Here is a 72089-nt window from a genome sequence, read left to right as displayed (position 1 = left end):
AAAAGCATTACTTTTACAATAAATAAATAAATACTGCGGAGACAAAAATCAGGGCAGTTCGAAATGAATAAACCAATAAACACATTTCAAAGCGTTTTTCCAATCCATTCTACACGCCGACGTGCATATGTGTTCGTTTATGGAAATCATGGCTTTCATCTGCTTCCGGCATATCACGCTCGGCAATTATCCGCCCCGATCCTTGGATGCACATGGCCAAAGACTGTGTCAGGGAAGATCGCTTCCACTGTGTTTTTGCACGGGAACGGTGTCGGTCGTTATTACCTTTGAGGGCAACGATTATTTTTCTGTTATTTATAACTCTCTGGCCACACCTCAAAGACAATTTCGACAAATGTTTCAAGGACTCTGCAACTCATCCGTCTTCCGTTTTGCAATTAATATCGAAATTAGTAATTTGACAGAGTATGTTACTCATTTTATTTCAATGAGTTTTATGGTTTGAATCTGAATGAAGGAAATGTGTTAAAAATGACCTGATAGTAGTAGCAAAAAATTTGTCCATGGCTAAACGAACCTACTTTTTGTATACCAGTGCCGATTGTTATAATCTCATAGTAGAAGCAAGAAAGTTGGCTCAGTTTCTTACATACCAGCATCGATTATAATAAACTCATAGTAGAAACAAGAAGTTGGTCAAAAACCAAACGGAGCTTCTTTCTTGTATATCACCATCGATTATAGTAACATCATAGTATAAACACGAAGTTGGGCCAGCAAGAAACGGAACTACTTTCATGTATATCAACGTTCACTGTAATAACCTCATAATAGAAGCAAGAAATTAGTCCAGAACTGATTGGCCGCACTTTCTTACTAACTTCATGGTAGAAACAAGAACATAGTCCAGAACTGAACGGACCCACGTTTTTGTATAACAGCATGGATCATTAACCTCATAGTAGTTACAAGAAGTTGGTCCAGAATCACTGTAAAAACGATTCAGGAACGTTCCTGGGAAATAATGGGCAGCTGATGTGCCCAATTTCTGCCAGTAGCATATCTTGCAAAATCCAGGAACGTTTTTCGCTGAAATTCAGTAACCTTCCTGACATTATCCTGGAGCATCCTGAAAAATTCAGAAAAATTCCCGTTAAAAGCCAGTCGTGTCTCTGGAAAAATTGAGTAAACTTAAGAATATATAATACAATAGCTCGACATCATCCTGATTTATCAAGAAGTTCCAAGAGCATTATTGCAAACATGGCCAAAACTAAGCCAGAATTGCTGGTAAGTAACGAGAAATTCACTCGCCTGCAATTCTTGCAAAGCAACGTAGTCCATACTTATTCAATCCCTTTGGGAGCTTAATCAGCATGGACGGGCCGTCATTGAGTTGAAGCCGATACACTTTATAAATACGCTCAGTTAATCTTTAAACTGTTAGCTAAAAATATTTTTCACAACAGTGAAAAGTCTGCATTCGTGCGACTTGTAGCAATTCAGGAAACGTTTTGACAATCATACTTGATTTTTCCAGGAAATGTATAAAAACGATTAAAATCCCGAAACGTTACACGGAAATACCCAGTAACGTTTCGGAATACTTTTACAGTGATTAACCAGACCAACTTTTATGTATACCAACGTTTATTATTATAACTTCATAGCATAAACAGGAAATTAGTCCAGAACTAAAACGAACCTACCTTTTTTATATCAGTATCGATTTTCCAAAACCAGCTACAGCTTGCTCTCAATTGACTCACTCTCCAAATTATTTCATATAGTATAGTCTATCAGTAAATGAACAGTTAAACGTAATTTTATCTAAGCACGGTTCACATCATTAAATAATAGTAGAACTTTGTGTAGGACATTTAAAACATTTTTAATTATGTCTGCAATTATTTAAAAAAGAAAAAAGAAAAGAGGGGCGGGGGAGATAACTTTTATGGTTCTACTTCCGGTTTTTTAGGGGTTTAAATGAAAAGTAGTGTAGCAACCAGTAAACAAATACGTCTAATCAGTCGAAGATTTTAAAATTTTCTAGTCATTGCCCTTTTTTTTTTTTTTTTTTTTTTTGGCTTCTTATGGAAGGAAAATATTGTTGCCAACTCATCCAAAATAAATAAAAAAGTAATCGCAATTTTGAAAATAATCGAACTGTTCATTCACTGGTCAGATTACGATATACTTTTTTAACAGTAAAAACATTTTCTGGAAACAGACTGTCTCTTTTATGTTAAATAAAATTATTAGTTAATACAAGGGTTCCCAAAGTGTCTAAAAAGTTAGAATCCAGGCAAAATCAGAACTCGGTCCTCATTTTTCAAAGTTCGACATTAGTGTGTAATTTCTATATGGCGCACCGTTTTACCATCTTTTCGAAAATCCCAATTTGGTTTCAAAATATTTTTTTAAAAACATGATATTGAGATCAACAAAAGCAATTGGCAAGCCGTAGTTTAATTGCGATATTCCCAACAAATAGGGTAGTTACAGTAGTGAGAGAATGCATATAAAAGATTACATCACTTTTAAAACTAATATTGGAAAGCACAGGAGTAAAAATTAAAAAATCATATTTATGGTAAGTTGGGGCTACTGCTTATGAAATACATGTATGTTGGAACTTCATAACGTTTTATTCTCATATTGTTAGCACTGTATCTGAAGACATCGAAGACTTGACTTTGGGTATTTGTCGAGCCCTGAGTTAATCTAGAAACGACATCAAATTATTCTCTCAAACTGTTAGGTGTTCTGTTCCAGTAGAAATTAAATATAGATAGTTGTTTTTCCTAATCAGAATATTTTAAAGTCCTGTATATTCATTTTATTATTTAAACTTGTAAACGAAATAGAAGAAAGTTATATAATGAAATCACAACAAAATACTCCTCAATTTTAAATTTCGAATTGAAATGTATAAAAAAGCATAGAAAAAATAAAACAAGAATTAGTTTTTTCATACATTTTTCTTCCCTTCTCTCATAACCCCGATGACAAATATTATTTCATTTCAAACCAAGACTAAGTTGAAGCTATTATTATTAAGTTGTTACTATTATTAGTATTAAGTTATTATTATTATTGAGTTATTATTATTATTAAGTTAATATTATTATTATTATTATTATTAAACATTTTGGTTTTTATTATTAAACTGTTATTAAATTAAAATTATTAAATTATTATTATTATTACTATTATTTTGTTTCTAAAGATATTCCTACGAGATATCAAACCTTTCATGTTTTTCTTTAATTGAGTTTTTCGAAAGAACACGCCAAAAAAGAGTTAAATAAATTGCCAGCAATAGAATAGGCTTGGGTGATTATTCTTTTCCAACAATGCTATGAAGAAATCTGTTTTCATGGATGACTGCAAGAAGAAGCAGTTGACAACATCAGTAAAATATTCAAGTTATATTTTCAAACCTCAAGTCAAAACTACGGAAAAATGAAGATAATTTGAAAAATAATGTTTATAAAATGAACCAAAAATGAATAATACCTTAAATTGACTAATTATTCATTATCCGGCAATTTTTATTTTCGGATAAATTTAAAACGATAGATTTACCAAATCTCAACTATTTTGTCTTTTATTCAAAACAACTTTAAAAATCGCAAAAGAATTCTCTTAAAGATTATAGACAGGGATATTGATAGCTTTTTTTTTTTTTTAGGCGTGAAAAGCACGCCTTGGTGTTTTTTAAAGGAGCGAAATGGGGTCGTTTCCAAAATTTTAAAAGTATTTTCTTCTGAAAGAGCATGTTTAAAAACATAGGATCTGATCATTTTTTAAATAATTTGTTTCGTTTAATATTTTTTAAAAATTACTTAAATCGGCGAGCTTTCATTGTTTATGCTTCTGTCCGATGACATCACAAATGATGAATTGCCATTCTGCGTTGCCATTCACAGAGCAAAATATTTAATTAGCATCTTTACTCACGTGTATTGGCAACGATATGGTTGATAGTAAGCGTTGAGCGCAATTTTAATTCGCTCCTTGATTATCATAACGTGGAAACGCGGAAGAAAGATGCGCCAAAATGCATCATTTGTGACGTCATCAAGACCACGCCTTGTTTGAAAAATTGGACGTTTAAAAAAATTAATTAAAAAATAACTGTTTGAAAAATTAAAATATTTTCTGGGTCCATGTTTTTTTTTTGCTTATTCTATCAATTTTAGTGACAAAAAGTACTACGTTTGGCTGAAGGAAACAACCCCATTAGCTTTATAGCAATGAAGTATCAGAAAACAAACGGATAGTAAGACATGTACAAGTAAATTTGTAACATCATACACACATTAAAGTTTTAAAGCACGTTTTTGTTTAGTGAATATTTATGAACTTTCCTGCTTCATATATCATGGAAATATTTTTCCTTTGAGCCTCGGCCACTAGGCACTTAGAATAAGTAAAATTTGTTGGTTCACAGTGTAGCAGGTCAACTCAATGCAAATTCATCGCAACGTCAACTCATCGGGGTCCATTAATTTATCTTAGTCTCATTGCATCATCGTATAAATTCATTGTGTTTCTCAGATAGTAATGTTGTAGCTGACGGATATTTTATCTTCTTGCTGACTGTTAATTTGGCTAATTTCAACATGAATAAAATGTAAAAAATGCTTTTGGATTGTTAAGACTATTTCTATAAGCTTAGTTCGCAATAAAAAGTATGAAATTAAATAAGTATATGATTTCTTGAATGCAACACTCAAAAATTGAAGTTGATATTTATCTTTATGTTTATGTTAATTCTAAAGTAGCCAATAAAGTTAAAATCAAAAAGAAAATTTCGGAGAAGAAATAGGCGTTATACAGCTTTGTACGAATATCTCTTAATATTCCACCTGATTTTTTCTCCGCTCAATTTTTAATTTAAATTGAAGTTGATCTTAATATCTTTATGTTTATGTAAATTCTGAAGCTAATTTAATAACAATTTAGAAAAAAAAATAGTAATAATATTATTGTTATCATTATTATTATTAACTTAATAATAATAATAATAATAATAATAATAATAATAACTTAATAACATTAAAATTAAATATTTCGGAGAAGAAAAAGGTGGTATACAGCTTTGTACGAATATCTCTTACTATATAACCTAATTTCTTCTCCGCTCAGTTTTTAATTTAAATTGGAGTTGATCTTAATATCTTTATGTTTATGTTAATTCTAAAGTGGGCAATAAAATTAAAATTTAAAATTTCGGAGAAGAAATTCGCAACTCCAACGAACTATAGGGGGCACTGCAGTCACTGTCTAATGGCGGAATTAAAAACTAAAACAAACGCATGTGGTAACGAAGAAAATGCCAAAAGTGTTGTGATTTTTGTTGTTATGTATGATTTTTTCGCTTTATTTATTTGAAAAGATTTTTCAAAGTCTTTTGGTTATTCTGACCCATATAGAAAGAGATTAGAAACCAAAAAGTATTACGAAAGTAAACAATTAATGCAGAACACACAGTAAGTTGTTCTGAAGCAGCCATTTTCACGATGTTGAATTCGGAATTCATAAATTTTTGGTTCGCTTCGAACGGCATTTTCATTTTGTACCGTTTTTTCTATACATTAGTACATATTAAGTTCAGTTTCGTGACATTTCCGACATTTGTTGACATTTTTGTCACATAGTGCACATACGTGGAAGACTGTCAAGAGTAACGTTTAACACTAGATAATTTATTTCTATGACTATATGATTGGATATCTAAAGAAATCATGCATTTAATTCATTCGTCATGGAAATGATTTACCTGATATGCGAAATCTTGTCAAGATACATTATTCTTTCACACAATTTTAAAACCATAACCTTATAAACAGATTTTTGTCGAACTTTTATTTTTTATTGTTCAAATTCTTAACGTTCTTTCTGGATTTTTCAATCTGTTCTGCGATAAATATTTTCAAGAAAATGTATTTGCATACTTTCTATTTCAGTAGGATACTGTAGTAACAAAGGTTATTTAAATCATTTATGTGGAATTAGGTTAAGGAAAAGTGTCCAGTCAATGTTGTTAAGTTCGTTTTTTTTTCTTCATCGAATTGAAAAACTGATATTTATTCAAATTCACTCAGAACAAAATTAATAAAATGTGTACTCACAGTTTATATATGGTGGTAGTTTTCTTTTCAGTTGATTGACCATTATTTCTTTTTACTTATCGAATTCTGTAATCTTACTATCATTTTATTCCACTCATGATAAAAATTAAAAATGGTTTAACTAAAAACGCGAAATCTCGCCAAGGCTACTCTGCTCGCACAATTCCAAAACTATAACCCTAAACAAATTTGGCGAAACCTTTCAGCTGAGAATAAAAGGAATAAAGTAAATTCTTTCTCGGTTAAACATTTTTCATTTCGTTCTCCAATAATAAATTCAAGAAAATATTTTGCATACTGTTGCATTGTCCATTCCAACTAAATGCTGCTGTAAAATATGATTAGTTAAATTAATTTAAGATTAAAAAAAACTCATATTCTTACAAATTCATACAAAACAATAAAAAAATTTACCTGGTATAACGTTATCCAATTTTGTTAATCCAGAGTTTTCTTGTTTACGCTTCCACCATTTAATACTTTTTTGAAAGAAATAAGGAAAACTAACATTATTTTGAGAAGCTCGAGAATACTACTAAGGGACGAATTAATTTCTGTTGTTGAAGGCGTTCTTAGACATGTTGAATGCGTTACTCAGAACAAACTGACCGCGTTTACGTCAACAGATACACGTGGAGCGCAACGTGGCAATGTTTTAGTTGCATTCGCAGTTTTATAAATCACCGCAAGGTAGCGTATTCGAGCGCTGGAGTTCCGAATTGGCGGAATACAACTTTGTACGAATATTTCTTACTGTACCACCTATTTTCTTCTCCGCTCAATTTTTAATTTAAATTTTATTGGCTGCTTTAGAATTAACATAACATAAATGTAATAAGATCAACTTCAATTTTTGAGTGTTGCATTCAAAAAGTTAATAATTATTTCATTTCATACTTTTAATTGCGAACCAAGCTTATAGAAATAGTCTTAACAATTCAAAAACATTTTTCACATTTTATTTCAAAGTTTTTACGAGTTGAAAATTTTTTGGTGTGTGATTATTTGAAATGTAAAATATATTGCTTGATACCTATTTTTCTTTGAAAAAAAAAAAAAAAAAAAAAAAAAACGGCGTTGACTTTTGTTTTTGTATACATGTATTGCACATGTAATCTGTTTTCTATATTGCTATATTGCTGATTTGTACGCTGGAATTTAAAAGCACTTTTGAACGAGTATATTGAAAAGAAAAAAAAAACACTTTTAATAACGCCCAAAAATATATGCTTGATTAAGTTTAGCCTTTAAATTAGTTTGTTAAATTTATTAATAATTCATTTATTCATTGTTTTTTGGCTACAATTAAAATGCGGAAGTATGATAGCTTTATAGTTACTATTATTTTTCTTTGTTTTTGGTGACACTTAAAAACCGGAAGCAAAACGCAGAGATTATGACAGAGAAAATACTCCGAGCAATAGTCTTTAATATATTAATAACTAGCTGTATTGCCCAGCTTTGCCCGGTCTACCTTGAAAATAAAAGTTGTGTCAAGTGACATACGTTCAACAATCAAGCTTAAATAAAACAAAGAAAAAAAAAAACATCATGCGAACTTTCCCTTCCAAACAATGATGACAGATGTTAAAATACTTTTAAGGAATTAAAATGAGAAAGATGGATTTAAAAAACGTAACCATGGAAATAAAAAAAAAAAATTTAAAAAATAATAATAAGTTTAAGACATTGAAAAGAGAAAGATGGAAAGAATTAATGGATTCAAAAAGCGTAACCTTGGAAACGCGAAAATAAAATGGTTAACAACTTGAATGGAGATGAAATTTCTCGAAATTGATTTTAAAAGGCTTGTAACTTTTTGTAAACTCGGTACCTCGGAAGGATACAACACTGTGTCCATTTTTTTCCAAAATGACATTACTGAGTTAAAAAAAAATTATCATATTCTCTCGAGGCATAGAGCACTATGTCCAAAACCAGTGATTAATTAATGAATATGGCGTATTTTAAAAGGACACCAAGTCCACTTTCACTTAGAGGGATATAACAACCATGTGGTTAAAACTACTCTGCTGTAACGTTATGAAAATGGACATAGTGTTGCATCCCTTCGAGGTTCAGAACCGAAAATCGCCATTTTTGGACTTACGTTATTTTAGTAATGATTTACAGAGGTTTACAACTAAAATAAAAATGAACTACAATACTAACTTTTACTACGTAATCTATTTTACAAACTTTTCATTAACTAGAGCTCGTCCATGCCCACCACTTTCAATTTCTTTTTTATTTCGTTGTGTAATTCCAACCACGGTTACCAAGTTTGGGTAATACAGTGAAATCCTGTTACGATGAGCACCGATACAAAGAAATATCCATTTCAATGAGAGAAATTTACAGTGTCGATTTATATTGCTTAAAAGTCATTACAACCAATTTCAACGAACAAAATTTGCGGTTTCTTGCAAATTCGTTGTAAAGAATTTCACTGTATAAGTTAATCGAAATATTTTTGATCACATTGGGAAAGCAAAAATTTTAAAAGCACTAACCTACATAGCGAAACAGCTGTTTTCAGAGATTTCAATTCTTTTCATCACTTTTATTTAAGCTGTCACATTTTACTACTCTGTGTGTTATCGTTGCTAATCCTAGAAACATAAACATTGATCACTTCAGTTTTCAATAATCTGTTACAAAATCAGCATAAAGGGCTTTTTTCTCATAGGACTTAATCTCTTAATCTGCTTAGAACTCTGATGTTTTTTATCAGTGCTAACGATGTGGGGAAGAGAAATACCCATCCTTCCATCTCACTAACAAATGAAAAATGATGTCGCAGTCTTATAAATTCCCAATGTGTAGACACGACGGCAATTCTTTGCTAGTTTATGCACAATTATGTGGGTTATACTACTAGGTTATGTACCCGGATTATATGCACAGTATCAATATGCACTAAAGTATGCGCTAAAAATTCCTAAAATATGCTCGAAAAATTAAAAAAAAATACATTAAAAATGTTTCATTCAAACAAATAAAAGTTTTCACATTTGCATAAATTACATATGGCCTTACTATTTTGGCAATTTGTTTCATATTTTGGGTGATAAATTTTAATTTTTTTCTGATAATATGTACAACACACACAAGTAATATTAAAAAAAATTAAGTCAATTCCTACTTAGATCAAGGTAGGCAAAATTTATTTTAGTTACTTTTCATTAAATAATTACAATTGATGTAACTTTTTTTCAACTTAAGAAGGGGACTCACCCTGATATTTATATTGCTTTAAAATTTTGATATGCATTTTGATAAAAGCATTGTTCAACAATGACCGTGATCAACAATGAGTACTAATTGAAAGCTCATTTAAATTTCAACATGAAATTAGTTAAAAACAACTATAATTCACCCTGTAATTACCTTGAAACATTGGAAGAGATTTTACCTGATGCAGAAAAATCATGGGGTTTTATGGATATTTAATTCTAATTTGTGCGAGCAATTTTTTCATCCTCATATTAGAGGATTTATGCGAAAATATTGATTAACATTGGAACAAACTTATAAATTTAGTTAACCAATCAAGTTAGTTAACCAATGTGATCATTGAATATTGCATTGTCATCGGGTCTGAGGTCGCATACCAAATTTCAAAAGAATCCGATCAAAGGAAGTGGGTGAAAATTGAGTTGAAAGTTTTGAACAAGAAATATCAATAAATAAATATAGTGTACGTAGTATGTCTAATAAATACGCGAACTCATGCAACCTAGCGGCCATGACGCGGGCTATAGTCCCGCTAACTGTCAGCGATACTTGCCTGACACCCAGTCAGTGCTTGGCAGATGGCCAAGTTACGCGTATGTTGCTAGTAATGTTAGTTTCTGTTGTCCTTGTTTTTACTATTCGTTGAAAATGGAAATTGACATAAATCTCGAGACTACTAATAAATCAGTGTTTGAGAGATTGCCTGCATCGTGTGTGACCAAATTCGACTGAAGGCGATGGATGGATCCTTCACCATGACAATGCAACAGCACATTCATCATTGATTGTTCGCCAGTTTCTGGCAAATAAATTCAATCACCATCCTTGATCATCTTCCTTATTCGCCAGATCTCGAACCCTGCGACTTTTTCCTATTCCCAAAATGCAAAAATGTGATGAGGGGAAATCACTGGGAAGATTTAGACTCAATAAATCGAGAAACGACGAGACAACTAAGGAGTCTAACTGCTGAGGACTTCCAAAGGTGCTTTAAAGAGTGGAAAAGAAGATGAGTGCATAGCAACGATTGGAGACTACTTTGAAAGGGACAAAATCGATGTGGAACAAGTTTTGCAAAATAATTTTTTATGGCTTCAGTTCGCGTATTTATTGGTCAGACTATGCATAGGGAGAGTGTGAACTAATTGTAGGGATTGAAAAAATAGTTTGGGCTTTAATAGTATGCACCAAAAATCGGGCGACCCTAGAATACCGCGTAATAATCTGACGGACCAATCTTAAGTGTTTTTCTTTTTTCCAGAAATTCTTAGAAATGTCCTTCGCCCCCCCCCCCCCAAAAAAAAAAAAATCAAAGGTATGAAATTCCTCTTGAAATATTTGAAAGAACTTCAGAAAAGATATCTATATTTATGCTTGTATTAACTGCAAAACAGATTTACGTTTGTCATCTAACTCGGATTAACACTTGAAACATTTTGCGAGAGTCTCCTTTAAACACAACCCTTAAAAACTTAATTTCGTTGCTTATTACGTCAGAATAACAGTTAATTTATTTGTGTATCAACCTGACCCGCGTTGGGCATAGTTGATGCATTTTGAAAACAGTTTCGAAGATATTTTTTTACATGAAGTGAATTATGCAAACATAAGCATATAAATTATTATTTGGTTTAAAGACGTGTAGGAAATAGACGTGACTGTAATAGACGCGGTAGGAAATAGACGTGAACTTTGTTTTGATACATAACATTAGTAACAAAAAGCAGAAAAATCGAAATACAAAATGTGCATCACTTATTCCCGCACTTCCTTATTATCTAATTAGTTACAAACAAAAACTAATCAGATTGAGACTACCCTCTATCGGTTAAAGAAAGAAGTGCCAGAATCAGTTAACGAAACAAAAATATTCAATGTAAACAACCAAACAAGTACTTAATTTCCACCTATAGTTATCTTTACAAAAAGAAAAACAAAAAAACAAATATGGTCAAACAAGATTATGACACCTAACTAGAACCAACCTAAAAAAAACAACCAAAATCAATTTATTCCGTGAGAAGTTATGGATTGGCATCCATTCGAAGGGGGAGAGAAAGCGAAAGAAAACGAAAAGAAAGAGGAGAGAGAACAGTATAAACGATATAAATTGATGCCATCCGTCTCCAATTTTTGTTTCAGCATAGAACAAACCTCCATCAAGTTAAGCATCTTTACTAATAATAAAGCTGAAAGTCTCTGTGTCCGGATCTCTCTCTCTGTCTGTCAGGATCTCTCTAATGCGCTTAGCGCCTAGACCGTTCGGCCGATTTTCATGAAGTTTGGCACAGAATTAGTATGCAGAAAGGGGTGTGCACCTCGAAGCGATTTTTCGAAAATTCGATGTGGTTCTTTTTCTATTCCAATTTTAAGAGCAAAATGATGGACGAGTAAATTACGAAATTATCATAACGTGAGACCGTAACATGGGCACAAGCCAATTGGCGAGAAAATTCACCGTACAATATTTGTAAATATACAAGCGAACCAGAAGAACTTTTAATTTTTCTACTACGGGCAAAGCCATGCGGGTACCATTATAACAAATAAACAGCTAAAAATAACAAATCAAATAAGAACTATTCCCATTTGAGGCAATGAGAAGCAAAGGGATGTAAGTGACAAAATTAAAATTGGGGATAACTAATACAAATGGTAGGTGGACCTCTCCTCTGTCTTGGGGCAAGAGATAGTACTAGTAGCCCTGGTAGGTGCAGCTGTGCAGCATGATTTAGAAAAAAAATAATGAAAGTCTACCTAGGATCTGAATTTAAAACGCGATTTACTCGAAACTTTATATAGTCCACTTACGTCCCTTTGCTTCTCACTGCCTCCCCCCCCCCCCCATTTTTATGTTTCACGTAGCGTTTGTTTCTTTAAATATTTATTCATTTTTTAAAGAATTAATCTTCGACAGAAATGTTTACCTTACTTCATGATGCATGCTTTTGCACCGATCTCCTGTTAACACAGTGCTGCCAATGAATTGTATATGAAAAAGAAAATAACAATCATAATTATTTCCTTCCAAAGATCTAAGTATTATCCTTTATTTGCTGTTGTTATAAGATACCAGTGCTTCAATCATGCGTGAATACGGATTTTTGTTGGACCATTGCTAATCGTGTAACAATCGTATCTGGCTGACATTGTCTTTTCCGGCCGTGCAAGTTCAAATGGTTCAGGATAATTTCATTTTACGATCTAAAACTTTAATAAATGCCACCAATAGCTTAATCTATATCATTAGAAAATAATTTTTATTTCCCTTCACCCATGCATTACTACCGCATTCTGTGATTGAAAAGTAAAGGTTAGCTCAAGTACTTTGCTTTAAATGGCAGTAGATAAATCACGCTAAAAATATCAGCAGCATTTGTAAACTTTTCAACAGGAAATTTGTTCACTGCAGCCTTTAGCAAGTAGGATTTTTTTTTTTTTTTTTTTTTTTTGAGCAATCACGATTGTTTATTGCTTTCATTTGACTGTTTTTGGCATGCTATCGCTTTATTTTACCGCCAGCACCCTCTGCAGCACCCCCGTCGACCGACTCCTCACGATGCTGCTCCTATAGCGAGAACCGTCTCCCGGTTGCGTCAATATCCTACACTTACACGCATACATACACAACTACACAAACACATACACACACATACACCTACACACACACACAAACACATACACACAACTACCCAGACATTCGTGCCTGCACACAGACACAAACACATATGCCTACACACACATACACATACCCCACCCCCACGCACGCAAACACTCATACACACAACTACCCACACACTCATGCCTGCACAGAGACACAAACACACATGCCTACACACATACACATACCCCCTACACACAAACACACATACCCTCCACACACAAACACACATACCCTCCACACACAAACACACACGCCTACATACACACACACACACACACACACACTCGTGCTTGCGAAAAACATAATTTGAATTCAAAATGACAAAATTCAAATTTTTTTTTTTTTTTTTACAAATACTGTAGAACGTTAAACATCCTAATGAAATAGTACTATAGGTGGTTCGGATTTTCAAGTTTTTTCAGATTGCGAAAATAACCAGGAAAATACCATTTAGGAAGATAGTTTTCCAAATAAAGTGGTTATACAATGTGTAAGTAGGGGAATGTGGGGCAAAGCGAAATAGTTAGGATAACTTACTTTTTAAAAACGAACAAATTGTAAACTTGTTTTGAAAATTGTGATAGAGGAAGAAAGAACAATATATTTCATAATAAAACTTGTATTGAAGCATTATTTTTTATTTATGACAGTACATTTGTACCTCCAAAAAAAGTTGGAAATTTTCCACTTTTTGGTTTAATGCGGCTTAATGAAATATAACATATTCTTTTAATGAAATATTTTCTATTTGGTTATTAAAGATATTTTTGATCCAAATAATGAGTAAATAAACGAATGAATGAATAAATGTAAAGGAAATAAAACAATAAACAATTAAATAAGTTAATAAATGAGAAAAATAAATCACTCAATAAAACAATGAATGAATGATCAAATAAGGGAATTATTAAATGAAGCAATGTAAATGAAATATGTAATTAATAAATGAATACGTAAGTGACTTGATAAAAGATTGATTAAGTAAATAAAATTAATTATTTCATTTTGCCCCATCCACTTTGCGCCGCATGCACTTGACAGCTTAAGCTCATTTAAAATACAAATAAGATATATATTAAACAAATAAACACTGTACTGAATATTAGTCTGTCTCAGTTGTCTTAAAATGTTAATATATAACAATAACTTTATCATTTAAAAAAACAACAAAAATGTGGGATACCTTTAAAATTATACATTTATCTTTTTTTATATTAATGAGTGATTATATTGTAATGTATTTTAAATTTTAACCGCTTGAAATACATTGTGATGCATCGCTACATCGCGATGTAAGGTTGGTGATCCATCACAATGTAGAATTCTTACACCGCTCAGCATTACTAGAAAGCAAGTTTTCCGAATTAAAACAAATTAATTTTCTTCTCACTTTTTAGGTTGAAAAAAAGTCTTTAAAAATCTAGATATTTCGCATTCTTTTCAATGTAAATAAGCAAGAAAATATCCGTACATTGAATATCCAAAGATAACTTTTTTTCTTCCGCTGATTATATTCATCATTTACATTACTGAGACAACTAAAAGTAAATTAGCTCTCTGTGAAGAAAAGAAAGTAAAGGAAAAAAGACGCTTAGACTACAGACTACCAACCAGTAGAAATGAATACTGGTTTCGTTGACCTCTATTAAAACAATTTCCGCTGTTCCAAGCCTTCAAACTCATATTCCCCCACTTAAAAAAAATAATCACTTTCATAGGTTCAATAACTTTTGAGATTGTCTGATAATTATTTCTGAGTAAATAAATCTCAGAAGCAATTTCCTTCATTAAATGGCTAGAAGTAACAATGGACGGAATTTACAAACACTGAAAAACACTTTGATCGGAAATAATTAGAGGATGCGGCGCCTTTCAGTGTTTAGATACCTTCTAATCTACCCGATATCTCTTGAATTTAAATAATTTAGAAATATATAGGAATTGAAGGAATTAGTCTATTTACCGAAAAAAAAAATTCAGGAAGGATGAAGGGAGTTTTTTTCTGTTGAGGACAAGGAACGATTTCAATTTTGTGAGACAATGGGCAGTTTTTCGTAGAAGCAAATCACAGAAATCCATGAGGCACTATGTTTATTTTCATTCAAAATACAATAACATACATACATACTTGCATGCATGCATACATACATACATACATACATACATACATGCATACATATATGCAGACGTACAGTCACGCCCGCTTAATGGAATAGCCAATTTTCCACGGAAATTATTCTGATAAGCGGGATATTCCGTTAAACGGGATTAAAATAATAGCGATCAACGGTTTGGTACATTGAAAATGTATTACATTAAACGGGATATTCTTTTAACCGATATTCTAATAAGCGGGCTTGACTTTGCATGCATGCATACATACATACATACATGCAACATACATACATACATACATATATACATACATACATACATCCCCTACATGCATACAAATATACATATAGGGGAGGGTGACCCAAAACGGTTAATTTTTCGAAAAATGCTCGAAAATTGTAATTTTTGGATTTTTATTGCAACAATTTCGGTTTTATTTCCTAGCAGATTTCTTAAACTTCAAAATAAAAAATGATTTTTGTATTATTTCAAACCTAATATTTATTTATTATCAAACTTTACAAACATTTGAAAAACCCACTTTGCCCTACTAGGGAGCCCAAAGCGGGTAAACTTAACTAATTGTGATTTGGTATATTTGCCAAGCAAATATGAATTTATAAATGATTAAATTAGTTAATTAGCTACCTGCCATTGTAAAAAAATATAATCACAAGTTACAAAACTTCATTTTTTAATAGAAATGTATCATTTTTTAAATTTAAGCCTGGTTGCGCCATGCCGCTTCACTGCTGCTTCGCTGGGACTGATTAAAACTCCGGGGTGTTCATGTAAACACGACATACATATGCATCGCCGCTTACACACCATGGAGGGGGGCGGCATACGAGTGCGTACCTCTTTGGACCACCCTCCCCTATGCATTATTTGCATTTGCATTTACTAAAGTAAATTTCTTGCAACAAGCATTTTCGAAGAAACCCGACCAAAATCGAGACTAGAAGATTGGAAATCAGAAAGAAACAACGGGAACTAGGAGACACTGGTGGGGAATTTCTAAACCAGTTTCGGCAGTGTCTGAGAATCTCATTTTCAGTTTGTGAGTTAATTGCCGAATACTTAAAACAGGGGTGCCCACAGGGGGGAATTATAACGCAAGTTGCGCCATCAAAATTTTTGGGGGGATTTTTAAAATTTTTTAATTAATTAATTTAATTTATTTATTGATTTATTTTTGATTTAAGTTATCTATTTTATTTCATTTTATTCTGTTTTTATTTCATTTCATTTATTGATTTAGTTTGTATGTGTGTGTGTGTGTGTGCGTGTCATTGGCGTAGCACAGAACTCTTCTAATGAAATAATAACAATGATAATAACAATTAAAAATAAATAAACAAGCAAATAAATAAAAAATATTTATAAAAAAATAACTAAATAAACATGTTTTAAAAAATGAAAAAATAAAAAAGAGAGCTAGAAAATAAAAAAGGGAAATGGGGTTGAGATTTTTTTTGGGGGGGGAGGGAATTTGCCCCATTGAACTTGGGGGGGGGGCACCCCTGACTTGAAAACTCGTTGAGTACATATGATATGTTTAAAATTTAATTGTGCTGTGCCGTTCCTGTTTTGTTTACAAAGGCTACGTATTCGGATTGGAACTTTTTTCCCTCTCTGTTTCTCTCTCTAAGAAGCAACGTTATGAAATGTGCAAATAGTTATTTTCACCGTTGAGAATTTCAAGCGTCAGAGTCTCTAATAGATGATTCATGTGCTGTATTTTATTTTCATAAAGATCAAAGTTTATTTTCGATTCAGATTAATATCCTACTTCTTCAGAAGGGTATGTGTAGTGAACTTTAAATAAGAAAGAAAAACTGAAAAGATTTGATCTGAATCAGTAATTAGAAAATCCAAATTTATAATGTGGGGCAAAATGAAATAGTATTTCAAAGTGAAATGGTGAAATATTTACTTTGTTTTCAGCGCCACCTATCTAGTAACAATTTAACTATGAAGTAACGTATGTAGTCTATTTCAGTCAATAAAGAATTACCTCTGAAAATCATAGAATATGATAATGCAAGCAATTTTCAAAAATTGATACTCATGTTGTAACATTTTGTTATAAGTCAAAAATTATTTTTGGTATTATTTTATGATAAAGTTCTTGTAATTAACTTTTGAAATTTTAATTGGAACCTTCTAATATTTGCTAATATTTCTAATATAAGTTCTTATTTATTTAATATTAAGCTCTTTTGTATTTAAATATTTTTTACAATTAGACAAGTACGTGCGGGGCAAAGTGAGATAGTTAATCTTGTTCAATTATTCATTTATTTCATTAATTTCTTTCGTATTCTTTATTAATTACTTTATTAACGTACATTAATTTAGTAATTCACTTATATTTATTCATTCATTCACTTATTTTTCTTATTCATTCTCTCTTTTACTGACTCACTTATTTGAAGCAGTGAGAAGCAAACGGATGCAAGTGGACTGTTTTAACCCCTTCAGACCTGGTGTCCGGTATACCGGACATACAATTTAAACAGCTGCTAATCATTTAATAATTGATTAAATTAGTTGATATTTTTTTTTTGTAGTTGACTCTTTACATTCTACTTATTATAATCTGTGAAATAATTTTTCGTTTTGAGATTGACAACACTGACATATAAGGATTGAGAGATAGAGAGTGGCTCATTTTTCCAACCATGGATTTTCATCTGAAAAGCAAGTTTTTTTTCCTGATTTTTTTAAAAAATATATAATTTTTAATTAATCGTTTCAAACGCTTATATTATGTTTTATAATTGTTTGTAGAACATTTTATAATGAAGTTTGTTCGGTATTTTATCGTTTTTGTATATGAAATATTGATTTCAAAAATATAAGTCCGGAATATTGGACGTGCCATAACTCTTTTAATTTTTGTCCTACAAACTCAAAATTTTGTCTATAAGTTACCCTTTACCATAGTGCACTGTATATCAAATATCAATATTTTTGGTCCAATATTTCATAATTCCGACTGAAGGGTTTAAATTTCGAGAAAAACTCGTTTAAAGATCAGATCTTAGGTAGACTTTCATTGATTTTTTTTTTTTCTAAATCATGCTATACAGCAGAACCTACCAGGGCACTAGTACCATCTCTTGTCCCCCAAGACAGAGGAGAGGTTCACCTACCATTTTTACTGGTTATCTCCAAATTTTGAATTTTGCCACTTCCATCCCTTTGCTTCTCACTACCTCATTTGTCCTCATACATTAATTTATTTATTTTATTATTCGTTTTTTTTTTGTTAGCGTATCTTTTCACTTATTCATTCAACCTTTTCTTTGCAGATTCTTCTGATCAGAAATATTTTTTATAATCGATTAGAAAATATTTCATTACAAAAATATTTCATTTTTAGAAAATAAAAGCGAAAAATTTCCATTTTTTTAAAGCGAAAATTTACTGCCAAAAATAAAAAAATAATATATTTCAATGCAAGTTTTATTGTAAAATACAATGTTTTTTTTCTTTATGTACTGTCATTTTCAAAACAAATTTCCAATTTGTTCATTTTGAAAAAGCTCAGTAATCTATTTCACTTTTCTCCACACACTCCCCGACTAGCCTTTTTTTTTTTTGGATTGGAAAACTCAATTAGTTTCTTCTTTCTCTCTCTCTTTTTCCCTAAGAAGCAATGTTGTAAAATATGCATAAAGTATTCTTGAGTCTTTCAAACCCCTGAATTTCTAATATATGAGATATATGCTGCATTTCACTTTCCAAACGATCAAAGTTTATTTTCAATTCAGATTAATATTCTGCTTCTTAAGAAGAGTAAATGAGGCAAAGTTTAATTAGGAAAACAAAACTGGAAATATTGAGTTCAAATCAGCTATTAGACAATCCAAGTTTATAATATAACAGCGATTTAACTTCATTTTTTAAAAAGAAACACCTTATAAAAAGAAACTAAATAAATAAATAAATAATTTTTACTACAATGCACACACATACACAAAACCAACTCTTTTCACAAGGAACTATTGTCTAAGCAAAAACAACAAGAAGTTCTGTCCAGAACTATACGAGCCTACTTTCCTGTACACGAACCTCGGTTTTCTAGCATCTGATCAGTATTCTCTTAATTAGCAAAGACAGCAAATTATGTCAAACATACCTTCTTAAAATTTCAAGCTGCTTTCTAAAAACAAAACATGCTTCTTTCATCTGATGAAATAGATGCATAAAAAATTAATGAACGGACAAGTAAAGTAGACGCACCATTTAAACAATACAGCTAATATACGAGTATTCAGTCGAATCTCGATAACGCAGAGCTTAACACTCGAATATTCCTTTATCTCGAAGTTTTTATCGACTCCCAAACTTTTAAGACAGTTTTATAAACTTCCCATAACTCGAACTACCAGTAACCCGAACGCTTTAGCCGGTGCCTTGGGAGTTCTGAGTTGTAAAGAGTTAACTTTTTTCTTTTTTTTTTTTTTCAAAAAAAAATATATTTAACAGTTTTCAATAAAAAAAACAAAAGAAGTAAAAATAAACTAGTATGTTGTGGCCATCACGAAACTTTCTTCCATATTTTTCTTTTTTTTTTCTGATCCCTCCCCATGCTTGACGAGGAAGCAATATTCCCAACAAAAACGAAATTACACATGCAAAAACTTGACGACCATCCCAATGTCTGAATTATTGCAAAAGCAAAGCAAAGAGCGAAAATTGAAAGTTATTTTAAAAGCCTTGCTTGAATTAATTACAAATATTTTATTTGTTAACAAATATAAGATGGCAACAGTTAAAAATTTTAAATCATTGAGATAATATTTCTGATCATTTCCATACAATTGCTAGTATGTTGTGGCTATCACGAAACTTTCTTCTATATTTTTCTTTTTTTTTTCTGATCCCTCCCCATGCTTGATGAGGAAGCAATATTCCCAACAAAAACAAAATTTCACATGAAAAAACTTGACGACCATTCCAATGTCTGAATTATGGCAAAAGCAAAGCAAAGAGCGAAAAATGAAAGTTATTTTAAAAGCCTTGCTTAAATTAATTACAAATATTTTATTTGTTAACAAACATAAGATGGCAACACTTAAAAATTTTAAATCATTGAGATAATATTTCCGATCATTTCCATACAATTAAAATCACGAGAAATACGCAGACGACAATCTATTACGATTTATCTTTCTTATTGTTGCATTAAAAAAGCTATTTTTATTCGAAAAAAAAAAATCAACACCTCTTGCAGCGATTGGCGTCAAAATTGAACCAAAGCCTGTTTACATATGGATTCACACATATTCCAAATTTCAACCAGAACGTAGCATTACTTCTTGAGATGGGGCACTCACAATAGAAAAAAAGAACGGGCGATTGCGCTATCCCCTTTTTAGCTGTTGACACCAAAATAAAATCAGCTCTTATACCCACTAAGGGCTACTTGCTGATAAATTTTTCTTTCATTCCGTTCATTATTTCTTGAGATACAGCAGTCACAATTGACGACAAAAAACGTTCTATAGCTCAACCCCCGTTTGAGTTATTGACACCAAAATTGAATCAGCACCTGTTCCTGTTACTGGCAACATATGGACCAAATTTTGTTTGATTCCGCCAGTTACTTCCTGAGGAATAGCAATCACGCGTAACTTAAAAAACGTCCTATTGCTCCACCCCCCTTGGATGAATTCACGCCAAAAACCAATGGGCACAAGTTCACATAGGGGCACATATGTGTACCAAATTTCGTTCGATTTCATGCGGTAGTTTTTGCTGTAGAGCAGCCACAAAAAATTGGTCACACACACATACACACACAGACAGACAGACATTTTCCAAAAATAGTGGAAATGGACTCAGCACACCTCAAAACGTTCGGATCCGTCAAAATTCGAAATTCGAAAATTTGCACGAATCCAATACTTTCTTCTATATATTAGATATAGAAGAAAGTAAAAATAGTCGAAATGGACTCAACACACCTCAAAACGTTCGAATCCGTCAAAATTCGAAATTCGAAAATTTGCACGAATCCAATACTTTCTTCTATATATTAGATATAGAAGAAAGTAAAAAGCACATCAAAATAAATACATTTTATTTAAAAAAAAAAGGAAAAAAAAGCATCGATTGTTGCTCTTTTTTTGGGGGGTAAAAATAAAGCGTCTGTGGTTTTAATTTTTGAACAAAAAAAGCGTTTGTTCGAATTGGACTGTTCCCTGAAAAAGGGGTGGGACAAACCGACACAGGTGCTTATTTTCCCCATCTCAAAATCCAATTTTTTGATATTTATTTATTTTACTTATTTTTGACTTTTTACTTTCTTCTATATCTAATATATAGAAGAAAGTATTGGATTCGTGCAAATTTTCGAATTTCGAATTTTGACGGATTCGAACGTTTTGAGGTGTGCTGAGTCCATTTCGACCATTTTTGGAAAATGTCTGTCTGTCTGTGTGTGTGTGTGTATGTATGTATGTGTGTGTGTGTGTGTGTGTGTGTGTGTGTGTGTATGTGTGTCACGTCTGTGTGTGACCAGTTTTTTGTGGCCGCTCTACAACAAAAACTACCGCATGAAATCGAACGAAATTTAGTACACATATGTGCCCCTATGTGAACTTGTGCCCATTAGTTTTTGGCGCGAATTCCTCCAAGGGGGGGTGGAGCAATGGGACGTTTTTCGAGTTACGCGTGCTTGCTATTCCTCAGGAAGTAACTGGCGGAATCAAACAAAATTTGGTCCATATGTTGGTATTAACAGGAACAGGTGCTGATTCAATTTTGGTGTCAATAACTCAAACGGGGGTTGAGCTGTAGAACGTTTTTTGTCGTCAATTGTGACTGCTGTATCTCAAGAAATAATGAACGGAATGAAAGAAAAATTTATCGGCAAGTAGCCCTTAGTGGGTATAAGAACTGATTTTATTTTTGTGTCAACAGCTAAAAGGGGGGTAGCGCAATCACCCGTTCTTTTTTTTCCATTTTGAGTGCCCTATCTCAAGAAGTAATACTACGTTCTGGTTGAAATTTGGAATATATGTGAATCCATATGTAAACAGGCTTTGGTTCTATTTTGACGCCGATCGCTCCAAGAGGTGTTGATTTTTTTTTTTTTTTTTTTTTTTTTTTTTTTTTGCGAATAAAAATATTTTTATTAATGCAACAATAAGAAAGATAAATCGTAATAGATTGTCGTCTGCGTATTTCTCGTGATTTTAATTGTATGGAAATGATAGGAAATATTATCTCAATGATTTAAAATTTTGAACTGTTGCCATCTTATGTTTGTTAACAAATAAAATATTTGTAATTCATTCAAGCAAGGCTTTTAAAATAACTTTCAATTTTCGCTCTTTGCTTTGCTTTTGCAATAATTCAGACATTGGGATAGTCGTCAAGTTTTTGCATGTGTCATTTTGTTTTTGTTGGGAATATTGCTTCCTCGTCAAGCATGGGGAGGGATCAGAAAAAAAAAAAAAAAAAAAAGAAATATATAGAAGAAAGTTTCGTGATGGCCACAACATACTAGTTTGTTTTTAGCGATATTTTTGAGATGCGTTAAGCCCTCTCTCATGCTTTTTTTTTCTTTGACTTTCATGGGAAAGTAGGATAAAAAAAAAAAATAATTTACTGGTAATGATTGCTAGTTCTATTTAAAATACGCTTTTCTTTCAAAAAGCCTTGTGTTTATTTTTATCTTCAAACGTCCATTTGAATTATATTAATCTGACTTTAAAACATATTTAAACTGTCTCACAACCACTTTTTGATCAATCACATTGCTTATTGTTCTCATTTGATTGTTTTGATGTTCCTATGATTTGATTCCCAACCCCCCCCCCCCCCGCCTCCCTCTGCAGCACCACCGTCGACCGGCCCCTTCCGATGCGTCTATATCCTACACACACATTCACACACACACACACACACCTGAACACACGCATACGGACACCTACACATACACACACCTACACACACACATTCTCACACATTCATGCCTGCACACAGACACAAACACACACGCCTACATACACACACACTCGTGATTGCGAAAAGTATAATATAAATTCCAGATGCCAAAATTCAATTTTTTTTTTTTTTTTTTGACTTTATTCAAACGAAATTCTAACCTGTAGTTTCCTAAATAGCCATGATCAAACTTACTCATAAATTCACAACTGTTGTGATTTGCTTTGAATAAACAAAAAAGAATACACGGACAATGTCTGCTAGTTTTATTTAAAATACATTTTTTTCTTCACATAACTTGTACTCCCTTACCCATCTAAAAGAGTCCGTTTGAATACTCTTGAAAAGTAATTGTAATCATTCGCTTCAAGTTAAGTACATTGAAAACGAAAGGATAAGAAACAAAATTGCTCTAGAAATACCACTAAACATACATGTCATATATTTAGAACAATTTTTTGTTGAAGAAGCTAGCGGGTGTGGATATTACGCTCTGTCCGTCAATTGTCTCTTCAAACCACGAAAAGTACTCTTTTGTTTGACTGACTCACAGCTTTGAAGTGTCGGGTTTTTAGACTGTTGTGAAGTAATAAAATCGCCCTGAGGCTTAAGGCTTCGCACACATATCACTCTGCTTCGGATTCACTGCTTTCTTTTAATAAATCACCTCAACTTAGAGGTCAATACTTTTTGCTGCCAGTCGCTGTCTCGGAGCGAAAGGAGAAAAAGAAGCTTGGAAAGGTCCCGACCCCCATAAGTGAGGAGAATCAAGCGACCTACATTTCTGCTTATGAGACCTGTTTTCTGCGATTGTTGTCTTGGGCCAATTTTTGAAGTCGCCAATGACTTTCTAAACAACCTGTTTTCGTTTGATATGAACACTCTTATCGGGTTCATCAAACGGTTTTGGCCGTTTTTAAAACCTTTGTGAAGTTGCTTTACTGTTCATATTCACCACTAAAACAGTAGCGCACGAAAAATCTGCATCACTTGCAAAAATTTACAATTTAAGGAATTTCCCGTGAAATAAGAAAACAATTGTTCTGTTACTTTGTCGTATTAAAGGTATATTGCAGTAGAAATTTTTCAATGAATATTAAATCCCCAAGCATATGTATTTATGGGACCAGCAACAAATTAAAGAAACCAAAATAGCTTTCTTATATATCAACCTTCATTGCAAATATATGGAAATAAGTTGTAAATTTCAGAAAATGGTTTACATGAGATGCACAAAAATTTTCTAGATTTTCGTGAAAATATTACAACTTTCACGAAGATGTAAGCATTTCATTTAGAAAGAAAATGATAACTTGCTTTTCAAGCAGATTTTTGCTAACTGCTCTCAGAAGAAAAGGGTTTAGAGAAGAACAATAGTTTTTTTCAGATTATTTGAATCCCTACTGCAATCGACTCGCTTTTTTTTTCTTTTTTTCAAAATATATCTACAAAAAATAATAGCAGCCGATTCAACCCCAGGTCCCATTAATTCCCCTCTTTTCCTCTGTTTGGCTTCTTTTTTGTTTATTTCTTTATTTATTTAGTATCGTTTGTACAAATCTCTCATGTGTAGCAATTTCACACATTTAGATTTCATAAAATTTATTTCTTGTCTGGATAATCTACATTGATTTTATTTTTCAAAGTACATCTATGAAAACTAGTAGTTGCCCATTCAACCCCATGTCCTACTCATTGCCCCTTTTCCTCTTTTTGGCATTAAGATTTTATAGAATTAACTCCTTGCTTGGAGAATCCCTGTTAAATTTTCCATCCTCCAGCGTACACTCTTGCATTTCTGTAAAGAATAAATAGATAAATGAATAAACATTTTGGCCTACAACGCCAGTATTGATTACTCTGCAACATCTCACAGGACAAGAAAATTCCCCTCAAAACTAGTAGCATAAGGCTCCTTCAATAGAGTCTATTCTTCTCTATGACCTCCCATTTCCAATTCGCTTAAAAAAGATCAATTTCAAGAATTCATTCACTGAAAGTTTTGCGACCTTCATCAAATCACTAGAAAGGACTTAAGTAAAGCAACATTGTGCGATTGGTCCCAAATTTACGACTATTTACTTCTCATGACCAGACCTTGGAATCTTCTTTTGTTGCAGATCTCGGAGGAAACAAAGGCTTCCAACAAATGAGCATGTGTTTGTTACCTGCCTATAGAATGGTCATCGATTCCATTCGAGTACAAAATAAATAATTCGCATATTTTGAAAGCATAACCATTATTAGGTGCATTCCTTTGTTTAATTTATATTATGTTCCTAACCTAAATAAATATGAAGATTTAACCCTTTAAACTCCCCCCCCTCCCCCTAAAAAATTCTTTGGGTATCACGCCTTAAATCTGCACCTCAAAACCAGACTAACGTAAGTCTAAAAATGTTAATGTTCAGATTATTACTGCGTTGTATGTAGAATCTTATTACACATTGCACCATAAAACGCAAGTGTATTAAAATAATTCTTAACCAATTATTGACCAGTGTTAAAAGAGCACGAGCCTTTTCATGCACCATACAAATGTGTTTACGTTCTCCTGCAAAATACTGATAGTGAGACTCACCTTAGTCTGACTTTGAAGTGCAGAAATGTTGAAAGGTGAAACTTAATTTTCAGTTTATGTGCACAAATAGTAGTCTTCTTTTTGCAGAGAAGAGACATCAGTGAAATATGCATACTATTCCCCATACATTCAGTGTAACTTTCTGACACATTTTCTGTATTTAAAATTTCCCAAATCATATTTTAATAATTTACTGTGTTTGTTGATGTAAAATGAAATAAGTTCTCCCAAACTATTGTATAGTTGAATAAAAATTGTAAAAAAGCAGTCGTACTATTGTATAGTTATCCAAAACTAAGTTATATTAATTTTCACAAAACCATAGGAGGAATTCTGTCATTTAACCATTGCACAGAATACTACAATTTAGAAAGCTTGAGTTCAATAACTTCAAAAATAGCCTCCAAACAGTAACTTTAGAATAATTGAATAATACAATGAGCTGTGTAGGGTATGACCAACTTTTTATTTACCTACTAGTGGTACCCGCACGGCTTTGCCCGTAGTAGAAAAATTAAAAGGTCATTTGGTTCGTCTGTATATTTACCAATAATGGATGATGAATTTCTCGCCAATTTGCTATGTTAAATGGCTCGCCCATGTTACGGTTCCACGTTATGATAATTCCGTAATTTACTATTCCACGTTGTGATAATTTGCTCGGTAAAACTTTCTTAAAATAGGAGTAGAAAAAGAACAAAATCGAATTTTCGAAAAATCGCTTTGAGGTGCACACCCCCATGCTACAAACTAACTTTGTGCCAAATTTCATGAAAATCGGCCAAACGGTCTAGGCGCTATGCGCGTCACAGAGATCCATACATCCAGACAGACAGACAGAGATCCAGGTAGACTTTCAGCTTTATTATTAGTAAGGCTTAATTTATTTTTTGTAAAATATTTTTTCAGAAGAGTGAGCCACTACGTCTTCTAGTTTTTTTATTTATTTATATTTTACTCAAACGCATTGAAAAATTGAAATGGCGGAAAATTGACCGGCGCGATTCAAAGCTATCGTAATTCGTTGTATCTTAGCTCGGGATAAAATGGAGAAACTTGTTAAAAATTAAGGGATATTTTAACCGTTTCATATTAAGCGAGTACGGAAACGACTTCCTGTTTTTAAATAGTCATGTATCCCTTTTCGGTGTAAGATTTTTTTAAAGCAAATTTACTCTTTTTGAATAACATTTTATTCATCTATTCATTGAACCAAACTTATGGGCATAGTCTGTTGCATTTTTTTAAAATAAAATCGCAGTACGTTTTGCACGACACCTAACTAAACTGTCAAAACTCATGAGTCACACAGAACTCTTCCTACGTACGGTTGTCTGATTTTAAAAGAGCCTCTCACAAAAGAAAGACGTATGATAATTTCACTACTGAAGCGAGATGTTTCCTTCAGTTCCTGAGAATTTAAATTTCTTTTACACTCTCCCATTATCATTTTATGCTCTGTTTTGCAAAATCAATGAGAAACATTTGGGAGTTACTCGGGAAAATCGCCGCATCCGGTACAAAAACGAAGTTTTGCATTTTATTGTGTTGCAAATATCTGACCCGAATGGTTTGCCATAAAAAAATTCTAGACATCTATCTACAGCAGATGCGTGGAATCGTCCCTAGTTTTACTCACTAAAAAAGCCGAATAGCAACGATATCTTTAATTTTCCGTGTATATGAAGCTCTATAGCTTTGTACCGCAATAAATTAACTTCATAACTATTATTATCATCAATACTGGTTGTAGTTATTGGAAAGAGCTGATTATAAGAAACAGTATTTCTTTTTTTTCAAAGAGAAAAAAAAACTGCTTTGACTTTGCTACAGTTGAAAATAGCGCTGTCGTGACATTCTGCTTTTTCTCTAGGTAACTAGTTTTTGAATCAGCAACATTGAATAATCCTTACTGACTGATATTCAGTAGGTTACAAATAAAACTTTCCCTTGCATACCACGAGTGCCCGTGAAATGTGTGTCTATGGCACAGGCTATGCCCCCCCCCCCCCCCACTTTATGTTTAGTTACCTTAACTGACTATAATATCTCTAGCACCTTACATTTTTTATCTGCTTATCTTGTGTTCTGTTTACACGTTTGTTTTTCGTAAGTGTTCAGCCCATTTTAAATCACGTTCATTCTTTTCATTCATTCTTTTATTCATTTTTGACAAATATACTTCTGTCTTTCCTTAAAAATACAATCACAAAACTTCTAATTGCTATTAAATTGAACTTCGATACAGTAAAAGGATAACAATCTTATCTTTCAAAAACCAGCTAAGTGCTTATAAGAACTTCCAAAATGAAGCTACATATAATTCTAATTCACCTCAAACTCTCTTTTCCGAACGCCTTTCCTTGATATCGTTTTCATACGAGACAGGCAATGGAGGAAGTTGTAACAACTTCTATTTGGACCCAGCGTCTCTCCGATTATTGATAACATTCTTTACAAACGCCAATGGAACGACGAATATTTAAATTTTTTGTAGCATAATCCGAATTTACGGTCAATGCCATTTCTTTTCTTTTTTTTTCATACCGGTCTCAAAATAAAACTGCTTTAGAAGTTTAAAAATAAATCAAAATCGACAAAGTCGTTATGTTCATTGTGTGCTGACAAGAAAAAAAAACTTCATTCCTAAATATTAGATGCAAACCGTAAAAGTACAATGGTTTTTGGAAGAGGAAGCGGGAGGCATTTTAGGTCAAAGTCAGAATCGTACAACGTGACGCGTCGGTGATGTTTATTACACGCGTTACCTTCCGTCGTTTGCTTATTGTTTAACAAAGAATGTTATGGTTTTTGTGCGCAAAGGTGAGAGAGAATTTATTTTCGAAACACTGTGCTACGTTTGAGGAATATTTTCATTCAAAACAGAAAAGTTAAATAATATTTCTTCCATAATTGTGACAGTAACTTGTTGTTGTCACAATATTTACTTCAAATTTAATTGCGAATGATTCCAAGTATAATTGAAAGTTGGCGCTTTTCGATGCATAGAATTTACAAAATGCATTTTTAATAAACAGTGCGATAAGGAAAACGAGCTGATGTTGTGCATCACATGACTTCCTTTTACTCCAATTTAATGTCATTTTCTCATTATCGGCAGTTTTAATATGATTCAATAGTTTACTCTCTAAATATCCCCAAAAGTGTCCAAATTGAAATCAGATTTAAAAAAAAAAATTTTAATCGCCAAATTTGTCGCTAAGTTGGCGACAAAACTTGGCGACCAAAATACTGGCGATATAGCGCCAAGTATCCGCGAAATTATAACACCACTTGAGTTTGCATCGAAATTAACAATGATTCCCCCCCCCCGAAAAAAGGGGAAAAAGACCCCCTAAGGAGCATAAGAATGCACCAAAAAAACGGTGCATAACTAGACCCCACTAGGAGTCTACGTACCAAATTTCAACTTTCTAGGACATTCCGTTCTTGAGTTATGCGACATGCATACACACATACGCACATGCGTACGTACATGCAGACGTCACGAGAAAACTCGTTGAAATTATCTCGGGGATCGTCAAAATGGATATTTCGGGTGTCTGTACGTTTTTAGGCACATATCCACGTGTGGTCGTGTTGAAAAAAAAACTCAACATTCATTTGGGGGTGAGAAAAATTTAAATTAAGGCCGATTTTTGGGTGAAAATTTTCTCGCGAATACAATACTTCCTTTTTACTTTCTTCTATATCTAATACATAGAAGAAAGTATTGGATTCGTGCAAATTTTCGAATTTCGAATTTTGACGGATTCGAACGTTTTGAGGTGTGCTGAGTCCATTTCGACCATTTTTGGAAAATGTCTGTCTGTCTGTGTGTGTGTATGTATGTGTGTGTGTGTGTCACGTCTGTGTGTGACCAGTTTTTTGTGGCCGCTCTACAGCAAAAACTACAGCATGAAATCGAACAAAATTTGGTACACATATGTGCCCCTATGTGAACTTGGGCCCATTGGTTTTTGGCGCGAATTCCTCCAAGGGGGGTGGAGCAATGGGACGTTTTTTGAGTTACGCGTGCTTGCTATTCCTCAGGAAGTAACTGGCGGAATCAAACAAAATTTGGTCCATATGTTGCCATTAACAGGAACAGGTGTTGATTCAATTTTGGTGTCAATAACTCAAACGGGGGTTGAGCTATAGAACATTTTTTGTCGTCAATTGTGACTGCTGTATCTCAAGAAATAATGAACGAAATCAAAGAAAAATTTATCGACAAGTAGCTCCTAGAGGGTATAAGTGCTGACTCTATTTTGGTGTCAATAGCTAAAAAGGGAGTGGCGCAATCGAGCGTTCTTTTTTTTTTTTTTTTTTTGATTGTGAGTGCCGTATCTGAAGAAGTAACGCTACCTTCTGGATGAATTTTGGAATAAATGTCAATCCATATGTAAACAGGCGTTGGTTCAATTTTGGTGCCAATTGCTCCATGGGGGCTTATTTTTTTGTGTAAATAAAAATAGCTTTATAAATGCAACAATAAGAAAGATAATTTGTAATAGACTGTCGTCTGCGTATTTCGCGTGATTTTAACTGTTGGAAAATAACCAGAAAATCGCGATGATTTAAAATTTTTAACTGTTGCCATCTTGCGTTTGTTAACAAACAAAATATTTGTAATTAATTCAAGCAAGGCTTTTAAAATAACTTTTAATTTTCGCTCTTTGCTTTGCTTTTGTAAAAATTCAGACATTGGGATGGTCGTCAAGTTTTTGCATGTGTAATTTTGTTTTTGTTGGGAATATTGCTTCCTCGTCAAGCATGGGGAGGGATCAAAAAAAAAAAAAGAAAAATATAGAAGAAAGTTTCGTGATGGCCACAACATACTAGTTTGTGAAAGGAAGTAAAACGGAAACTTAGAGGTCACCTCACATAAGAAAGGTTGAATAAATACCTTTGTGCACATAAAGTAAAAGAAGAAATAACAACGTCAAAAAGCACAAACTTCAGATTACTGCAGTTGTATTTCAGCGTTACAACGAACGCTTTTTTCAATGCAAAAGAAATGAGCTTATCTATCTGAACTCTCTCCATCTGAACACATCCTAATGTGAACACCCCGCTATTCTGAACACATTTTGATGGTCCCGGTGGAACTCCATGGACTTAATATAGGCTAACCTCTCTGTATTCTGAACTCTGTAATATGAACAGCCCAGAATTACGAACGCTATTTTTAATCCTCATTCAATTTTTACCTCTCTATATACTAAACATGTTTACAATCGGTACTCAGGGATTCCTACGGATCAAATTGGTGAGCCTCAAATACATCAACATTTTATCACAATGATTGAAGGACATTAAGGGGAAGATGGAGAGAGGAAGAAGAAAAATTATTTTTCTGGATATTACTGCATCTCATAGAGTCATTCAACTGAGCAATATGAGCCTGAAGTTTCTACATTTAAGTCTATTTCAAGAATCCAACGATTGTATCAAGTAGTATTCAAGACCTTTTAAGTAAAATGCGGCTGAGAATCACCTAGAAACATATCTACTTGTATGATAACACGTACCTTACATGAGAATAAGCAATGCAAAAAAAGATTAAAAATTATTTTTTTCTGCTCCATGTATTCTACCGATAGCTGTAAAGTAATACTTTATTGTTGAATGTTATGTAAAACTTTTTAAATTAAAAAAGAAAGAAGTACCGTAAGCACGGGCTACTTTGGAACGCATTTTGGAACTTTTCTCATTCTTTTCTCATTAGTTTTATAACTATTCATATTTTCAAGCTGTGGAAACTTTATTTACTGACATAAAGTTATCTTCATTTAATTTTTGACGAGTGATCATTTTATTTCAAAGTATTATTGCCATTTTAATTGCTTTTTAGCCTACTTTCCCAGTAAAAGTCAGAGAAAGAAGAAAAAAATGCATGAGAGAAAGCTTAATGCATCTTAAAAATATCACGAAAAAAAAGTCAAAAATAAATAAAATAAATAAATATCGAAAAATTAAAAATTGGAACGTAGGGTATTGAGATGGGGGGAAATGCCTGTCTGTATGTCTGTCTTTTGAGTGAATAGTCCGATTCGAACAATTTTTTTTTTGTTCAAAAGATCTCAGCGAGGACACCTCAATGCCATACTTCATTTTTCGATTTGTATTCAGAATTGAACGAAAAATTGAAAAATTTTTCGTTCAATTCTGAATAGTTCAACATTAGCGCCTACGGCGAAACTGAAAGTCAACATAGATTCCGAACTTAAGGGCGGATTTGCTTCAAACAAATTTTTTTGGAAATAGCTCTTGACGACCTACTGCTGTCTCCAACTCCGAGAATTTTGAGGCTCACTCCGACTCCGACTCCTGTGCCCGGAAATTAGTCGGACTCCAACTCCCTGACTTCGATTCTAACTTCGTAGCTTTGGCAAAAATTTATACACGGAGGAAAAATGTCTGACTCCGACTCTTGGAAATTAGACGCCGTCTCCGACTCCTGTATCAAAAATAAGTCCGACTCCGACTCCGCAAACATTGGCAGAGTTGCGAACTTAAGGGAAAATGACCGATTCCAACTCCGAGTCTTTAAATTAAAAACTTTAAGTACTCGAATCTGACTCTTTTGTCAAAAATCAGATTGATTCTGACTCCGCAGCCATGGTGTTTGCAGTGAAAAAATTATTTTTAATATGATTTGATTTAATTTTCACTCTAAAGTTTTAATTTATGTATTCGGTTTTTGGTGTAGAAATTCGGAGTACTTGATGTTTCTACATAAAGATATGCACAGACGATTTTTCTTTTCGACAGTGAAAATAATTTCTTTAAGTTGACATTTATTGTTTTTATTAATTTTTGAAAGTACATTAAGTAATTCATTTAAAAATATTTTTTTGGGCAACAGAGGGAAAACAAACTTTTCTTTTGATATGATGTATTTATTTTCATGAGCTTATTAATTTTAATTCATTATTTTTCTTTTTGAAAGCGGTCAAAGATTTTTTTTAATGGGAAAAAATGTTTTAGCTGCTTTGTTTAAACGGTGCTGCAACTTTATTTTTTCGTGTATTTATTTTTTAAGCATCAAATTCTTTAGGTGAGCGAGGCATATTTTATTTCTGGAAATCAAATTAAAATATTAAAAAATTATGTTTGAAATAATTTGCGATTTTAGCTAATTTTGAGAATATTGATCCGACACTAGAAAGTCGATATTGTTATATGGGAAAGTAGGCTCGTCTAGTTCTGGATGAAACTTCTTGTTACTTGGACCAATGTTACCATTGCGTTTGGGTTACTTTGGCCCAAAGTGGTTTTCCCTACTTAAAATCATTGCATTGTAGAGTCCAAGAAAGACGTGTGTTCATACGAAAAGCTATCTTTTGAAGCAAAAATACATTTTACAAGAAGTTTGAGTCACAAATATTAATTTTAAGATTTTTATTTAATGTGTGTACATACTCAGTAATTGTTTTAGACATTTCTGACGGAGAACAGTCATCTTTTCATTAGTTTTATAAGTTGGGTATGTTTTATTAACAGAACACCATTCGTAAAACAAAAGATCCTAAATTGTCGACAACTTCCAAATTTCGCTGGTGCGTTCCATGAACTCAACATTAGCTTCTTCTTCTCTTAAATCATCAGCTATACCCGGAAACCTTTACTCAACCCATTCTACAACAATAGAATTCTGTAAACTTTCCATTAAATTTAACAAAATTTGTAAGAAGTCAATTCAACAAGGTCAGCTTCTTCCAAACCTCCAACAATTTTCAGTTCTTCTTCGTGTTCCTTAATAAAAGCCATGTAACTGAACCCTGATCAATAGGGAAGTTTTCGATTTTTCAATTTTATTTTTATATGATAGAGTAGCATGTATGAACATCATAGGTGAAAAAAATTTTGCGATACGATAAGTAGTTTTTTTAAATTAATTTTTAAAGTTCAAGCTCTTGTGACGTCAAATGGCATAGGAAGTGACGTCATCTCCTCTTCTGATAGGGGAGAAGCGAAGGTCACGCATTCGACTTCGAAGACGAAACGTAAAAGGCTTTCTCCTCGCATTTAACTCCTCGCGTTTCTGGAACATTAAACCTCTCATCCTCACGAAAATATTCGAATATCTCATTGGTGTTACTTGAGGAAGATTATTTAGATTGTGCTTTAACGAATCCGGCCTCCATAGTGTGTTCAAAAGGATTATTGAATTTCTAAAAAATAAAAATATCAGCGCGCTCAAAATGTTCCTAGCGAAAACAAGGGATCTTCGGCGGAAGGCTGCCCATTCGCGCCCCGTGGCGTAGGCTCGTGACGTTTCAGAAGCGCGCACTTTTGCGCGTGGATTTTTAAAAATTCATTAAAAATCAACCGCGGTGTTTTAAAATTCGGCGATGGTGAATTTTTTAGTTTTGAGGGTCAATTAACAATATCCAATAGCCAAAATATGAACATTTAATAGGTTGAAACTTCCCTATTGAGTCTGTAATAGAGCTCTTCGTCCGTTGCTAAGAATTCCAGGTTTTTTCTTGTGTTTTTCTTGTTTAGAGTTCTACTTTTAGCATTTTTTTTCTTTTGCAAATGTATCTGATGGATCGTTTCAGGTTTTTATGCTGGGCCAAAGTAGGTTGTGATTTTTAGGTTAGGAAATATATTGCTATTTTGATTTTTTAAATAAAAAACCTATCAGAAATGGGAAGTACAACTGTACTATAACATAAAATACTAAATAGTGTTCATAATTAGATAGGGGCAGTGGCGTAGCTAGGGAGGGGCGGAGGGGGCGGTCCGCCCCGGGCGATACTTTTTGGAGGGCGGCAATTTCACTTTTGATGCAAAAAAAAAAAAAAAAAATTGACGCGTTTTCCCTATAAGGAAATCATGCTTTTGATCTATTACTGGAGGCAGAAAAGAGGAAAAAGTGTCTCCGAATTGTAAGGTTTTAGTGCGACTATGATAATAAAATTACTCTAATGCAAAACATGTGTTTTTTTTTTTTTTTTTGTGGACATCTCAGCACTATTATTTTTTTTTCTTTTCCTTCGTCTGAAGCTACAGACTGAGGGAGGTGGTAGTGTAAAGTCAAGGGAACATGTTATTTTTTTCTTTCTGCTGTTAAAGTTAACTATTACGGAGGAAACAATAACTTTCATAACCTTTCGTTATATGATGAAGCTACCACTTGATTTTAAGTAAGTTCCGAAAAAACCACCGTATTAAAAAAAAAAACACTTTTTTAAAGGAAAGTGACATCAAGGATAAAAGGAGAGTGGCCTCAAATGGTGGGCCATTTTTGCTCATTTTCAGGATAGCATAACCTGCTTCAGCAATGACTGTGATTGGTCATTGACTACAAAATTTTCCCTAAGACAGAATGGATTTTATGTTCATTTTATTAAAAAAAAAAAAAATCATTCACAACTCGAATAATAATTGCTTGTACTACTTGCACTATATCAACTAATTCTTTTATACAATGAGTTTCACATTTAGTCATTCATTGTAGTGATTATCTTTTTTTTTTTTTTTTTTTTTTTTTTTCATTTCTGCAATCATTGCGTTTTACGGATAAAAAATAAAATAACTCAAACTCCTTGAGTTATTATGCGAAATATACACAATGTCTATTCATACGCGCACACACAAATACACACACACACACACACACGTATATGTATACATATACATATATATATATATATATATAGTATACGGAGGAGGACTCATAGGGGGTCGCGGGTTATTTAGTTGCCGAAAAAGGGGTCGCGACGTGAAAAAGGTTGAGAACCACTGCTTTAAAAGAATTAATTTTAAGAGTCAAACGAAAATTTAAAATATATATATACATTCGAGGGGTTCGAGTCTCCGTAGCTCAATTTCAATTTTTTACAAAATAAAGCCTTTTTTTTTCGAGTTTTTTATTATTTTATCAAAGAAGAGCTTTTAAAAAATGTGTCTATTCTTCACATTTTAAGTTTGAATGCTTTAAAAAAAATTGAATTTTTTAAACTTTTTTCTTTCAAACTATTTTACTTAATGTTGAACTTATTTATTATTTTCGTTCATTTTAAGTATGTGTTTTGGTTTTAAGGTTTACACAGCTTTAATTTTTTGTCATACAAGTAGTGAAGTTTAAAAACGTTTCCTAATCGCATGTTTCGTACTTGACAATGGTTGAATAGTTTTACAATGCTTATTCTGCCCTTGACTGTTATAACTATTTTTTAAAAAGAAAGAAATTCTTAATTAGTTTAGGCGATTTTAGAAATAAATTAAAAGCCACATCAGGAACTGAGTTCTTTTCATCAAGTTTAGTGATCTTAAAACGAGAGAATTTTCAGCTGTGGAAAAGCAATACAGTACGCCTATGCTTATAAATGATTGTCACATAGCCGCAAAAAGGTTATTTTACTAGAAGTTATATTTTATTAACACACTACACTGTAAAAAAAAGTGCAAGGTTACCAGTATTAATGGGTGTAACGTTACACGAATTTAGAGTTGTGTAGCATCTTTGTTTTAAAAACTCAAATTGTTGGAGGAACCTTGCACTATGGGTTCAGTAGAATTCAAAACGCATGCGTAAAGATCAGAATCGGTGCAGAGCACCTAAACTCTTATTAGAGATTCGTAATCCGTCCTTGGTAGTCGAGGGGTATGGCCTTTTCTGTGAGACTCGCGTCGCGTGTTCGAACCCCACTCTGGTCATTTCCTCTCTTAGTGAATAAAAATGTCTTGTTCGTATATTTAAATAAATAATTGGTACATATTAGTTGTTAAAAAGCATGAAGCATGAACCTGATAGATTGTTCGAAAAAGTCAGATGAAAGCTTAGTTTTTACGAATGCGTAACCTTTTAAGCAATTTCTCTTTAAGCATACAGAAAATGCTGGTGTAACCTTACGCAGAAATGAGTGAGACGTTACACCATAGTTACATTACCATGGTGTAACCTTTCACAAGCGATGTGTAACTTTACACCAGTTGCATCAGTTAAGTTACTCCAGAGCAGCGAGGCAGCTAAGCTGCCACCGATTTTATGGAGTAAGGTTACACGAATTTTTTTACAATGTAGTCAAAATATTAAATAAAGAAAAACTTGAAGTCGTTTCTGACAAATTTAAGTTCTCGAAATCAAAAACTGTTGCCAAGTGTTTACTTTGTGTTTCTAAAGTAAACACTTGGCAAACTTTGCATTAAACACAGTTTACTTTTTCAGTTTTTTTTTTTTTTTTCATTCTAAATGGCATACAAAAATAAAACACTAATAAGCAAGGGTGTGGCATCGCATGATATTCTATGCATGATATTCTATAAGCGAGGGTTTTTTTTTCTTTTTATGACGTGGCGAGTGTCTTTAAGAGTTTGTCACTTATATGCAACACTCATAGACGTATAAATTGCAACCGTTATGTTAGGCAGTATAAAGCAATAATAGTGGAATTTAATCCATATGTATCAATAAAAATATAAATAATTTGACAGCGGGAAATAAAACTAACAGTAGAGTCGGCAGTGTTCATCCCCCCGGATTATGCATTGCTACCAGTTGATGGTTTGACAAAAGATTTGTATGTTTTTCGCAGCAATTAATTTCATGCATGTAGCGCGAACTGTTTTGCTTGTGAGAACTGTATTTTTGCAAAAAATAACAGAGGAAAGTAACTTTTTTATATAAACAAAGAAAGTGCTTTTGTTTTAAATGTGGGTTTTCATTTAGAAGAACAGCGACGACTGAATGCGAAACTTGATAAGGAGCTAAGAGGTAAAAGACCTTTCTGCTATTCTCTGAAAATCAGCGTTCGATGTAGCTAAGGCGGAAGCGCAATTTCTTATGTCAATATTTGAAATATGTTAATTTTTCAAAACCCATGCAGTTTTTGGAAAAATTTTAAATTCGTTATGCAAAAATTTAGGACTAAATATCTGATTAATTTTAACATAAAAATCGAGGTTACATAATGATTTTTGTATTAGTTATTCAACAAATTAAAAAGGAGTACTCAACGAAATTAAAAGGGTCTCGTGACTATTAACCATCAATCTCAAAGTGGACACCGACATAAAGAGAAAGAGAGGCGTCAGGCTTTTATTGCAGTGAGATCAATTAGCCATATTTTTGATTGCTCAATAAACGTTTGAATCTTTGGCAATTGTGTCCACATCTTAGTTTAACAATTATGAAAGATTATTGCCCCTAAATTTTTTTTTTTTTGATTATTTCTGAGTTTTTTATAACAATGCTCGGAGTGATATGCGTTCTGATACGTTTCTTTCACTTTAAAAATCAAACATTTCATGCATCTCAATAACTTTTGGGGTGTGTAATTAAGCCTTTAGTTTGATCAAAGTATAATCCCTGAGTAATGTTTGAAATGTAAAATCAAGTACTGAAGTAAGCAAACATTGCAAAATGTAGAGAAAGATTTTTTTTTTAATTACTCATTTGTTTGATTTGTTTTCTTCCCCCCCCCCCCCCACTCTCTCTCTTTCATTCATTTGATTTAATTTATTCATAACTGTTGATTCGCAATAATTCTTCTCGCGATTTTGATATTTGGATGGAACTTGTTCATCCAAAAATGCAACAGCTTATTGTCCGACTTCGAAAAAGAAAGAAAACTCTCAGTATCATTCGAAAATCTCAACCACTAGAAAAGAATTCGAACCCAACAACCGAAATTAGACATTCTAATTTTTCCTTCAGCATCCGTATGATAACAAAAAGAGAATCCGAATCTTTCGAATATTCGGCTGTGTGCGTTTCTGGTGCGCCACCATTGGACGCGCTGGTGCGAGGCTAGGTCACGGTCGCAGTGAACGGCTAGTCCTCTACAAAAACTGTCTGCTTTCTCTGAGCGTCCACCTATTCGCGAACAGCGCTCTCTTTGGCAAGACGTTCGATTTCTTCAGCACGCTTTCGGGGAACTTTTGAACCGCTTTCTTTGCAAACATGATTGCCTACCTGTTGCTGGTAGCACTGGCCGCTATAGGTAAGTAAATCAGTCTAAAGAGATGTAGATCCGGCTTTTTCCATGGATTAAATGAAATGATAAATATTTTAGAAACAAATGTGTTGTTTGTTTAAATATGTGGCTCAGTTTGTGATCTTACGGTGGATGAATACTAATTGCTCGTCGGAAAAAACTGCAAAAATATTTGCATTCAAAAAAAAAAAAATTAAAATATTTAACTAAATATTTGCTGTTAAATGTTTTAATTATTTGCTTAATTACAGTTATTTTACGATTAATGAAAACTTATTGTTCACAGCTACATTTTGCGCAAAAATACTTGCATTCAAAAAAAAAAAAAAAAGGAAATCAAAGAATAGAAAATAAACGAGGAATTAACATGTATACATCAATATATTTTGATTCTTCATTGAATAACTGCTTAGCTTACGATTGAAGAATAATTTTCATTCGTAAGAAAAATGTTAGGGCAAAAATACTTGCAGTCAAACGAAGTAATAAATAAAGTACAGAAAATAAGTGAAGAATTAAAATGTATAAATCTATTTATTTTAGTTCTTCACTTCAATCCACATCTTGCAATGGATGAATAATTGTAGTTCGTAGGAAAAGTTCTGCATAAAAAGACTTGCACACAAAATAATAATAATTATAATAAATTTTTAAATGATAAAATATAAAAAATAAGTGGAGGATAAATCTTTTTGCATCGAATGCTAAATCAATAAAAATAATTTTCAAAAAGATAACTCATAACTAAAAAAAATTAGCAAACCTAAAATATTCGCAATTATTTGAAAATTAATTTTATGTATTATTTAGTCACAAATTAAAATATATGAACACGACTTGGCAGAGAAAATCAGCAGTTCATCTATTAAATAGAAATTTTTTCGAAATTTGACTTTTTAATTAGTTGATTATTCTTCACTTTTTACCTGTCTGATTAATTGACGTGCTAAATTTAAATATAATACTAAAAAGAAAAAAAATGTGAACCAACAAATAAAGAAAGAGAAATTGCGAGGATTTTTTTTTGTATGTGTTGTTATAGATATTTTTCATGGAAAATGTATAACTAAAAATTAGCTTATGCATAGCAATATACGTTTTAACAGAAAATTCATTTGATTATTAGAGAATTTTCAAGAATGAAATTTGTATCCATTATATTTGTAGACTATTTAAACTACAACATTTTCACGTGATTTAGTTATCATTTGCTTGTAATTTGACGCGTTTCGAAAACAGTTTAACAAAAACAGATTTTTAAATGGTTTAATCTTTTACATTTCTTCCGGTGACAGTTTATTTGGATAAATAAACATAAATCTATTTTATTTGCTCTTAAGATAACATTGAAAGATCAACTTATAAAGGTTTGAGAATTCTACTGTATATTTGTATTTGATTTTTGTTGATTCTAATGTGCTTTTTTAATGTTCGATCACTGAAATGTTTTAAACATAACACAAACACGAAAAATTATGTGATATTTTGCTAGTTATGCGATTTGTTTGAGTAAAAGATAAAGAAAAAGGTTTTAAATCTATACATGCTATGTATTCCTCATGTTAGTTGAACAACGCTTTCTTTAAAATTAATTTATTTAATGCATTTCTTACAATAAACAACTATAAAAATGTTGTACTTTTTTTTTTCTTCTGTAATACGTAATTAATGTTGTCTAATTAGTAATTGCTTTTACTGAACATCCGAAAAAGATATGTAATTAACACATTTTTATTTTCGATATCTCAAGTGATTTTGCACTTTTCTTTACTTTCTTGCTTCCGTAACTTTTTTCTACTACGCTTCATCTAGGTGTTCCCAACTTTTCGCCCGACACGGAATTTTCTTCCCCCTGTTTTTATGTTTCAACCTTACCCTTTTATACATTTGAGGGGCGAAAGTTTTATATGTTGGGGAAAAGTAGGGTAAACATAGATTTCATTACACATGGTTAAACTAATGCTAGTTTACCTATAAAACTATTGCTAATTTGATTTTGTGTTTGAAACTATGTTTTTTAAATCCAAAACCATGTTTCTAACAAACATATCTATTATAGGAATACAAATTTAATAATAAAAAAAACAAGAAACCAAATAATTTTTGATAACTTCCGGGTGAAAACTTTCCCGGCCATGCTTTAGTATGAAGCGGCGTTACCAAAAAAATACTTTAAAAAATGTCTAAATAACTATATGGTTTTTGGAGATTCGTTGAAGTTTTATGGTTAGTATTGCAAGAGGTATTAATAATGTTCCAAAGAGAAACAATTTTAGTTTCTTTTTGTCCTTCAAGTTCGCGAATGACATGATTGATGACAGAAAATGGTAAAAAAATTGTACCTTTCCAAAGTGTTAAAAATTGTTTAATAACACCTTATTCAATAACATTAAAAATTTCCTTCATGTTAATTCAATAACATGAAGGAAAATTTATTTTCTTTCACGTAAATCTTGAGTTGGATTACCTCAAAATTAAAACGGAACTGTGGGACAGTTCGATCAATGAATGAATACACCGTAGTTAATAAATGAATCGGTTTGATTTATTTATATTCAATTTCTATTTATTAATTTCTTTTTTCAAATCAAGTTTCAAAAGCTTTTTATTAAATTAATTAGCAGTAGTGACTTTCTTCTGCACATTTTCAAAAAGAAAAAAACAAAAAAAAATATTGTTTTGTTCACTGGTAAGGTGTAATCATTCACTGGATTGGCGCACGTTTTTCCATTTCAACTCCCCCAATAAAATGACACAGATCCATAGAAGTGCTCAGTTTTTTATAAAATAATTATACATCAATTAAAATGTTTTTACTGGCATGTACCAAATGCTAGTTTTTAACGATGCTTGAAAACGAAGTTGTGCTTAAATGCTCATTCCTTGGTCGTTTTAACGAGAAGGCGCTTTTACACCGCAGATATGTAATAGATTATAAATGATAGCTCTTCACCATTCCACTTTCAATCTCGCTCCTTATTAATAGGCGGCGAGTTAATAGAAAGAGAATATAAAAATCTGAAACGGGAGACTGAGAGTCCCTATTTGGGTCGCCAAACCTGTTCCAGGACTCGACAAGAGATAAGTGGTTTCCAGCAACGTTAAATTGCCGATAATGCAACAGAACGATGTGTTTCCGACCTTGCAAAACGTGGCGACATGCTACATGGAATATGAAATTTTGTCGTGGTGAAAACAAAAAGAAAAAGAAAAGCAAGTTTGCTTTTTTTTTCTTCATTTAGTGTGTCACCTTTTTGTTTCCCCCTTTCCTTCGAAGTTCCAGTTTAGGCTGGTTTTATATCCTGAATTTCTTTTTCTCGCTGTTTTCATGACCTATATCTGCAATTTTCCTTCTTTAGTAGCCGCCTTTGAGAACTTGTCGTGTTCAACATGTGTTGTCGAAAAAAAAAAACACTTTTCCGAGTTCTTTAAAACCAGTTATTTATGTCTTTGACCACTCTTACCACATTTTTGTGATCATTAAGAGGAATGCTAGACGGTAAGGAAAAAAACTCTTCGGCTTAAAATAATTACTCCTTATTTGGAAAATTTCCAGAGGTTTCGAAAACTTTGTGGTAGGATTTAGTAGTGTTTCTGTTCTGAAGCTAAAGTCTTAAGGGAAAGAGGCAGACCCGTCATTTCAAATCTCTCCAGAAAGGATCAAAGTATGTAGATTATATCGGAAAAGAGCAAAATGGTGCCCACATATATATGGAAATACATTGATTTCTTAATGCTAGAGGGGTCAATTTCCCGCTCCTGACCCTCCCTAAATGACGGGCTTATCGGTGCTCGAAAGTTCTGGGAGTATGGAAGTTCTATGAATGTTAATTATTAATTTCACCCGTAATTTCAAGAAAGAGGATGGGCTTCCTTCCTCCCCTGCGCTCCAATGTATAAAAAACTTTTTGAATTAAAAGAAAAGAAAGAAAAATGCTGAAATGATTAAATCAGAAAAAAAAACTGATTTGGGGCATTTGCTTCATAAAAATATCTTTCCGCTAAAGTTTCTACAAAGCAAATCCGAACCGGACGAGGTACAACGTATCGCACGAGGATTTACATAAGATTTAAATTTTCAATCCAATGTCAATTGTTCAAATTTAAACGATTTTTTTTAAATAAAAAAATGTAACACGAGAGTGAGTTTCCCTGGCCAAGAGCTTGCAAACAAAAAACTAATTTGACTCGAGAAGGACGATTCCTATAATTATTAGGCAAATAGGGATGTCCCAAATTTTACATTTTTCAGTCTGCACTAAATTAACTTAATTGCTCTTTACTTTTCATTAAACTTCTCCCAAATTGTCTACTGAAAAGATTCTTTATTAAAATTTGAGGGGAAAAAAAGAAACTTCAGATTTTTGGAAGGAGTAACTTTAGCTACCGCCATAACACCTCTCGTAAAACAGCGCTTGCTTCTCTTACGATTGCAAAAATCTGTTGTGAAAAATATGATTTATAAAATTTCGGAACTCTAAATATGACTTTTACAAAACAAGAAGAAAAAACTACTTTTATGCATAGCTTGTGTTTTCCTTTTTTTTTTTTTTTGTATTTTCTTTCATGTATATTCATAAGATATTAAGCGTTTGATCAAGCTCCGCCGAAGTGCTCCTCACAAAAAACCTGAGATGTTGCCTTGAAATCAGACAAAAACGAAGTTATTAGGGGGTAAAATTAAAAATATGATATGAAAATAGCATTTTATGTGGGTTCTGTATGTGAGGAAATATTGTTTCGTATTCCGCACAATAAGAGCGATATGAGTTATTCATTGCATAATAACACAGAACACACAAGATGACGAACTGTTGGAGATGAGGGTCGCGATAATAAAGTACAATCTTTCACTTAAAAAGTACTGGTAGATTTTTACCAGGTAATTGTTGTAGCTTTCAACTTTTCAGTCAATGTTTAAAATTTAAAAAATGAAACTAGCAAAGTTAGCTGACCATATGAGGCAGTGAGAACCAAATTGATGTAAGTGGACATTTTCAAGTTGATTTTTTTTTTCTAAATCATGCTATATAGCAGCACCTACCACTGCTACTAGTACTATCTCTGGCCCCAAGACAGAGGAGGGGTTCACCTACCATTTGCACTGGTTATCTCCAAATTTTTAATTTTGCCACTTAAATCCCTTTACTTCTCACTACCTCATATATAAAAGCGTTCCACGGTCACTAGCCACTGACGCCATCAACCGTCCCGGGTTAACCGGTAACCTATTCGAATACGACCAAACAAAATTTTGTCTTCATGATTTAGTTAACATTTAGCAACAGATAATTCACATTAGAAAAAAAATAAAGCTGCATAATATTACAAATCCTTTACCTCGTGAAAGATGCATAAAGCTTGAATAATATTTTTAGGAAGAGGCAAATTGAGTGAAAATTAGGTTTTCGAATCATATTCTCTCAATTGTGTCATGCCTCTGTGAGCCATGACAATAGGATACGATACGCTACAATTATCACCGTAACACCAATATCTAGGTATCAAAAAAGAAATCCCAAACACACAAGGTAACACCCTTGTATGTCTACTCAAGCGTATGAAGACAGTCATGGTTAACCTTGCATTGCAAATCATTGTTTTTGGAGCTGCCACGTGCTCTTACGGCTTAGTTTTCCCCTTGTGATGCGGTGGGAGGGAGGTAGTCTAGAGACAGAAAAAAGTCAAGGTTGTAAAGGTCGGTTTTGCTGCTTACTCAGGTGATTGGGTTCATTAAAAAAGCAATGGCAGGATTATGTTCTTGGAAATAGATCTCCTACGGAGATAATTATTTGAACAGACAACATCCGGGAATATTTTTAATGTTGACCACTTAGTTCAGGGGTGTTAAACTTTTCCAATTGGTGGCACCTTTTGAAGAATTAGAACTTTTTCCCGGCATCTATCTCTGTTATGTATACATACTATATCTGCGTCGCCCGGCTTTAAACGGTGGACCTTGAAAATAAAAGTTATGTCAAGTGACGCGTGTTTAACAATCAGACTTGTAAAAAAAAAAAGCAGTGAAATGTCTTGACGCAAGAAAAAAATTTAAATCCACCGATTACAGGAAAAAGGTCAAAACAAAAAACATGAAAAAAAAATTACTCACAGTTGAGAAAAAAATGGCAATAGAGCTTTCTTGTCAATGAATTTATTCGCGCAAATTAAAACTAAACTTGCAGCAGATGATAAATTTCCAATTTAAAATTGGTTTTTCCTTACTTTTAAGCTCATCACTTTTCTCCCGATGATTTTGCAGCCTTGGTGGTTTTAAAATCCGAAGGAAATATTCGAACGGTTCGGTACTTTTTTAGTGTTCGAACCCCCCCCCCTCCCCTCCCCTCCTACGTTCCACCTCCTATACCCAAGTACCTCCGTGTCAAATTTAGTCGAGATCCGGCGTAAACTGTGGATTTATATAGGGAACATAGACACATACATAAATACTATATATTCTTTGTTTTATTTATATATATTGAAACCATGGACACTTCGCGACACTCCTCTTCTCTCCCTGCGGCACTTTTTTTGCGAACCCTTGATTTAGTTATTGTTTCCTGTGAAGCATAATGAAGCCTATTATGAACAAAAAAAATTACGTTCTAAAAAAGAAAGAAAAAAACTGCATGAGACAAGATTATATTTAGAGTAAATTTTATAAAGATACACACCCTGTCATCTTCCGTTTTGTTCTTAAAAAAGTTCTTTCTTTTACGGAGTCGATCACTGTATTCTTACATTTACTCCTCTAAAATAAGTTTCACTCCTCTAAAAAGTATCAATGAGAATTGAAAAAAATCCTGGTTATATCCCTATAGTTTTGGCAATACTAACCTGGCAGCGTTGTAAAGGCTACACATATCCTAATCACGACATTAAGACTCTGCCAGGTCAGGTTTGCCCAACTATAGTTATATATTTTAGAGCATTTTAGTAACCGTAAAAAATAGAAGTTTTAGTAAAATACTCTAAAACTGTTTTTTATTTAGCATAATAAAAAAGCTACGTTTCGCGAAAGAACAATTATATATAATACACGATCATTAAATTTAAAAGTATGAAGAGAAATTTCTGCCGTTATTTCTCCCTAACCACAAATATTTCTTCGAAGCGGGGCCATTAATTGCATTATTAATGAGGTTCACCGGCATCGTCTAGAAATGCAACGGAATTCGACTTTGGAGTTTAGAAGGTTACCTTGACTTTACAAGGACAGTAAATTACTCGCAATCTTCATAGAAAAGGTCATTCTGTAGCGGTCATAAGATCTTTAAACTTAGTGAGTGTTGCACTGATTTGAATAAAGTTGGGCGTATCTTCGATGACTGGTTAAGATATTTCAGAGTTTTTCAAGATAATGGTCAGAAGAAAATTGATTGATCACTTTGTTAATCTATCAGGCTGTCTACCACGCAGATTCTTGGCGTCACACAGGAGGATTGAAAGGAAGGGTTCATTAGAACTTCTTTTTCTCGTTTTGATACCCGTTTGAACTCCCATCAGAATTCGATTGAATCATTTTAAAGTGTAGTAGAAGTAAACGTTCCAATCATTAACTTATAAAAACAATTCATAAGGGCCAATCTACGAAAACAGGCATTTTGTCAAATACAAGGCAGATCTATTTTTAATTTCAAAACGTGGAAAATACAAAACTGTTTTGCGTAAGAAACCACACGTGTGATTTCTTAGGCAAAACAGTTTTGTATTTTCGTAAGAAATCACACGTGTGGTTTCTTACGAAAAAAATCATTCTTTATTTCATTTTTTAAATATTTCCCGTGACATTACATGTGTGGTTTCTTAGGAAATAAATCATTCTTTTTTTCATTTTTTAAATATTGGCCGTGACATGAAATATAAAGCTGTCACGTGTGGGACACAATGTCTGATATCCTATGGAATGGCCTATTGTTGTTGTCGTGTGCCAGCTAGGCTGGCAATTTGAGGTGCGCTGCTTCACTTTTCCAACTGTACTGTAATTTGGTGTGAAGTCCGACTTCTACAGTACACACATGCCTTAAGGACCCGTTTATAGGGTAGGCAACCATTCACTGCATAACAACACATTCAAACAAAGGAAGGACAAGGACAGGAGAAAAAAAGTACGTCCATGCCCGAGCCGGGATTCGAACCCGGACCTTCCTGTCGCAGTCAGACTTCTCTGACCACTAGACAAGGCTGGTGGCAATGGCCTACTATTTGTTTATTTTTAAAACAAACACTAAAAAAACAATTAGTTGGAAAGCAAAACATATAATTCATACATTTGAAACAATTGATTCGATGGATATATTTCTAGACTCAAGGTTTCTAAAGCTGGTGAAGCTGTGTCTCGCACGTGACTGGTAAACTTAATTAAAAAAAAGCAATTAAAAATAAATTAGAAAAAAAAATTTTGTTTAACATATCCCACGAGTCAAGTATTTTTATTAGGCAACCAAACTCTTAATTTTTATACCTTATTAATTTGCATATATATGAAATTAAAAATAGAAATTAGTCCAAATCGTCCCACACGTAAAAGTGGAATCACCCATAAACAGAATATTAGGAAAGATGATTCCTCTCCTTTTAATACCTGTTTCAATATTTTGTGTTTCAGTATTAAATGTAACTTTAAGGATTAAGTTGAACAGAGGAATTCTTTGGTCATTTTTTTAATTCTCAATTACTTGAATTGATTCTTAGTTTTTACGTTTCGAATGAAACATTCCCTTTTGTACAAATATCCACTTAGCGGAAAACTTGATTTTAACCAGATTTATTTATTTATTTTTCATTTATTTATTTACTTTCGAAAATTTTAGCATAGAACTGCTTTTGATTGGATTGCTCGTTGAAATAAATCAATTTTTTTTATTTAATATAAATGCTAGTTGTCAGTACAAAAAATAAAAAAACTAACATTACAAACAAAATATAATTACAATAAAAATTATAGTAATTTCTGAACATTTCAATAACAATTTAGAAGTATAAACCGGACTAAATTGAAATAGAAACTTTTATAGATGCATTACCCTTAAAGAATTATAAACACTTTTTTTACAAAATTGAATGCAGTATCAATTTGATGCAGAAGTCTCAATTCCGAGCGCCAGTAGTTAAGAATTCCCCGAAAATCCACACTTATAGGTAAAATAATCTTCTGTCGTAAACTTTTTTTTTAAATCTCAAATAACATTTATACAGCCAAAAAAAAAGTATTTCTACGTGAAGCATGTCAATCACATTAAAAATAATATGCAATAGGATAAAAAGCGACGAGACCGATGGCACAAATCTGTAAATTCACTTTTACTGCAACGATACATGCGCTGTCAAAAAACACGTATGCGGCGTTTCCTGACAATACCTCCACGTTTTTTCGCTTTCAAAAATTATTTTCGTGAAAGTTCGGCGATTCGTCCAAATAAGAGTTTGTAGTTTTTCATTTATTTCTAATTTATGTCCTCCATTTATAATACTTAAGAGAATTAATGGCCAAAATTTCTCAAACAGAAGTTTGACACGAATTATATTCAAAAAAAAAAAAAAAAAAAAACGAGAACAACGGATATTTATATTCTGTTGGGATGATCCAAAAGGTTTAAAAACTTTTATTAAATCAACAAATTAATGTACTTAGTTTTTTTAAGAATATTTACTAAAAGTTAATAAGAATATTATGCTAATACAAATTATTAAGTACATTTTGTGTTATCTTTATTGTTGTTTCTATTATTATTTTTTATTTATTCATTTTTTTTTATTTACTTATTTATTTTTATTCATTTATCGTTTTTTTGTACAAATAAAATTTAGTGTTGGTGTTAATTTCAAAATTTTACATAATTGAGAAAACGACACTTACATGTGCCACACATTTTCATAACTTAAAAATAAATATAGTTCAAACCTTCGGCCCTTTAAAACTTTACTTTTTGACGAAAAATTTCTTCTGTATAGCATTTTTATGCATAATAAAAGTACAATTTGTGGGAGGGGGGAATACTATTTGTTATTCTGACTGTTCATGTGAAAGATCAATTTGCTCAACTGGGATTCTTTCGATGATTTTTTTTAAACAGTTACGTAATCAAGCGTTATAACAGTTTCTAAATGTTTCTATATTGATTTATTTAATAGTCTGTTGTGCAAAGAGATTTATACACAGTACTACTTTTTTTATATATGAATAATGCTTATTGATGCGACAAATAGGTAATATAGTATAATAACTATTGAATACTACAGTTCATTGATTTTTGTTTTGATTATTATTTTTTAAATTTATTTTTTAGAATTACAAGTTTTATTTCAATGTTAATGCTTTAACAATTTTAACTTTTTCTTTGCTTTGACGTAGTATTAAAATTTCCTATTACAAAAACATTGTTGGAATTATATTTTTAAAAATGAACTGGTCTCATAAAAATAACTATTCTTACTTTTTCTTTTCTTTTCTTTTTTTTTTTTTTTTTGGACTACAATAGAAAACTACAAATAAAACATATTAGAAACAACTCTTTATAACAATTGAACGCTGAGAATTCGAAATCTTACTAACGCATCACTCAGATTATACTGTTCACTACACTTTGGATTTTAAAAGTGGAGTTTCAAATTTTACAAGATGATTTATTGCATTAGAAAATATGGAAACATACCAAATTTAAAATAATAGTGATTTTATTCTACTGTGGAAATTCTTTAACATTAAAAATGTAAGAGACTAACTGAATAATTACTTTATTATTAACAAAAAGAGTTCTAAATTAAAAAAAAAAACATGATTTTCTTTATATTTCAAAATCAACTGCGTCAAAATTTGACTTTTATCGCAATTCGTTAAATAAAAATATGTAATATGTGTAACATGAGTAGGACTCGACCGATGGCATTTTTTGGCCGATGGGCCGATGCCAATTGTTGGCCGATTGTTCAAAGATGGCCGATGACCGATTGCCGATTGTTTTCCTCCAAATGGCCGATTGCCGATGGCCGATGCCATAGGCCGATGGCAAAAAAAAAAAAAAAAAAAAGAAAATCTAAAAGAAATAAATTGATAAGATTGTCAGGGATTTAAAGGATCATTAATTCTTTCACTTTGCTTCCTTGCTCCGAATAAGGAATTGTAATCACAAAAAAAAAATCAGATTTCGACATAAACTTCTATTTTACGATTACCCAATTTAAACTTCACAAGTTTTTTCGGCACATGTGTACATGCATATGTACCTAAGAACATATAGATGACCAAAATATCCATTTTGAACACCTCCTTAGTTAATTATCGCAAATTCTTTTGTGATGTCTTTATGCGCGAAAACTTGCGTCACTCAAAAACGTTAAGAAATAGTAAGTTGAAAACTCACACTCACGTAGTATGATCTAAGAGTTTGAGGACAAGTTGCATAAAACCTTACCCTGAATAGTTCGCATTACCGAAGTACATATATCTACAAAATAGTCACCTTGAACGACTATGCACTTATGCCAACGTTCCTACAGCTTTTAGAAGGACTCCAGGAGCACATTTGTCGCAACCTTCTGTAAGGCCTCTTGCGCTGCTGCTTTAACTTCATCGTGGGGAAGAAGTCGACTTTCATGTTGAGGATGCACTGTTTGATTGGTCAATACTCTGATATGACAAACAAATAACATAACGTTTCGTCGGACTTGGCTCCGTGTGACTTTTACCAGTTCTCAGCAAAAAAACATTTGCATGGGCGCCGCTTTCTTCCGCCAGGAGAAGATAAAACTGCACCACAGAAGGTAGCGAAAAAGTGGCTTCCAGGAGTGTTTCTAAAAGTTATATGAACACTGGCAGAAATATTATAGTCCCTCAAGGTGATTTTTTGAAGGTGGATGTGCTTCGGTAATGTGAACTATTCTGGGTAAGGTTTGATACAGCTTGTCCCTCGAACTTTTGGATCGTACTACGTATAATCTGTACAGGGTGTAGTTATGCTTCTCCTTTTTTGACTGCTGTATGATGGAAGACAAAAAACAACAGTCAAAAAAAAAAAAAAAAAACAACGAGACTGTTTAGTAACCAATTGATTTGTTTTCTTTTTTAATTGAACATATAACTAAGATTTCAGTAATATTGTAATAATGTTTGGATTTAAGTACACTAAAGACAGTTAAAAAACATTAAATTATGTTGTTTAATCATTCAAAAAAAAAAAAATAAGAGGAAGAAGAATAAATCTATGAAACCGTCAACAAATTACGCAATTAAAGTGGAAAGAGTGCACGTAGAAATTTTTTAGTCATCAAATTAAACAAAAAAGGTAACAGATAAATTACAATATTAAATCCTAACAGGAATATTTGTATACTTATTTAAAGTTTATGAACAGAAAAGTTTGCATTTTTCATAAAAGCTATAACAGTGACCCAAATTTTAAGTAAGAAAGAAATAGCCATGAAAAGAGTGAGGTTCTTAAAACGCAGCCAAAATAAACAAACTCAATATTTACACCAAGTTAATCACTGAATACATATACTACTTGATCTGATGTTTGCACACGTAATATTGAACAATTTGATTGTTTAATCTTTTTTGAAGCACTAGAAACAAGTTCAAATTAAATTTTTCAATTCAACAATTATTTTCTGAAATTTGAAAAAAAAGATGCATAATAGAAAATCCTTGAAAGTTTTCTACAACATATTATTAAAAATATGATGAAAACAAAAATAACTTATTCATTGATTTTACATAAATACATAAAAATAGTTACTTACAACAGAAAAGAAATCGATCACTATTAATGATGCAAAAAAGATGGCTCATTACGAAATATAGGTGAAACAAGTATAAGAAATATGCAAAATGACATTTCTTAACCAAAATAAATTATCGTTAAATATTTAAGAAATGCTTGAAACGACGAGGGTGGGTTAGAGGGGTCAACCTCTGATTTTGGAGTAATTCACAACATTAAACTTTGGCCTCAACTTCGGCCCCCTTTTTATAGTACAGAACCGCTACCACCAACGCCTCGGAAGAGTTTCTGAATCTAATTCAGCACTTCCGAAAAAAAAATTCGAAAGTCCCTTTGAATTCCGAATTATGTCACCACTCAAAATGTCTTTAATCAATTTCTTACAATAATGCTCGAAATTCTTCCTAAACAATAGATAAAGCTTGAAAAAAAAATCTCTAATTTTATCAATGGTGTTAGTTTTAAACAACTCAGAAGTACAACTAGAGTTTAGTTTCAGAAATTGAGGGAGTGGGAGGAGGGGCACATAAGTGTTCTCGGAAATACAAAAAATAGTCGTAAAAAATAGAGTTCAAAATAATCATAAACATTGAGCAGAAAAACCCTTTTAATACTTGCACCCAAGTTTGTTTTGATGTGCAGTGGCGGATTTAAAATATAGCAAATGTTGCAATTGCGCGAGAGGCTCCATAACCATAGGGGAACCGTAGGAATTACAAAAATACCTATGATAAATGTTTTACAACTTCTGTGATAGAGAAATAGGGCCCCAGAATGTATTTCGACGGGCCTCAAACTTGTAGCTCCGCCGAAGCGATACAGAGAAAACTGCAATACTGTGATTCATATTACAAATATCGAAAAATTAAAAATTACCGTCGGTTCAACGGGAATCTAACAAAATGAAACAAAACCGGTTTCGCCATCTCATATTTGTTTCCATGGTCTCCAATGCGCAAAATATCACCAAATGATCGTCAGTCTGAGACGCTAAATTAATTTTGCATTGAAATAAGTAATTAATAGCCACAAAAAATGAGTAAATAGGCTTTTTAGAACACCCGATCGAAAACAAAAAGGAAAGTGCACAACTGGAACGTACGCACACCCCACATGCGAAAATTTAGCATTCTACAGCTTACCATTTTTGAGTTATGACTTATGAGAGGTACATGCGTACATCCAGCTGCAAGAAACAACGCCGCAATTAACTTGTTCGGTACCTGAATGCAGTATTAAAAACTCTTTCAGGGGTGACTAAAATAGGAATTCATACTGAAATTTAAGTAAACGATTTTATATGAAAACGGTAACTAAATTTACTTTGTATTGAAAAGTAAAACAACAAAGGTCCTTATTATTTTTTTTTCAAAAACATCGGCCAATTGCATCGGCTTTTCGATGTTTTTTAAGGCCGATGGGCCGATGTTTCCTGCAAGTTAGCATCGGCCGCCGATGCCGATGCCGATGGCTAAATTGTTGAACCATCGGCGCCGATGCATCGGCAGGCCGATGCATCGGTCGAGTCCTAAACATGAGTACAAATAATTGGATGTTTTGGAATTCTTGGAGGAAGAAATTAAATTCAGCGGAGAATGTTTAGAGGCCTCTGTAAAAAAAATTGCATTCGAAAAATTATTGCGTTCCTGAAAACATAAAATACTTTAGCCCTATATTTCAACATACGAAAAGTGATTCATATATACAAGCATATATATACATAGAAAAAGTCTTTACTAATAATAAAGCTCAAAGTCTCTGTCTGGATGTCTGGATCTCTGTGAAGCGCACAGCGGCTAAAAATTTCGGCCGATTTTCATGAAATTTGGTACAAAATTAGTTTGTAGCATGGGGGTGCGCACCTCGAAGCGATTTTTCGAAAATTCGGTTTTGTTTTTTTTTTATATTCAAATTTTAAGAACATTTTACCGAGCAAATTATCACAACGTGGAAGAGTAAATTACGAAATTATCATAACGTGGAACCGTAACATGGGCAAGCAAATGAACATAGCAAATTGGCGAGAAATTTATCATCCATTATTTGTAAATACACATGCGAACCAAATGACCTTTTAATATTCAACTACGGGCAAAGCCGTGCGGGTACCACTAGTTTTAAGTATTTTGTAAAGTTAAAGTGAATAATTAAACAGCTTTCAGGAAAATATTTCCATAAACCTGTACAAAATCTTCCGAAAAAGTTAATGATTAAACTTACTTTAACTATTTATGAGATAAGATTTAGTGTGGTATAAAGTTATATCCTTTACAAATCCCCGCAAAGCCTTGCGGGTACCACGAGTTAAAACTGAATCTCGAACGTTCAACGCCTCCAAAACCGCAAGCGGTTACCACGCCTTAAAAATTCTTGAACGGGTGAAAGGAAGGTTGTGTCTACCAAACGTAAGAAAAATTTTCCTTTCACCTTCAACAAGGGCATTCGTTTAGGTGAACGCATCTTTAAAACCTCCCATGCCACTTCAGTGCGGCAAAAAGAAGCAACATTATATAAAAGAATAACGTATGTAGGTCTTTTAAGGTGGAGCCGGTATTTTTGCAAGCTGACGTGTTGGATGCCTGTAGAGCGTGCCTCCAAAAGCCGACAGCTTTATGGGCGGTGAAAGATTTTGTTACTTAACCAAATAAAACCATTGTTGGAGTAGGTTTATTTGTTCGCACTTCACAAAATCATATCTTTGTAAGAGCTGTAGAAGTTGTTAGAAAAAACAATCAAATTTTTAGAAAAAGAGTTGAATGTAGAAAGTGGGCATAGTCCTGAAGTCAGTTCAAGTTAGGCAACGTTTTAAACAAAATTCAGGTTGGGAGTCGTTGAAAAGTGTATTGTTACAACTATTTCCTTTTTCTTTGAAGACAAAAACATCTCAGTACCAAAGGCGTGTGAAATTATAACTCGTTCTATTTACAGATCTGAAGAGTACAATACTAATAAAGGAAGTCAAGTGGTGACAAAATTTACTATCTTTATTTATTTTATTTATTTATTTTTCAATAGCATTTGTTTCCTTTTCTACCATTTGACAACGCGGACGCGGTTTATTAGTTTTAGATGCCCCGACAAATGGCACTTCAGAGACAGGGAAACTTTTCACAGCTAACAAACATGTCAACTTAAAATGCTTTGTTTTTTTTTTTTTTTTAATTTCCCATCCTTTTTCTTTTTCTAGTTTTATTTTGTTGGATCTGGCAATAACTAATCTTCAAATATATGAAGTTTTTTGTTACTTTTGCATCTATGCAACCAAAACATAGTTGAAGTCGTAATCTACATATTGATTAAACATTTTAAACTAGCATCTTAAATACCGAAATACTTTTCACACATAAATATTTTCTTATAATAATTTATTTATCTTTCTTTAATGGAAAAAAAAACAATTATTTATTCTATTACTTTAAACTGATATTTATTTATTTTAAATATCATGATTGTTCTCCAATATATTTCAGCAGCATTTTCTGCTTCCCGGTGAAAGAATCAAGTCAAAATATTGTGTTCGTTTTGAAACAAGTAATAGTTGTAAAACAAATGAATTAAAATGTAAAACTCTAAGTAATATTTGAGAAATTCACACTTATAAAGAGAAGTTTCACTTTAGACTTTCAGTAAAACAAAAAGAAAAAAAAAGCTTTTCCTATCTTCATTTTAATCTTTTCTTACTTCCTGAAACGTAGTATTTATTTTCGGGGTTCGCAAGTGACTTGCCTGTTATTATGAATGAGATATGATTTTAATGAACTAAACAATGAAATGCAATGCAAACAGGAACTTAACAACACTTCCCTTTTTCCTAATGAAAACAAACTTTCACAGACACTTCGCAACAATAGTAACTACTTTCACACCGTTGCTAAAACACCTTTTCCTTTACTTTCCCAAGGTAGCCAATACAACCGGCAACATTCCTGTAGCAAATAGACATCGTTAACGGTAACAAAAAGCGAAAGGATTTCTATTTTTACAGAAGCTGTTCAGTTTGACCCTAATTGATTCGTCATATTTAGTTTGGGCGGATACCTAGCGTGTCTTTAAGAATCCATTTGAGCAAAAGTGGCATGTTTGCTCCGGTTCGCTAAACATGGGACTGAGATTTCCATTAGTATTTCATTAAGTAATCGCTTCAAAAATAAAGTTTTTTTTTTTATGTGTATAGCACGTCGATACATTGGAATTTTCCACACGTAAGGATAGTGTGACTTCAGCTTGCTAAATCTGAAACCAAGTTTTTCCATCAGTATTTAATTAAATAGTGACTTAAAAAAATAAAGTCCCTATTATGACTGTGGGAATCAATGTCTGGAATTTGTCCCAGGTAAAGTGACGCTGATGCAAAAATGGGCATGATTGCTTTAGTTCGTTAAATCTGAAACTAAGTTTCCCTATCAGTACTTCATTAAGAAATCACTTCAAAATAATGTCATTGTTATGTCTGTAGAACGCAAAAACATTGGAACTTGTCAAGAGAAAAGTAATACTGATGCAGAAGTACGCATGATTGCTTCTAAATGCGAAACTAAATTTTTCTTCCAGCAGTATTCCATTAAGTAATCAATCCGGAAATAACATTTTTTTCACGTTTACAAATCATCAACACACAGAAATTCGACTATGAAAAAATGTCATTAGTACAAAAAGGCACATTTTATTGAAACAAATTATTGGCTAGCGAGTTTGATTATTATGTATTGATTTTGTTAAAAGAAGTTAGCAAAAATAATGTTTTGTATTATTCAACAATGAGTTTTCAGTATTAGACATTTATATTAGGTGCCACATAAAATTTTCAACTATTACGAACATATTTTGTGAAAAAGCAACATGCTTGAAGCATAAATCAGCAATGCCAATAAAATATAGGGCTCTGTTGAATGCAAAAGTGGTGTGAAATGTTTTAGTACTGTATTTTTAACTATTTTTAATTTAAAACTATTTGTAAGCTCTCCATATGGGTTCAAATAACTTTAAGTAGCTATAATAATATTCTTAGAAACATAATTAGGCTTGAAATTAACAAAAACATTTCAGCTGTAGTATCTTATAAAATAATCGCGTTTTACATTTACTGTTTACAACAAAAGAAATTGTAAACATCAGCTAAGATCGATATCTTTATCTTTACTAATAATAAAGCTGAAAGTCTGTCTGGATCTCTGTCTGTGTGGATATCTGTGATGCGCATAGTGCCTAGACCATTCGGCTGATTTTCATGAAATTCAGCACAAAGTTAGTTTGTAGCATGGGGGTGCGCAAATCGAAGTGATTTTTCGAAAATTCGGTTTTGTTCTTTATGTATTCAAATTTTAAGGAAATTTTACCAAGCAAATTATCACAACGTGGAAGAGTTAAATTACGAAATTATCATTACGTGGAACTGTAACATTGCCGAGCAAATGAACATAGCAAATTGGCGATAAATTCGTCACCCATTATTTGTAAATATACAGGCGAACCGAATGATCTTTTAATTTTCAACTACGAGCAAAGCCGTGCGGTACCACTAGTTTTAAATATTTTGTAAAATTAAAGTGAATAATTAAACAGCTTTTAGGGAAATATTTCCATAAACCTGTACAGCCTCTTCCGAAAAAGTTAATGATTAAACTTACTTTAATTATTTATCGGATAAGATTTAGTGTAGTATAAAGTTATATACTTTACAAATGTTGCAAAAATTTGAACAGAAGTTTAGAAATACTGCTGAGCAAATAACTTTCTTTAAAAACAAAGTAGAGTTTTCCTATGTGTAATATTTACACGTTTGTATTTCAAGTTGAAAGTTATTTTTATATTCTCTCAATTAGATTGTTGGGCTAAAATTTTTAAAAATAGATACTCTAAAATCAACTGTAATATTAATACGTTGAACTTGTACGAAACACTAAGGAAAGGTTCCGCTGTGAGCATATTTTGTTCGATACAGTTAATATTAATTTAATCATTACATTACTAAAGCAACCGTAAGAAACAATTTCCTTATTTCTGCTATCAAACATCAAAACAGTTAAAAATGCTACACTAGAATGATGTAGAATTTTTGAATATGTTTTCCACCCCTTATTTCAAAAAGTTACGGGGTTGTAGAAAGATAGAGATAGATAAATGAATTAAATAAATGAATAAATAAAATTTGGTCACTTTTTCAAAATGAGGAGGCATCATGGTCAAAAATAGTGCAATTCTAATACCTTTGCATTTTATTCATTTTTTAATTTTGAACAAAACAGTGCACTGTTTCTCGGATGATTTAATTTTAATGTTTTCAATTATCTACAATTGGTGGATTCTTCGTGCATTGATAAACTTTATTTCCTGAAGAAAATAATATAGTTTCATAATTTTTGGTGAAAATACTTCATCTCCAATAGGTTTTTGAGTATTAATAAAAATAAAAATCTTGTTTCGTTAAGATCATAGAATATTAAGATTATTCAAAAAAGAGGCTTTCTTCCCAGACGGGAAAATACTACTCGACATTTTTAGAGGAGTAAATCTCATTTTGAAAAAGAAGATCATAACAGTGGTCAATTGAATAAAAGTAATAACTGTCTAAAGACAAAATGACAGATGGCAGGGAAAGAGACGTATTATTTTGAGTTTTTTAATTTAGAATGCTCGCGACATTTTGTATTTAAAAAGAAAAAAAACAATCAAACAGTTTTAAAACTCTAAATTGCTTCGTTTTTTTCCCAAGATGATTTTTTTTTTTCTTTGTAAATACTACGTACGGTGCTTTCCAGTTTTAGAGCTTGGATGCGCCACCTTGAGGTGATTTAAGAAATTAGAGGTAAAACATTGCGATTTGGCGCAGGCAAGGCAAATGTCTCATTGGACAGGCGTAAGTGTGTTGGTCTTTGGTTTACCTATTTAAGCAACCATTGGTGAGAGACTGCAGCGTATCCTATAGCTTATTTGAATTGCAAATACGCTTAGTTAAAAAAGATTATTTACGATATTCAATGAGTGAAATAACCCTGTTAGCAGCCTAGTAATGAATTGAAAAATATCGTCTGATGATTGAAAGTAATTTTATATGATAGGAAACAAATTAAATAGAATTATTCTATTACCGCATGTTTTAACTTATCGTTCGCTAAGCTCTGCTTATGTTTTAACGTATAAACTTCTTGAATACATAACGTCTCTGAACGAAAATATTTCCCTCTGAGTGCGATATTTATGCAAAGATGCATCAGAAACGTGTTTTTTTAGGATCAAGACTTATTGCCTGGATTTCAGAATGAACTTTCCTTCAGATCAGTTTTTGAACTCGATTTTTATGGCATTCCTAAACCATGTTGTCGATTTCTCTCTCTCTCGGTCATTATCAGGCAATAACCCCTTTGACGTAGTCACTAAATGTGCGAAACTAGAATCGCTCTATTGACACGGTTTCTATTAGGGTTGAGACCCTCTTGTGTCTCGTATTTACTTTTCTATCTCATTCACGAGTTTGTTTTTGATGGAAGAGTTCTGCGATTCTCAACCTTGTTTTCGTAAAGGTACGAAAACAAGGTTTTAAGAACTCTAAAAGCATATTTCGCGCACTGAAAATCAAAAATATGTGTCAAAAATTTGGCCAAAGGTATTTTCACGCTTTGTATTTTGAATAAAAAATTTGCGGAAAATGCAAAGTAAAAACAATCGGAATTTTTAAAGTATTACATTTGATTTATTTTTCAAAATGTCTAACATTTTAAATGTAAAAAATCAAATAATGTGCATCTTTGATTTTTAACATTTAGAACATTTAAAATCAAAGATGCGCATCAAATAATCAAATAATGCCCATTTGCAATCAAATTTTGATTTTTAAAGTATTACATTTTATGGGGGGGGGGTTACATACAAAATGTCAAAACATTTTAATATTATAATATTAAATTTATATTAAAATATTTTATTATTTTATTTTACTATATTATTTTTATATAAAAATATATTTAATATTTTAATATTAAAAATCAAATACTGCGCATCTCTTCTATTTCGGCCATCTTCCATTCCATCCTCAGAAAGTAAATTTTTTATGAAACTGATCACCATTACGGCCTTCACTGTTTTTGTACACTTCGCCAACTCAAAATAAATTTTATTCCTCTAAAAAAAATACCAAAAAGTATTTTCACGCCTTTAAAATATAAATAAATAAATGAAAAATAGCAATACCTGCGTGTACGTACTTGATGAATAGAATGAATAAAAACACAAAATTTCACTCAAACATAAATTCAGTCATAGTCACAAAAAATTCGATTTGTTAGTGGACTGTATGAAAGAATAAGAATTCGCACAAAAAACGCACATACAAACTCAAAAAACATTTTCACACACTTAGAATGAAGATAAAACACATCACTTTAAATGAATTAGAACGCAAGCGAAAGTAAAAGTGAAAAGCGAAAACAAAATTATTTTATCTGTTGCCACAACTTATTTAGAAAAATTATGCTGATTAAGTTAAAGATAAAAACACGGAGGAAAAATTTTAGTTGTACTTTAAGGATAATTTGACGGGTTTTTACAAGAATTAGATTCACATTAGAAGAATAAATAAATAAAGCGTGCAATGAACAACGTTTTTTTCTTTCCTTTTTGCTTGTTTTCATTTCACCAAACAATTTTGCAAATTTTGTATTTTATTAAATCAGTATTTAAGTTCTACGTGAGACTAATTATCTTCATTTGCAGCCTCTGCGCAACGTGACGACTTCGACTGTCCAGACAATTTTGGATTTTACCCTCACTACCGAAGCTGTGATAAATATTATGCCTGTGAAAATGGAACCGCTACTCTGAAGGTGTGCGGAAACGGCCTTGTCTTTGACGATGCAGATCCTCTAAGAGAGAACTGCGCCTACCCCTTCAGTGTGAACTGCGGAGATAGGACAGACCTTGGTGAGTAAGTTTATTAACCGGAGAAAATAAGTTGTTTAACAATTTAATAAACGCGGAGAGAATGAAGGGGCAATGGGGGATGATCGCCCCTTCCTTGAGCCGAGATATAGAAACCTTCTTTCGGCATAAGTTCAAAAAACGCAATTTTAGTTGATCTTTGATGATGTTAGGAGAAAAGGATTCTTCCCCGGAATTTTTCCGGAATTAAAGTTTTGAAACGCAATTGTAGTCCATCTCTTATTACTTTAGGGATAGGAATTGGACTTTCTGCAGGATGTTTTTCGAAATTGAAGTTCCAAAAACTAAATTTTAAACGATCTTAGATGATATTAGAGGGGGATCGGATGTTCTGTCTTTGACATTTTTTGGAGCTGAAATCCAAGATACGCAATTGTAGGACACCTTTGATGACGTTAACGTAAGGGATATTGTTCAGCACACTCCTCCTGAAATTTCTAGAAATTGAAGTTAAAAAAAGAATTAAGCAAACAAATAAATAAATAACGGAATTTAAGACTATGTTCCATGATAATAGTGGGGAGGAGGTTCCAGAACGTATGAAAGAGTTAAGAGTAGAAATCAAACACCTCTCCTTAAAAATTTTCTATATCTTCCCTAGTAACTAACTGATTGTCCACTTACCCAAATGACTACCTGCAATCTGTCTTTTAACAGGGTTGGGTTTTTCCGGCAAAATGCATTTTTATCGGAACACTAAAAAAAAAACAAGATTTTTTTTTTTTTTAGTTCATAAGAAGGACAAAACTAGTCTCTGGATGCGATAACCGGGATGTCGGTGTATTGCATATTTATTTCATTTGCCGAATTGAGAGATAGACTCTGCCGAATAAGGAATTTTTTAGGAGGTCACAGTGACCTCCCAAGACCTCTCATCGAGGCGCCTCTGTTTGTAAGCTGTAAAAAAATAACACAAGTAGAAAAATATGTTTGAGGAAATGGTTCCTTTTTTTTCAAATCAAATTTTACTGACAGAGGTTTGTATGTTAAGATATATTTCTTGTAACCAATTTGGAGCATTCTCCGTTAATTCATAATTTAGCACCTCTCGTCAATATTTTAGGTGCAGTAAGTATGTCACAAAATGATCGCAGAACAGCTTAGTTGAAAGATTTTTTGGTTATCACAATATGCATCTGCAAAACAGAGTTCTATACTAGTGAGCATTTCAAATGATTAGAACCTGGTTGTAACTTAATATCTTGCTTTTTATTAATTTGTTTATCATATACACTGAGTATGAATAGCAAGCAAACACTATAGCGTAATAACCTCTAATTAGACGATAATAAGTAATACTAATAACACATTCAACACGGAAATTAAAATTAAAAATAATAATGTGGGGTCGTTTCCAAAATTTTAAAAGTATTTTTTCTGAAGGAGCATATTTAAAAACATAGGATCTGACCATTTCTTAAATAATTTATTTATAAGTTTAATATTTATAAAAAATTACAAAAATTAAGAAATTACTTTGATCGGTGCGCTTTCATTGTTTACAAATCTTGCCGATGACATCACAAATGATGAAATGCCATTTAGTGTTGCCATTCACAGAGCAAAATACTTCAACATTTTTTTTCCTTTTTTTAAAAAAAATTTTATTTTAAAAGTGTAATTCTCTTGAGAAATAAAAAATTTTGTTCTTAAAACTTAATCTTATCCTCAATGCCTTGGACGCAAATGTGCAGAAAACTTTTCAACTGAATGGGGTCGTTTCCAAAATTTTAAAAGTATTTTTTTCTGAAAGAGTATTTTTAAAAGTATTTTTTCTTAAAAATACGGGATTTGACCATTTTTTAAATAATTTGCTTAAGTTTAATATTTTTAAAAAAATTACCTAAATCGGTGCTATTTTATTGTTTACGGTTCTGCCGATGACACCACAAATGATGAAATGCCATTCAGTGTTACCATTCACAGAGCAAAATATTTAATTCGCATCTTGATTCACGTGTATTGGCAACGATATGGTTGATAGCAAGCGTAGAGCGCAATATTTGATTCGCTTGTTGATTATCATAACGTGGAACGTGGTAGAAAGATGCGCCAAAATGCATCATTTGTGACGTCATCAAGACCACGCCTTGTTTGAAAAATCGGACATTTTAAAAAAATAATTAAAAAATAACTGTTGGAAAAATGAAAATATTTTCTGGGTCTATGTGTTTTTTTTTTTTTTTTTTTGCTCATTTGATCAATTTCAGTGACTAAAAGTAGTACTTTTGACTGAAGGAAACAACCCCATTATGAAACGAAAACAAATGAATAAGAACATAACAGAGAAACTGTTAATTAGCGACTCAAATAACAGTGCTGTATTTCCAACGAATGGGAAAGGTCTCATTTCCCGTATCAAATTTAAAACGAATTTCTTTTATCTGAGAATGTTCAAGATTCCCGGTGAGATCCTGAAGACAGTTTGTTCTCCAGTAGATTTCTCAACATTGCAGAATTCTCGTTAATGAACAGGCAGGTTTCTTGGCTACTAAGTCGAGTACGCAGTTCGTCTTGATTTTACAAATCTCTAGCTTACGAGTAGTCACGATTTTACAAACAGCTTACCAGGTCCGAAAACTCTTTTACTGAAGCAATGCTATTCGATTTTATGAATATTTTTCGACCCCCAAGAGATCATAAAATTTAGCGTCATGTACACACAAATTCCACCGTTCCTAAAAGCTGTATCACAGGTCTAACGAGATTTAAATGGAAAGTGATACCTCCCGTGTCTCCACAAAGAGTTAAAGGAACATTTTGGGTCAAAATATTTCACTTAAACCCCATGAAAAAGCAGTTGTGAAATTTATACTTCCATTAGGCTACGGCCGCCTTGCCAGCTGCATAGGAATATTTGTCAGTTCAAACTGCCCGATTTGTGGAAAGGACTACCACTTGATCAGATTCCCGATTTTGTGTAGGGCTTGCGAGAAGAAGAGATATTACACTGCTATATTTGTGCTGAAGAATCATTGACTTTTTTTCTCTTCTGTTTTATTGTGTTCATTGTACTTATTTGCTTTGTAAGAGTTTGCCATTTTCACATGCCATTGGAAATTTAAGGAAAAAAAATCTTATGTTGAAGTTATTCAATAAACTATTAATGTTTTTCTCCAGAGCCACCGATCAGCACCCCAAACTGCCCAAGGTTGTATGGAATCTACTCAAACCAGGACAATTGCCGCGTATTCTACTCCTGCTGGAACGGGGAGGCTTCCCGATATGAATGTCCTCCAGGATTGGCCTACGACGCTGAACAGCGGGTCTGCGTTTGGGCTGATCTCGTAGAAAGATGCGACCAGTTCGGTAAGACTTTCATAGATTATATTGCCTTTACTTTTAAACAGGTAACTTTGTCTACTTTCCTCTCAGTCGTTTAGTTCTAAATCTAAACAATAATTTGCATGTCAAACCAACTGAAAATATTACCAATTTGAGATGATTGAGCAAAACAGCTCAGTTTAAATAAAGATTTGAAGTACTAGCTACTTTAAAAATTAATAGCAATAACATAATCAAATTCTAAAAGTATTATTTTTTCCTTTAAAAAAAATGTTTTTTACGCAATGTGTAAGTCAAAAAAGAAAGAAAAAAAATTCAAAAAGAATGTACAGATTTTTTTTTTTTTTTTTTTTTAATTTTGTCACCTCTATACATACTCATATACCTTCAATATCAGTAGTCCTTGTCTTCTTTTTCGTTAAAACGTTTTGTGCGCCATAAATATCCTGATCTTTTGTAGAATACATTTTCTTATTTTTAATTATTTTTATTAGAGTTTTAAAATAATTTTGTGCTTTTTGCTTTTATCTTATTAGCTATAAATAACGATTGAATCTAGAATCTAGAGCAATACAATTTCAAAATAGTATTCTCATGGTCATGAATAAAGGCCAAGAATGGAAATTTACCGTCGATTCCCGATTAAAAAACTGAGAGGAAAAAATTAAAGAAGGATTAAACCAAAAGTCATTAAGAATTGACTGGTACAAAAATAAGAAAAGTTGAAAATTACAATAAGAAACATAAAACTAAAAAAAAAAGTCAACAAATGCTTTTCAAAAAAATGTAATCAGAAGACATGACAGTAAAAATTGGTAACGAAATAAAAAAATTTCAGGGTAACCTTAAGAAACGGAAAAGGTTCATTTCCTTTTCAAAAACATTTTTGATTCATTTCGCTGTTGATTAAATAATTAATGTTTTTATGAATTAACTGCATGTGAGTCATGCATTATGTTGGATGAAATTAGACAGCTGTAATGCTTTATAATCCAGCATTAAAACTTGTAGAGCTTTATTAAACTGAATTTAAAAATTCAACATATTAACGTAAAGTGGTCCAACTATGGGCCACTTTTCGATGTTTTCAATGAAAATTCCGTGTGCATCTTTGATTTAGAAGTTGGAGGACTTTAGCAATGATAGCTATGTATTTCGTTTTTCGAATGAAATGTTTAAACAAAATCTAAGTTGAAAAGAAGAGGAAGGGGAATTTATCCTCCATGGCCCATCTCATTTTAACCTAGAAAACACAGCGAAAACTTGATCTGACCTATTGTTATCTGAGACTACATGTTGTCCTCTGCTTGAAACTGTATAAAGAATTTTTTTAGTCCATCATGTACATTTTTTTTTTCAATTTTTTTAAGATTTAATCATCACTTGTCGTTTTGAGTGATTAATAAATTTCAACATGGTAAACGTTGGTAACGTTCTTAATTAACTGCCTAGGTTTTGACCTAGAAACATTTGAAAACTAGAAAAATCTCACCGACTAATGACTAGGTACCGATACATAGTTCTCAGAAAATACGTAGGTCTGACGAATTTTAAACGAGTTCAAAAAGGTTTTGAGAACTGAAATGTGAAATCACATTTCTTATTCCAAATCTCATCAAAGTAAATAATTTTTAAAAATTATCTCAGTTTGTATTTGGTCCGGATTTCAGTCAGCACCTTTTTCAAAAACACCTAGTACGGGCTCATGAGTACGGGCGATAGGGCGATCCATAAGCCTTCTTCTGTCTTTTCTTGCCATTATTTACAACAAAATATGAATAAAGCATCCCTACAGAGAATAAAATGAAACTCAAAGCCACTAAAAACCGTGAAAAATAGGTGGCTTATTGTTGTACCCCAACATTCCCACTTTCGATAAACGTTGAGAACTTGTGAAAACTACGAAACATTTTAAGTCAAGAAGCGGCTTAATTCATAACTGGTAAATTAGTAAAGCAAATCTGAACTTTCCAGATCTTGGAAACTTTCCAGATCTTGGAATCTTGCATAAGTGGCCTACCCAAAGGAGACTTTTGGTTCTCCCACGAGCGAGTCGAATCACGCACTAAGAACGACTAAGTTATGTAAGGCATACAAAAACACTGGCAATATCTGATGAAGTTTCTTTTACTACCTAAATGGTTACACTCTGCCTGGGGGTTTTTTTATGTATTTATTTATTTTATTTTATTTTATTTTATTTTATTTATTTATTTATTTATTTATTTATTTATTTATTTATTTATTTTATTTATTTATTTATTTTTTTTGAGCTCGTAAGTTTGAAAAAGAGGCCACTAGAGAGAGCAAAATCATCGCCATGGCAACAGTGGCCCATTGTTGCCCCCTTGGCACAAAGTTGTACCGTTTTACGGTAATGCTTCTAACCCGAGCGAAGTTCTTTCTTTTGCGATTTCTCTACCCGTTTCTAGTTTTGAAGCAATTCCTTTTGTTTCCAAAACTGTTGTCAAGAACCAATAACAGCATTTCCTTCTCCAGGCTACTCATTTTCATTGTTCTAATTGTAATTATTTAACAAGTTTTCTGACAATTTTCTAATTGCAAGTGCTTAATGTTTCTTCAAATTATTTTTCTTAGTTTCCTGACAAAGAACAAGTCACAGTATAACATTTAATATCCGAAGCACTTTTAACTGAACGGTTGGCAACGGTGCCTTGAATTTTTTATTTATTAACTAAAATGATTAGTTGAAAAAAATATAATTAATTACTCAAAAGTTATTAAATTAATTGAAATCATTTTATTAAAAATATTATTATTTATTTTGTGGAAAATAAACAAAATTACTTTAAGTCACTGGAGGCAACTATTCCTATAGCAGGTACCGCATTCTACGTGTATTTCTATCACTTCTGTGTTTTTCTTCTTTCGGACTCATCGATATATTTTTGGAACCCTAAATAAATCTAACTTTTAAAATGCTATTAGATTCAATAGTGATCAAATCTGAAAGTAAAGTTGTTTTATGTAGGAATGGAGTCGTTTCCGAAATTTTAAAAGCATTTTTTTCTGAAAGAGCATTCTTAAAAAAATAGGATCTGACCATTTTTTAAATAATTTGGCAAAGTTTAATATTTTCTAACAATTATTTTAATCGGTGCGCTTTCATTGTTTACACTTCTGCCGATGATATCACAAAATGCTATTCGCTGATGTCATTCACAGAGCACAATATTTAATTCGCTTCTTTACTCACATGTATTGGCAGCGATAAGGTTGATAGCAAACGTAGAGCGCAATATTTAATTCGCTTCTTGATTATCATAACGTGGAAACGCGGTAGACAGATGCGCCAAAGTACATCATTTGTGACGTCGGAAAGATCACGCCTTATCTGAAGAACCGGACATTTAAAAAAATAATTAAAAATTAAGCGTTGGGAAAAATATAAGATTTTTTCCTCACTCCACGTTTTTTTTTTTTTTTTTTTCTTATTCTATCAGTTTCAGTGATAAACTAGTACTTCTGACAGAAGGAAACAAAATCCTATTGTTTAAAACTGTGTTTGATTAAATGTACATTGTATTTTCTGGTTTGTGTGACATCTACTGAACTATAGTTTATAATAATTGGAACAAAATTGAAACTATTTTTTATTGTTACTCTGAAAACTCTTAATATTAGAATCTCAGCAGCAGAGTTTTTTTCAGCAATCTGCGACGCAATTTTTTTTTTTTTTTTAAATCAGACTGCAAGGATAAACTAGCTTTAGATTAATCATAACAGTTATAATAAGTCATCATCAAGAAATGCTTGAAAATAATATGCTGAATTTAAAGTTTACGAAAAGCAAGGTAGGCTAAAAAATTTACAAATAAAATTCAAAATTGAGGTGTAGGCAGCCGCCGAAGAAAGTGCTTTTGACCTCTCAGCCTCCAAGGTCTCCTTCATGAATTTAGGCGCCCTTTTTTGTTTTTAGTTTTTCTTTCTGTTTCATTCTGAGTTGTATTTTTCTACCTTAAATTCGACACATTCGAGCAGAAAGCGAAAAAAGAAAAGAAAAATTCCAATTCAGAAATTGTTCCCGAATCTCCTCAAAAATCTACGTCGGGCGTCGCAGCGTCGCGTTATACTAAAAAATTAGCATTTTTTTAAATTAAATAATTATCGTTTGTCCGGAATTTTCGATTTACCGAAGATGATCCGGCCCTGATCACTTCGGTTAATCGAGGCTGTATATTTGTATTAACGAATAACTTTCTTTTGCAGAAGTTGCTGAAGGATTCGTTTGCCCAGATCCATCTGATGTTGATCAACCTGGTCTGTACAGCAGACATGCTCACCCAACAGATTGCAGAAAGTTTTACGTCTGCATTGAAGGTACAGCCAGACCTTACGGATGCAGTCTCGGAACAGTTTTTAATGTAGACAGCTTACAGTGTGATGAACCAGAAAATGTTCCAGGATGGTAAGTTCTGAAATTGGCTTTCCTAAAAGCATTGATTGTGATGCATCAAATTTCTTAAAATTAGTTTTAAATATACACATAAATGAAAATATAAAAGTGGTGACTAGCAACAGGCTCTGCGCCTAGCTAGGTAGGTCTTGCCATTAATGTTTTTAAAGTTTTACGTAAACGATCGATCGGAAAATGATAAATTTGATTAATTGACGTGTTTAAAAAAAAAGAGTTGACAATACCTGAACGTTTTATATTTTTCTCGTGTTATAACTTTATGAAAATTAAAATGGAGTTTTGAGTTGGGGGGGGGGGAGGAGGAAGGTCTACTGTGGCCATCCCGATTTTTGAGGTCATGTCCCGAATTTTTTTAGAGAAGGTACTTGAATTAATAATGCTGTTAAAATTCCATTGCCACAGTTTTTCAAAGTCAGCTTTAAGGATCCCACCCACCTAACGTGCCCCCATTCCTGCACCGCTTTCGATCCTCCACTTTTTTGGTGCACCAGCCGCCTATGACTTTCAAAAATCCGTACCCTATCAAACCGGACTTTGTTTAATCCGGACAGCCATTTAGATGCACATCTTTACTAAAAATAAAGCTGAAAGTTAATAAACCTTATATAAAGCTGGATCTCTGTTATTCGTATAACGCCAAGAACGTTCTACCGATTTTCATGAAATTTGGCAAAAAATTAGTTCCTAGCATAGGGATGAGCACCTCGAAGCGATTTTTAAAAGAAATTAATTTTGTTCTTTTTCTATTCCAATTTTAATCCCATTTTACCGAGCGAATTGCCATAACATGGACGAGCAAATTACATAGCATATTGGGCGAGAAATTCATCATCCAATATTTGTAAATATACAGGCAAACCAAATGCCCTTTTAATATTCTACTACGGGCAAAGCCGTACGGGTACCGCTAGTGCGTAGAAGACGAATTAGCGCAATATGTATTTTTAAAAGTCTGAATAATTTTTCCAAATGCAGAAATGCATTTCGTTCTCTTGAATTTAAAATGCAACTTTTATTGAGTCCAGTAGTTTGTTTATGTGCCTTGAGTGAATTTAAGGATTATTTCATTTAACCAGCACTTTCATTAATTTGGGCAACCTGGATCCCCTATTAATCCGAATTAAAGAGGTGCTACTGTACTTTCTATTGTATGCAGATAAAATTAATGTAACTATAATTTGAACTATTTAATTAAGGAACGATTTTTTTTTTCTTCCAGTGAACAATACTATGGAGAACTTGACGTAAAAACCCTGAAGAAAGCTCAAGGTTGAGGGGGAACTACTACAGGAACCCGTCTATCAAGGGTAACATTTGAATCGTGCCTTGCAGTCAAAGATCTACGGCTCCTGTGTTCCACTCATCTTCTGTACATTCCATTAAACAACAAAAACACCCGCACTATCATCCAAAAGATACCATCTCCAAATCTGAACTTTCTGAATTAACGCCCCAACTAATTCCGTACGTCTCATCCGCTTTCAACTTGAGACGGAAGTTAAACTGTATTAAGTTATTGACCCCCCCCCCTCCCTCATTCTGTTTTAAATGTAATATTCGAAACATCTTTTTACCCTGCGCAGTCTAAAGTGCTTGCTTACAGAATGAAAACGAAAGGTGTTCCTTCCTATTCTAAATAACAATACATAATAATATTAACTCCTCCCCTAAGAATCTCCATCTATCAACACGGCAACGCTGCTGCGCAGACATGAAAACGTGCCAATGCTCTAGCTTTTTATATTATTATTATTTTCTCTATTCATATACGACTTGCTCTCAGTACATGTGACTGTTTGTAAAACAAATAATGTCTTAATTTACGAGTGTGTTTTTTGCTATGATTACTTCAGTCATTGCTTGTCTAAGAGTTTACGGTTATACCCTTTGAATGGGGAGTAAACTGAATTGTAAATGATTTACATGTTGTTTGGTGTAAATAAAGATTTCTAAAAAAAAAAAAAAAGTGAGAGAGCTACTTATTTTACATTTTAACACAAGAATAAACACCATGGAACACCACCAGACTTTTAAATGTGAAAAGTTTACCTTTTTACGAAGCATTATTAAAATTCAAAATCCACTTAACAGTCGACAAAATCCAAAAAACTTTTGTTGAATGTTTATTATCCATACGGTGGTGGATTTCTCAATAGATGAACTATACAACTGGCCACCACTGGGGGGGGGGGGGCGTTCCATTCGGTGTTTCCCAAGATTTCTGTTGTTATGTTGATTTTGGATTCTAAATAACATCGCATTTCCTATCCAAAATGCGTTTGTTGAATCTCTTCATTAACAGTGTGTTCATGCCACTGCTGGATTAAGACCATCAGATGCCCTAAGCACTAAAAATATTTGGTGCCCTGAACGAGGACCGATCAAGCCTAAGTGATGCCCAGGTCCTGGTAAAATTTGATACCCTTCTCACAAGAAAATGCATACATTTTCAAAATAGTTGTCTTAAAAAGGGGAAGAAAAAGAGAAATAAATCATACTTTGGTGCCCCCAAAACTATGATGCCCAAGTGCACGGATCCGCTGGACCATGCGTTAATCAGGCCCTGGCCCTCATTTGCCTACATCCTTTTAAACAGCAGTGTGCAAAGAATCCGCTCTTATTCAGTTGAGACTCGATTATAGCTTTCTTTAAAAATCTTATTTCTTTGGAGTGGGTGTAAGCCGTGACCTCAAATAATTGTAATTTAAATTTCAATTAAGTTCCTGGGGAAGTGTTTTTTTATTTTTTAATGAGACTTAACCTGACCTGATTTTAACTTGAAAAGCATTTGAAGAAGCAAACATATGAGTAATAGATACAAACAGGCCTGCGGAGTCGGAAGGAAAATGACTCCAGGAATTTTAGAGCTTCCGACTTCGACTTCTTTTCCCCAAAATCAGTCCAACTCCGACTTTGCAGCCATAGCTGATTACGGAGTCGGAGAGAAAATTATCGACGCTTGACTCATTGAATTTTAAACTCTCCCACTTCAGACTCCGACTTCTTTGCCACAAAATCCCTCCCACTCAACAATTCCGCAGACCTCTCTTTGTTCCAGCCTTTCTTATAAAATTCGACTTCGACTCCGATCCCAATCCATACTCTGATGCCATATAGCTGATTGCGACTTCTGACTCTGACTTCTTTGTCCCCTAAATTAGTCGGACTCAACAACTCCACAACCCTGTTCCAGCCTTTCTTACAAAATCCAACTCCACAGCCACAGCTGATTGTCCCGACTTCCGACTCCGATTTCTTTATCCCTAAATCAGTCCGATTCAACAACTACGCAGCTCCATTCCAGCCTTTCTTATAAGATATTACATTCAAGGGTTTCAATGTTTGATCAGTGAAGATAAATGTTCAGCTGACATATTTTCAAAAACAAATTAAATCATACAGGTGAATGAAAAATATTTTAATGTTTCTTTTCTATTACTTGCAAACTCTGGCGAAAAACTTTACCGTCATTCGCCATGGTGTCTTAAACTGAGTGCACAACTTTCGTTGCATGTTTAAATTACAATCCTACCTTAAACAAACACTTATTAAATTTAAGAGAAAAAAAACTAACGTGAATTTAAGAATAATTAGCTCCTACTTCTAAACGTACGCATACAAGTACAAGCACCGAAGTCTCAACATTTCGAATTTGCGACCGAACAAATGAAAACTAATGCAGAATGGAAAATTAAAGTTCGAATTACACTACTATCAACTATCAACTATCAAAGGGACCTTTGGCCCTCAAACTATGAAGGACTGCGTGCCTTCGCCTTGCCTTCAGAAGACAACACAATAGATGGTGGTGCCATCTATGGACAGTTCGAGAATTTAGAACCAGGCCAGGAGCCGAATAACTTTCTGGTCTGGCACACCCAGAGGTATCGTTCCATTTGGAGGACATTGTGACCACGAGCATATTTAACGTCGCCCAGTCACCATTAATGACGACGGTGGATCTTCGACCATCGAGGATCGAACCCGAGACCCTCCGGCCCCCAAGTTCAATCCCTTGCCGATCAGGCCACCACGGGCCCGAATTACACTAACAGTAATATTTTTGCATTTAAATACATTTAAGAAATAATAAG

General features: G+C 32.8%; 1 protein-coding gene across 1 annotated transcript; it reads left to right on the top strand.

Moving 5' to 3' along the window:
• Positions 1 to 38462: 38462 nt before the first annotated feature.
• On the top strand, positions 38463 to 69929 carry LOC129225671 (protein obstructor-E-like). The gene is made up of 5 exons (XM_054860145.1): positions 38463 to 38622; positions 60048 to 60254; positions 63393 to 63581; positions 67788 to 67986; positions 69215 to 69929. Exons 1-5 carry the CDS (start codon positions 38583 to 38585, stop codon positions 69267 to 69269), a joined length of 690 nt encoding a protein of 229 aa, XP_054716120.1. The 5' UTR covers positions 38463 to 38582; the 3' UTR covers positions 69270 to 69929.
• Positions 69930 to 72089: the final 2160 nt, after the last annotated feature.

This window comes from Uloborus diversus, chromosome 7, assembly GCF_026930045.1.
Source record: "Uloborus diversus isolate 005 chromosome 7, Udiv.v.3.1, whole genome shotgun sequence".
Classification (NCBI taxonomy): Eukaryota; Metazoa; Arthropoda; class Arachnida; order Araneae; family Uloboridae; genus Uloborus; species Uloborus diversus.
This window is presented reverse-complemented; position numbering and strand designations above follow the sequence as displayed.

Excerpts from the sequence above, each read along its gene's own strand:
- LOC129225671 (XM_054860145.1), top strand. The coding sequence starts at position 38,583 with ATGATTGCCTACCTGTTGCTGGTAGCACTGGCCGCTATAG. Across the intron at positions 38,623-60,047 it reads GGTAGCACTGGCCGCTATAG|CCTCTGCGCAACGTGACGAC; the intron begins GTAAGTAAATCA and ends CTTCATTTGCAG. Across the intron at positions 60,255-63,392 it reads CGGAGATAGGACAGACCTTG|AGCCACCGATCAGCACCCCA; the intron begins GTGAGTAAGTTT and ends GTTTTTCTCCAG.